The sequence below is a fragment of the Halictus rubicundus genome, unplaced genomic scaffold (genome assembly GCF_050948215.1).
Source record: "Halictus rubicundus isolate RS-2024b unplaced genomic scaffold, iyHalRubi1_principal scaffold0399, whole genome shotgun sequence".
NCBI classification, from domain to species: domain Eukaryota; kingdom Metazoa; phylum Arthropoda; class Insecta; order Hymenoptera; family Halictidae; genus Halictus; species Halictus rubicundus.
Genome location: NW_027488940.1, coordinates 26295 through 98175, shown reverse-complemented (window position 1 = coordinate 98175; position 71881 = coordinate 26295). Strand labels below are relative to the sequence as shown.

Genomic DNA, 71881 nt, shown 5'->3' with positions numbered 1-71881 from the left:
AAGGACTCAACGTCAAGAAAGAAGATGAACGTGGCTTCGTGTGTAAACTGAAGAAGTCTTTGTATGGCTTGAAACAAGCACCCAGGTGCTGGAACGAAAAATTTCGTGAGATCCTAGAAAAATATCAGTTTCGGGAATCGGAAGCCGATAAGTGTATCTTTCGAGGACAGGTAGACGGTGTAGATGTATTTTTAGCGCTCTTTGTAGATGACGGACTCATCGCAGCAAAAACACGTAAAGCCCTCGAGTCGGTGATAAAATCGCTTGGAAACGCGTTCGAAATTACGATCGGGGACGGAAAATTATTTGTCGGGGTACAAATAGAAAGAAATCGAGTAGAGAAGACCATGTTCTTGCATCAAGAAGCGTATGTAAAGAAAATTCTTAATAAATTTAAGATGATCGATGCAAAAGCGGCAAGTGTTCCAGCCGACCCGCATGCGCGACTAGTTCCAAACGATCACGGTGATGAAAAACCAAGTACAGTACCGTTTCGAGAAGCAGTGGGCTCGTTAATGTTTCTTGCTATTGTGACGCGGCCGGATATCACATATTCGGTGAACTCAGTTAGTAAATTTCTCAGCAATCACAACGAGAGTCACTGGCAAGCGGTAAAACGAATCTACCGGTACTTGGTTGGAACAACGAAAGTCGGGATAATGTACAAAAGCGGTGGGAGTAACTCGGAGTTACAGGGGTTTTCAGACTCGGATTTCGCAAGTGACGTGGAGACGCGTAGATCCACCACGGGGTATGCGTTTTGCCTATCGAACGGGATTGTGACGTGGTCGTCCCAACGACAAAAGCTAGTCACACTCAGCACAACGGAGGCTGAGTACGTCGCGGCAGCAGCAGCTGCGAAAGAGGCCATTTGGCTGAGAAAATTGTTAAACGATTTCGGGTGTCTACCAGTAACTGCGACAGTTCTGCGAGTAGACAATCAAAGTGCAATCCGATTGGTCAAAAATCCGGAGTTCCATAAACGAACGAAGCATATAGACATTAAGCATCACTATGTTCGCGAAACCGTGGAGAGTGGAGAAATCTCGGTAGAATATGTTCCTACGGATCAGCAGCTGGCTGATATATTTACCAAAGCACTTCCAAAGAGACAGTTTCAGCATCTATGTTATGGTTTAGGCATAGGATTCTCGACGCACTCAAACGGCGGGAGTGTTGAGAAGTAAGGTTATCGCGCGTCGATGGGCTCACCGCGGTTGCGTGAAAGAAAGGGAAGGGGAAAGAACCTAGTATTAAGGCGCCAGAGCGCACTACTTGCTTTGCTGGCAACTGTTAAATTAGTTGGCTCGTGACCGTTGCTCACTAGACGTGTACAATAAAATAGCCATTTTGTTTCTTTTACAATAGTTATCTTTCTTAACCCTATCGTTCCTTTTTCCCCTGATAATCCAACACCGGGGAATCAAGCCCTTGCTGCTCCCTTCTCCTTTCTTCTGCCTCTTTTTTCCGCAGGATTTCCCTGCAGAATGTAGCGAACGCCGTCCATGCTGTTTGTTCTTTACAGATGACTTCGATAATGTTTTCAGAACCTAGGACTTCCTCCCTGGTGCCCAGTGCTGCCCTTAGCTCCCTTCTTTCATCTTCCCATGCTTGGCAGGAAAACAAGGTATGCTCTGGGGTGTCCGGTGTTCCTGGGTGGTACCAGCATTCCTCGGATTCCGCCTTGCCGATTCTTTTCCTGAAAACATTAAAGACACCGTGGCCCGTTAGGGCCTGAGTTAGATAGAAATCAAGCTCTCCGTGTTTCCTCTCAGTCCATGTTTTGATTTGCGGAATTAGTTTGAATGTCCATCTTCCAACTAAATCTGTTTCCCATGCTCTTTGCCATTCTACCATTGATTCCTCCTTGACCGTTCTTCTAGCCGCTTTTTTGAGGGTTGCCTTGAGCTGTTGAATTTCTTCTTCAGATCCATCCCCTTCTTCTATTTCTGCCATTTCTGGGAAGTCGTCACGAATGGGGAGCCCTCTTCTCAGTCTTGTTCTTATTTCTCCTATGTCTCTGTTGATCATTTCCTCCAATTCGAATAACTTCCTCCTTTCCTGGATCTTGAAGGTCCATGGTGTAATACCTGCTAGAACACTCAGTGTTTGAGCAGGCACAGTCCTATATGAGGAGATGACTCTGGATAAGGCAATTTTTTGCGTTCTAGTGAGTAGGCTCCCGCTGTTGTAATTTTCCAAGATGGCTTCTATGGTCATGTAGTATAATCTTCTGGTTGATTGTCTTGCTTTCATTGCGTTTGTCATAAGGCCGCTCAGGGCGGCCAGCGTCCGAATTGCTTTGTTGGAAGCAGTTTTAATGTGTTTTTTGAAGTTTTTGCCTTCGTCGAAAATGACGCCTAGATATTTTAGGTGCGGCTTAGGTTTTACCTCAATATTGTCTATTTTTAAAGTGAAGTTTTCCCCTACGTTCTTCCTGTTGAGCATCATCACTTCCGTTTTACTTCCTGCTAGTGTCAGGCCTGCTGTCTCCATCCATCTCTTGGTATCCTCTATTATTGATTCAGCTCTTATTTTTAATCTGTTAATAGTCGCTGCCTGGGCAATTATCACGACGTCATCTGCAAAGGCTAATCTCATCGTCATTGGCGGCAGAGGACGTTTCAGAAGTCCATCGTAGACTAAATTCCAAAGCAGGGGGCCCAAGACCGATCCCTGCGGTACCCCCATGCACATAGGGAGCCTTATCGGTCCCTCCTCCGTCTGGTAAGTTACAACTCTTTTCCTGAAATAATTCCTAATTAATCTTACCATGTACTCCGGAAGGGCTCTCCTCTGCATTTCCTCTATTATTGCTTCCCATTTTAAGGTGTTGAACGCATTCTTGACATCCAGGGCTATCATAGCCCCGAATCTTTGCTTATTTGAGGATTCAATGGCTGCTACTCTGATCTTCTCCATGGGCTGAAGGGTAGACTTGCCCTTTGAAAATCCGAATTGATTTTGGTCGAAGGGTTCGTCTCCTAGTTTTCCGAGTATTCTTTTCTTTAATATGTATTCGAATAGCTTTGCCATTGAATCAATGATACATATAGGCCTGTACGCCGAAGGCTCTGCAGGGTCCTTTCCGTCTTTCCTTAAAAGGATGGTCTTAGCCTCCTTCCATGATGATGGTATAGTGCTTCTTCTGATAATACTATTATATAATGTCAGGAATCTGTCCGGCCTAAATTGGACCATTATTTTTATTAGTTCAGGCGGTATGCCGTCCATACCCGCTGCTTTTCCCGTTTTCAGAAGGGTAGCTGCCGACTTCAGTTCTTCCTGCGTGATTTCCGGAAATTCGCTATTATGAGGATGTTCATCTATTCTTTCAGTTTCAGGTTCTGTCTCTTCGTTATCGTCGTCCATGTCTCCCGGATCAGGATCATCGTTTCCTGGGCTTTGGTGACTGTTCTCCGCATCTCGGTAAGTATTTCTTGTTTTCTGGTAATTATTTCTAGTATTGACCTGTGGAAAAAGTCCTCTCATAACGTCCCGTGCAAAACCAATAGATAGTGACGCCGGGGGGTGCCCTTTTTAGCTCTTCTAATTATAGCTTTATAGGGTTTCCCCCAAGGGTCCTTCTCAATGGATTCACAGAGTTCATTCCATGATCTGTTCTTTTCTTTGCTTATTGTTTGAGATTGGCGCGCGGACGCCATAACGCCTCACCGTGCTCAACCGCGCGACTGCCAATCACAGAATGTCCCGCAACACGCGCGAGAACACCGACAAACAGCGTCTGTTATCGAGGCTCGTGCGGGCAAAACCCTCAAGCGTGATTCGCGGAAAACAGGCTCGATTCTTCTGGAAGGTTCTCGACGAAAAACCGGAAACATCTGCGCGTGACGAACTTCCCGAAGGATCGAAGTAATAAAACCGAGAGAGAACCGTTACTCGCTCTCTTTCTGAAAAGCCGAGTCAGCTGTGCGTTACGCAATAAGAAACAGAATTCGAAATCAGTGCTTATCAGTCGTTTATTATATTTCTTCAACCGTTGTGACAAACTGAAACTTTACAGTGTGAAAATACAGTTAATTTATTGCAAATCCGCCTTCCATTCAATTCATTCATACAGTCCGCTTTCTCCACTTTCACTCAGCATACTTTCATACCATTCCAAATACACACTCATACACAATCCGTTAAATTTCCTCACGAGTTTAGTTGCATTCCTTTTGGTTTCCCGCGAATCTTTCCAAGCAGGGAAAGATACGAAACACTTATGATAGACTGTAATTTCTTCTTTTCCCTTTTGTGTAGGAACGTTAGGATTTCTCTTTCCTCCTCTCTTTTTCTTTTCCTCGCTCTCTGTACTCTTCTTCTTAAATTTTGTACTTTTGCTCTTATTTCCTTTATTTCCGGGGTCCACCACGGGTTGTTTCTTGGTCCGGTTCCCCTACCCTGCTCTGTTTTGCTTATTGCCTCGTTACATGCTCTTATGGTTGAGGCAATAAATTTTTCTTGTTTTTGTACTGTCCAATATTCTTCTGTATTTAGCTCTTCTTCTTCTAGGATTTTATTTAAAGTTTCTCTCAGCTTGTTGAGGCCCTGGGGGTTAATTCTCCACCTGTAAATTTTCTGGTTATTTTCCGGTCTAGTAGAATCTGTCATTTTTAGGTTTGAAAGAATGTATTTGTGATCCGAGGCTGATTCCTTGTTCAGGACTCTGGATATCAAACCGTCGTTTCCCAAGATCTCAGGGGTTGCTGCCACGAAATCCAGATAGGAAACCGAGTTTCCTCTTTCGAAGGTAGGTCCTCCCCAGGGCCTCACCGGGACGATTCCGCTATTTAGGAGGGAGTCCAAGAGGATTGTACCCTTTGCATTCTGCTCCTCCGAGCCCCAGGCGGGAGATCTTGCGTTAAAGTCCCCACCGAGGACAATGCTTCTTCCTAATAACTTTTGCTGCCTGGCATACTCAAGTATTTTCTTTATTTTTAATGCGTATATTTCTTCTGTGGTGTTAGGTGAAAGGTAAGTACTTATAAAGACTATATTTTTCATTCTTACGGCTGTGAAGTCGTCCTCTACTTTGTCCGCATCCTCCTGTCTTTTGTTTCCATTGTATCCCGTGATCCATAAGGCTGCATTGCCTTTTTTCGAGTAAAGCCAGCTTCCCGGGTTAAATAGGGGCTCGGAGATCAGTACCAGGTCCGCCTTTTCTTCCATTGCAGTCTGGGTCAGCAGGCAGTGTGCCAGTCTGCAATGATTCAGGTTAATGAGTAATATTTTTAAATTGAACTTTGTTTATTACTCCCAGCTAGCTGCTGCAGGTATAATTTGTACTGGGGGCAGTTAACCGCCCCCGCGACATGTTCGGCCTTAGCTGCTGGGGTGCCTTTTCTGGTGCACAATACACAGCACCGTATCGCCTGGCACCCGTTGATTTGGTGGCCAGTTACACCGCACCGTCTGCATATCTCCTGGCCCTGGATATCTAAGCTGCAATTGTACGATAAATGTCCAAAATCATGACATCTAAAACATCTTACCAAGTTCTGCGTCCTGGCGATTCTGCAGCTAGTAAATCCTATTCTAATTTTGTTTTTATTTTCCAGCTTTTCTAGGGCCTTCGCCGGGAGGTTAATAATAATTGTTTTAGTATCACCGAAGGCGAACCTTGCAGTTTTTAGTTCAACCTCGTGTAATTCTAATTTAATTTCCTTGGCTAATTCCGCGACTATTTCCTCTCTTTCCATGGTAGGGTCGACGTCCTTAATTTCGAAGGCTACCTTCGGGGTTAGTCTTCTGACGGCATGCTCCTCTCCCAAGGTTTCTTTAACTATTTTTTCAAATCCTGCACTGTTAGCGTCCTTCTCCATTTCGATAATCAGATCTCCGCCTCGCGATTTCCTCACGGTTTGGATACCTTCCATCTTACTGCCTGCGTTATTTTTTAATTCTTTGAATAGGTCTGCAAAAGTCTTTGTTCCACTCGGTTTAATCATAATTGCTTCTGTTTTCGGGGGTGCTGGAATCTTTCTCTTTTTCTCCCTCTCTCTTTCCTCCTCGTTTCTTCTTCTAAGTGCTTCCTCCTCTTCTTTCTTCTTTTTGTTCGCTTGTCTTTTTTCCTCTGCCCTCTTTTTCCTCTCTACTATTGTGAATTTCTCAGTTTCTCCGGGGTTGCCGTCTTGGTAGTCGGTATTGTAACCCTTTTCTTCCCTTCTCCTTTCTGTCCTGTCATCTTCTGTTTCCGTGTCTCGGTCCTCGCTTGTAATTCCCCCTCTTCGAAGTTTTCCTTTTTTCCCTAGGTTAATTCCCTTTCCCCCTCTGGATTTCAGTTCCTCGGTCACCGTGGGGCCGTATCCGGTCTGGGTGGGCGAGCTCTGGGTACCTATATCTCTGAGGTGTATGCTATCCCTTAATTTTTTATTCTCTAGTCTTAATTCGATGTTTTTTAATTTAATTATAATCGATTCTGTGTTTCTGTCAGCCTGACCTGCATGGAGTTTAATAATACTTTTTGTTTTATTGGTAGGATCCGCAGTGTAATTTTTTATCTCTCTCGTCGATATTTTGGTTTTGGCTAACAGTTTTCCCAAATCTTTAATTGCCTGTAGGATATCATCCTGGTTTCTCCCCTCCTCCTCGTCCGATGAGATATCTAGTACGGTTTTGTTTAAATTTTCCTCTTTCTTGGTTTTTTTATTCTGTTTCCTCACCACCGGGGATATAAAAGACGCGTCCGTGCTAGATCCCGAGTCTTCGTCGTCCTTGCTTGGCCTTTGTCTTTTTTCACCCGTTTTTTCCATATTTTGTTCAGCAGAAAAGTTTTTATTATCTGTGGTGTTCGGGGTTTTGGGAGAGAAAAATTTGTCCATATTTCCCCCCTCGAGGGCTTACGCCCCCCCCCTTATTCCTAAAACTTCTCTCACTTGTCAGAAAAATTTTTTATATTTTATTTGAATAGCTATCCCTATATTTTCCTATCTTAACCCTTCGTTCCTTCCCTTATCCTATTTCTTTACAGGTATATATCAGGAGATTGGTCTGGGATAAGAAACTAAAAATAGAAATTAGTATCGAAATTTCCTCTATATTTTAGATTTCGCAGACTAGTGGTTATAACAATATTATTTAGCTTAAATCTACTCAGTTTTACTAAACTTAATTCTACCCTACTGTTCTAATTTTACGCGTGTTCGCAGTCTAATTCTATCGCCTTTAATTTTTAAAAACTACGCTCGCTCGCTTAAAATATACTATGTTACCGCTTGAAACTCGACGTACTCATTATGGCAAAACGCATCGAAATTGGGGTAAAACGGGGTATTAAGTATAGCGCGCACGGTATACTTCGTATTTACTTCCTTATTTCCGATTTCTAACCCTTTTTACTCGAAAAACTGCTTTTTTTTTGTGGTCCGCACAAGAGCGAAGTGGGGGTTTTTCGCTAGTGAACCCCCACTTTTTATTTTTCGCACGTATAGGTCTCGAGGTGTGTGTCGATCGGTCTGAAGAAGATTTTTTGATCAGACGTATATTTCGCCTAGCAGGGGCCCGTATTTCGTGAAAAAGGGGGGGGGGGGGGTATCGGCGAAATTTTTTTACCCTGGGGATCCCTCCCTAGCCCTATGCGTAATCACCCCTCGGAGGGACCCACGACCTCAGTTTCTCCGGTTTTCTCTAAGTGCCTTTCGGACACCCGGTATATGGCCAAACTCTACTTGCTCCGATTAGGTCGTGTGAGGGCTCGTTTCGAAAGGCTCGGCACCCTCTACCTATTCCCCTACTTGCCCTTCCGATCCTCCCTCAAAACGACCCTCCCTTTTCCAATATCTCGGAAAGGGGAGGGGGAAATCGAAATTCTGTCGCAAGGGGGAGAGAAGCTCTCCGATTTCCCTTCACTTGTAGCCCGTACTCGATAATACTTCTGTATTAATTTTCAGCCTAATCGGAGCAAATTTACCTATCCTCTATCTTTCCTATTAGTCTTTTGTTTTTCCTGCTTTTTATCTTTTTTCGCTTATTACACGTTCATTAACTCTACTTTCTCTTCTAACAGTTGCTTTCCTGATCCTTAATTAGTCACTAATCACGTTCTAATCGTTTATTTCTTGTAAATTTTATTCTTTCAGGTCGAAAAACTAATTTCCGTTCACTTTCTTTTGTTTTAGGAGCAGTAAAAACGTGCCGCCGAAGCTTCACCCTCTTCTGCCGTCTCTATCTTTTTAACTGGAATTTGTAATTTAATTCTTTGTACATATACGCTATTTTATTATACCCTATTTACTATTAATGCTATTAACTATTTATTTAATTTATTTAATTACTTAATTTATTAACTACCTAGTTTCTAACTATATTATTTGTACATATTTGCTATTGTATTATACCCTAGTTATTATAAATGTTACTCACTACTTGTTTAATTAATTTTAATTATTTACTTTATAAACTAACTATTCTTTTATTTTTAACTAGAAACTAACGAAATTAAATCGATAAATCTGTATTTCTACGTACCTACTGATTAAATAAACGCTAAAATTCTACTAATTCTACTTTTAATTGTTCTAAATTTCGCTAATTACCCTATTTTAACTGTTTTTCCTAATTTCCTAATTTTTCTAAACTATTTACGTTAATTTAAGGGGGGGAGCCGCCCCGGCAGCTTCTGCCGTATTTTAACGGTTTTCCCCTTAGCAAAATTGTCCACCACTACACTTTTTCAGTATTTGTAACTAATTTTCACCAAAATTGTTCACTAGCACAAATCTGTTTATCTCCACTGGGATTTTACCTTTTTCGTCAATAAAACCTCGTTAGTTCTTAATTCGATTTAGTTAATTAATTTGCTAAATCTATAATTCAATTTAATTTCCTCTTTAACTGAGAAAAAAAGTGTGGAACCGATCTAGAGTTCGGATTGCACGACTGTCTCCTGCGAGGACTCGAATCGTTCTCAGGACTCGAATCGTTCTGACCCTAACCCTAACCCTAACCCTAACCCTTTTTTTTTTTTTTTTTTTTTATCGTGAGGAAATGTTTTATACATACCCCGACTCCCTGGGGATGACCCCCCGGGGACTACCCACTAAAACCTCACGCCCACCTAAGCTACACGGGAGGTGCCTGGATCACGCGAGTACTCAACAGGACACCTCCCAGCTATCATCATGCCCCGGGGGAGGGGTTAACCTCCCCCACTGCCTACGCTATAAGACCCCGGGCGGAGGGACCCGCCCGGTGTCCCCATCCCTGGAGCCTTCGGATTGGGCTTCCCGAGCCCCAGCTCGGTCCACCCACAGCTCCCGGAGTCCTCGTGCCCCGCTCGGGGCCGGTGTCCCGAAGGAACCAGCCCCGGCCAGAGCAAGAGGACGCCGCCACCGGAAGGAAGGGCCGTCGGAGGCGCGATCCGGCACGCCCCGACCCTTCCTTTCCCCAAAAACCCCCCACGGTCCCCCTCCCCTATCGGGGGGAGGGGGGACCGACACCCCCCACTAACCGGGAAACTATCCCGGGGGTGTCGGCCAATCACGGGGGGAGCTACGCTCCCCCCCGGGGGCCCGGGTCAGCTCGCACCCCGGGCCCCCAAATTCAGCGCCCCCACAGGTGGGGGCGAAACAGGGCGCGGGGATACTCCCCGCGCCAAACCCCCTCCGCCCCCCACTCCCGGGGGCAATGGTTGACGCGGGGGAGACCCCCGCGCCCTCCCATCCCTCACACCCTAACCCTAACCCTAACCCTAACCCTAATCCTTTTTTTTTTTTTTAGTATCAGAATTTCCTTTATATTTCCAAATTTTCAAAAACTGTTGATTTTCACAAAGTTCTATTCGCCTTAATGTCTAATCTATTATTAAACGCTTAGTTTTCTTACACTAATGCCCTAATCTACGCATGATCGCAGTATAATTCTAACGTTATCCTAATCCTACGCTCGCTCGCACTAAAACTAATACGCACTCGCCTGAAACTCGACGTACTTTGTCTTAATATTACTTAATTCGCCTAGTTGTACTTTTATTCTCCTAATTTTTCTTTATGAGCCTCGGTATTCAAAATTTGATTTGGCAAAAGGCCTGCGTTTCTCTCGAGCTTTAAAATGAGCCGTCACTCGACTTTATCGAACCCTGCGTTTCGTTATGCGATTTCGCACTTATGTCAGCATACTGAAAGTGGCCGATCAGGACCAAATTTAGTGGGTGACTATTTTGGAGGGTGGCGGTTTTTTCGGGGCGCGGCCGGAGAAACCTTCTCCCCCCTGAAAAGATTTTTTCGATTCGCCCCCCCCCCTTTTCGAGATCTGAGAAAAATTTCCTCGAATTCGCCTAAATTCAAAATTTCAACTCGGTAGGTTTGTAGGGCTCGGCTAGCCCTTTCCGATGAGCCGTCACACGTCCGAATCGGTTAACTTTTAGTTTTTTGACTATACCGGGTGTCCAGAAAAATTTCGAAGAAAAATTTTTCCTGGGCACGTGGGCCTCTCGGGGGGGGGGGTATCAAGCATTGGTCTCCGAAGCGGGGCTTCGGAGGTACTCGCTTCAAGCCACAGCCTCCCCATTTCAGAGATACCGACCCTAAGTCCTATAAGTATGCGTGTTATCGAAAAATGTTCTATGGGGCGGTTGCTCGCGGGACCACCCTCTATCCGTCTATGCACTAATACGGAGGGATTAACTAAACTAAAAAAGCCAGTTCCCTCTTAGCTTCAAGGTCACAGACCCTTTTTACCCCTATATCTCTGTATGTCTAAGTCTTATTTTATCCTAGGTCTATTTTTACTAGTTATTAAGTAAATAAAAACTGTTTTTAATCTAAATATTATTTATACCTAATTTTGTTTACTAAATATTATTTATATCTAGTTTTAACCTACTTTTACCTATGTATATATGTCTTAGTTTTCCTAGTTTAGTTGTTAATTAAAATTAAGTAAATAAACTATGTTTCTACGAATTACTTTTATACCCGCTTTTACCTATGTATATCTATATCTTACTTATCCTATTTTTATTGTTAATTAATCACGGAGAATTTAAATAGTTCGTTTAATTACTCTAAATTTCTTTAATTATCCTACTATTTATGCTATTTCCTAATTTCCTAACTTTTTTCTATATTATTTACACTGGGGGGGGGGGGACCGCCCCGGCAGATTCTGCCGTATATTAACGGTTTTCCCCTTTGTTTAATTGTTCCCCTCTACACTTCTTATTTGTTTTTACCAGTATTTGTCACTAACTATCACTAAATTGTTCACTAGTGTCACTCTGTTTTTCCACTGGAATTCGCCTTTTTCGAGAATAAATCCCGTTTATAAGCCACTCAATGTAATTGATTAAATAATTCACTAAATTAGTTATCTCTTTACACAAAGATAAAGCAAAAAGGTGTGGAACCGATCCAGAATTCGGATTTCACAACTGACTCCGTCGAGGACTCGAATCGCTCGTTACTTTATCGATGTTTGTTTTTTCTTTGTCTCGCCCGTTCGCCTTGGGGTAACCCCGTGGTTAGATCTACGACCTTGTTTTTCATGATTACCATTACTGATATCGCCCGTTACCCGATTTGACTCTTTTTATACGTCCCCTACTTTCTTTATATTTGGCCAGTCTTTCTGTTCCGTAGTTTTGCCTTGTTTTATCGTCTGCGGCCTACGTGTTCACTTTTTTCGAGTCAAGACCTCCACCGGTTTTGCGAGATACCGGGAAACAGGTCCCCTTGGGTATTTATCCCGTATCTCGACTTCGTTACTTCGATAGTCCATTTGAATTTACACGACTTAATTATGTGCCTTTAATTTACGCTCTTTTGCCAAACTGTCTTTAGCTGTAGGTTGTCTATTGATACCGATTTCCTTTACTCTAGTTTGATTTCTGATATCCACTTTTGATAATAATTTATTAGTAAAAATTTGTTAAAACTTTTATCTACCCGTATGGGGCATTTGCAAATTATTTTCGTCCTGAGCTTTTAGCTTTGTTCTCTTTGAGGGTAGAGTTTTCGTTTACTCTGCTTCCTTTTTTATTTTTAATGTTATAAACAAATAGAAAAAATTTTGTCTTAATTAGGTTTAATTTTCCCGAAATTTCCTACCGGAGGTGTTTGTCTTGTGAAAAAAGTGCCACGTTTACAGTTTGGCCTCCAACCGTTCCCTAATTAACTAATATTTAGTAACAATGTATTGCTCGCCGTGCGCATTCGCGGGATTTCATCTCGTCGCATTTGCATATGTTGAAATATTCAGCTTTTATCGGTGCTTTCTGCCTTCCCATCTAGGCCTAACATTTATTTAATGTCTCTGCCTACTTATTTATTTACGAATTTGTTATATCTCCTCTCTGTTTTCTCCTATAATTTGCATATTCGATCTCTATTGCATTTTGTATTTTATTGCTACGCTATTATGCACTCGCATGCTCAGGAAGCCTGTTTATTTTATTTATTAATTATAACTCCGACTGCTGGAATTTTAGACTAATTGGTTTGGGTTTGGGTTAGAAGTAATATTCTATTCTTTTCGATTTCCCTTAATAGCTTATAATCCGCGATTTCTATTTCTGGTTTTCCTGAGATGCGTTACATTTACATAGTGATGCGCTGCATTACATAGTATTGCTTTTTTTTTTGTCTAGTTTATTTTTGCCCCACCTGATCGTGATATCAAAAGATTTTTTGTTTTATCATCTGGGGGGTTCTATATCCTTCTATTACTACCTTTTGCACCAATTAGTTTTTCCAATTTCCGTTTTTTTCGATCTTTTTTGGGTGCCATCTTGTTTTTTGTTTCTGGACCTTTTTGGAAAATTTTTTCTCTAGACTGTTTGTCGTGCCCAGCAAACCCGTTCCTCTAATTTTGGATCCTGTCTCTATCCCATATCCTGTCTTATTTCGTTTTTTTTTTAATTAGTAGAGTTGTTTGTTCTCTCCTGATTAAGTAAAAAACCCTTTTTTCGTAAAAACCCGCTCTTATATTTTATGTGGTTAGCTCCAGTCTATCCCCTACTTAGTTATTCGCTTTCGTATATTTTCAATTATTCAAAGTATTTTATTCTTTTAACTTTTCTTCCTATCAAAACTGTATTTTAGTTTGCAGGAACAGTTCCCCTGGTACGTCGAGTTTCTTTACCTACTAAATTATTCTATAATCTTAACTAGGTTCTTATACTAATTTTACAGCTACTTCTATTAGTTTTCTCGCTTTCTACCCTATATTCTAGATCTACCTAATATTACTAATTTACTGCGCTTTTCGCTTTCTCATTTACTCTCGCTTTCTCTTTCGCTTACTTGCTTGTACGGTTACGCTTTCACTTAAGTTACTTGACGCCTCCCGTTTCTAACTGTGGGGTGTGAGGGGCGCTGGGGGGGGGGGTGTGCTGACTGCCCCGATGCACTTCCTTCGGATTTGTCTGGTGGGACTGCGGAGTAATTTCGGTCCAGGTCGCAGGATTCGTTGAACATTGACTGGAGCTTATGTTTTCTTTAGCCTGGTCCCGCTTTCCAGCTTCTTCTTTCACAGGCATCAGTCTGCATTCGCCCCAAGTTTCCCCTCCTGTCCTGGTCCCGATCTCCCTGTCCGTCCTTTGTTCCTTTAAATCTGCATCGGGCGTCCCCCCGCCCCCACTCCACCAGTGTCCTACAAGCGAGAGTAAGTGAGAGAAAAGTTCTAATTCTAGTAGTCTTAACATCTATTTCTTAGTTCTATCTTACAAATGGAGTTTGTAGTAATTAATTCTCCACTTAACTTGCGCTTTTTACAGTCCTGCCAGCCGGTCCGGATCCTCCGATTCCAGATCTGCTGTAGTTTCTCTTGTTTCTGGATTGTCAAGCCCCTGCTGTTCTCTTCTCCTCTCTTCCGCTTCTTTTTTCCGCAGGGCTTTCCTGCAGAAAGTGGCGAACGCCGTCCATGCTGCTTGGTATTTACAGATGATTTCTATGATGTTTCCGGCGCCTAGGTCATCCTCCCTGGAGCCCAGCGTTGCCCTTAGCTCCCTTCTTTCTTCCTCCCACGCCTGGCACGAGAATAGGGTATGCTCGGGGGTGTCCGGAATTCCTGGGTGGAACCAGCAGTCCTCGGTCTCCGCCTTGCCGATTCTCTTCCTATAAACATTAAAAACACCGTGGCCCGTTAGGGCCTGAGTTAAATAAAAGTCTAGCATTCCATGTTTTCTTTCGATCCATGTTTTTATCTGCGGTATTAGCTTGTGGGTCCATCTTCCTACGAAGGCCGTTTCCCACGCCTTTTGCCATTCCACTGGCCGCTCTTTTCAGGCTTGCTTTGAGCTCTTGAATTTCCTCCTCCGTTCCATCCCCTTCTTCCATCGCTGCCAGTTCCGGGAACTCGTTCCGAATGGGGTCTCCTCTTCTCAATCTTGCTCTTACTTCCCCCATGTCTTTACTAATCTTTTCTTCCCACTCAAATAGTTTCCTCCTTTCCTGAATCTTGTGGGTCCAAGGCGTGATACCTGAGAGCACACACAGCGTTTCAGCAGGAACCGTCCTGTAGGAAGAAATAACTCTGGATAGTCCAATTTTCTGAGTTCTGTTAAGTAAGCTCCGGCTAGCGTAATTCTCCAACACAGATGCCCAGATAGGTGCTCCGTAGAGAACTATGGCTTCTATGGTCATATAGTAGAGTCTTCTAGTGGATTGTCTAGCTTTCATCGAATTTGTCATGAGGCTGCTCAGGGCGGCCAGCGTCCTAATTGCTTTATTAGTAGCAGTTTCTATGTGCTTTTTGAAATTCTTACCTTCGTCAAAGATGACTCCTAGATATTTTAAGTGGGGCTTTGGTTTTACCTCTATGTTTTCAATTTTTAATGTAAAGTTTTCCCCTACATTCTTCTTGTTAAGCATCATAACTTCAGTTTTGCTTCCTGCTAGAGTCAATCCTGCTGTATTCATCCATTGTTTGGTGTCCTCTATAATAGATTCTGCTCTTATTTTCAGCCTATTAATAGTCGCTGCCTGGGCTAATATTACGACGTCGTCGGCAAAAGCAAGTCTCATCGTCATTGGAGGAAGGGGTCGCTTCAGGAGTCCATCGTAGACTAAATTCCACAGAAGGGGGCCTAAGACCGATCCTTGCGGAACCCCCATGCGCATGGGCAGCCTTATCGATCCTTCCTCCGTCTGGTAAGTCACTATTCTTTTCCTGAAATAATCTCTGATTAGTCTTACCATGTAATCCGGTAGTTTTCTCCTCTCCATTTCCTCTGTTATCGCCTCCCAACTTAAGGTGTTAAATGCATTCTTTACATCAAGGGCTATCATAGCCGCGAACCGTTGCATGTTCGAAGATTCAATGGCTGCTACCCTGATATTTTCCATCGGTTGAAGGGTTGATCTGCCCTTTGAGAACCCAAATTGATTCTGATCAAAGGGTTCGTCTCCTAGTTCTCTCAGTATTCTTTTCTTTAGGATATACTCAAATAACTTTGCCATTGAATCGATAATGCATATGGGCCTGTACGCCGAGGGTTCCGCCGGGTCTTTTCCCTCTTTCCTTAGCAGGATAGTCTTGGCCTCTTTCCATGCTGGTGGTATTCTGTTCCTTCTGATAATGCTGTTGTATAGTGCTAGGAATCTGTCCGGCCTAAATTGGACCATTATCTTTACTAATTCCGGCGGGATGCCGTCCATTCCCGCTGCTTTTCCTGTTTTTAACAGACTAGTTGCCGATTTCAATTCTTCTTGCGTAATTTCAGGAAATTCATTGTTATGGAGATACTCTTCTATTATTTCAATTTCAGGTTCAACTTCTTCACCGTACTCGACCGTATACCCTGGATTATGGTCATTATTTCCTGGGCTTTGGTAGGTGTTCCCTGCATCTTGGTAAGTATTTCTTGAGCTTAGGTAAGTATTCCTTGTCTGTCCTTGGGGAAAAAGTCCTCTCATTACCTCACGTGCGAACTCCCTCGATAGGGACGCCGGGGGGGGGGGGGTGCCCTTTTTTGCTCTTCTAATCACAGCTTTGTAGGGTTTCCCCCAGGGGTCCCTCTCTATGGATTCGCACAACTCATTCCATGTTCTGTTCTTTTCTTTACTTATTATGGTATGTAATCTCTTCTTCTCTTTTTTGTACAGGAATATTAGGAATTCTCTTTCCTCATCTCTTTTTCTTTTTCTCGCTCTCTGAACTCTTCTTCTTAGATTTTGGACCTTGGTTCTTACTTCCTTTATTTCAGGGTTCCACCACGGGTTGTTTCTTGGTTTACCTCCCTTGCCTTGCTCTGTTTTCTCTAATGCCTCATTGCACGCTTTTATACTTGCAGAGATAAATTTTTCTTGCTGCTGCTCTGTCCATTGCTCTTCTGCATTTAGTTCTTCTTCATTTAGGATTTTATTTAAAACTTCTCTGAGCCTGGTGAGGCCCTGGGGGTTAATCCTCCACCTGTAAATTTTCTGATTAGTTTCAGGTCTAATTTGATTTGTCATTTTTAGGGTTGAGGGTATATAGTTATGATCCGAGGCCGATTCTTTGCTCAGGACCCTGGATATCAAACCATCGTTCACCGCTATCTCGGGGGTTGCTGCCACGAAATCCAGGTAAGAAACCGAACTTCCTCTTTCGAAAGTAGGTCCTCCCCAGGGCCTCACCGGAGAAATTCCACAGTTTAGAAGGGAGTCCAGAAGAATTGTGCCCTTGGCGTTTTGCTCTTCCGAGCCCCAGGCAGGGGATCTTGCGTTGAAGTCCCCCCCCAGAACAATACTTCTTCCTAGTAACTTTTCCTGTCTGGCATACTCAAGTATTTTTTTAATTTTCAGTGCGTATGATTCCTCTGTGGTATTAGGCGAAAGGTAAGTACTAATAAAAACAATATTTTTAATCCTTACAGCTGTGAAGTCGTCCTCTATCTTGTCCGCATCTTCCTGCCTATTTTTTCCGTTATATCCCGTGATCCAGATAGCCGCATTACCTTTCTTTGAATATAACCAGCTTCCTGGGTTGAATAGGGGCTCGGAGATCAGTACTAGGTCCGCATTAACTTCCATTGCAGTCTGGGTGAGCAAGCAGTGTGCCAGTCTGCAGTGGTTCAGGTTAATCTGCAATATTTTCAGGTTGAATTTTATTTGTTACTCCCAGCTAATTGCTGAACATATAATTTATACTGGGGGCAATTTACAGCCCCCGCGACATGTTCGGCTTTTGCTGCTGGAGTGCCTTTTCTGGTACAGAGAACGCAACAGCGGATTGCCTGGCACCCGTTAATTTGGTGGCCCGTTACGCCGCACCTTCTGCAGATCTCCTGGCCTTGGGTGTCTAAGCTGCAATTATATGATAAGTGTCCAAAATCGTGACATTTAAAACACCTTACCAGATTCTGCGTCCTGGCGAGCCTGCAGTTTGTAAACCCTATTCTAATTTTGTTTTTTGCTTCCAGTTTTTCTAGTGCCTTCGCCGGGAGATTTACAATAATTGTTTTTGTGCCTCCGAACGCAAACCTTGATGTTTTCAATTCCACCTCGTGTATTTCCAATTGAATTTCCTTTGCTAGTTCTACAATTATTTCTTCCCTTTCCATGGTGGGGTCCACATCCTTTATTTCGAAGGCTACCTTCGGAGTCAGTCTTCTAACCGCATGCTCCCCTCCCAAGGTCTCCTTGACTATTTTCTCAAACCCGGCGCTGTTTGCATCTTTCTCCATTTCAATAATAAGGTCTCCGCCTCGCGACTTTCTCACGGTTTGAATTCCTTCCATTTTACTCCCTGCGTTATTCTTCAGTTCCTTAAAAAGGTCCGCGAAGGTTTTTGTTCCGCTCGGTTTTATCATTATGGCCTCTGTTTTCGGGGGTGCTGGAATTTTTCGTTTTTTCTCCCTCTCTCTTTCCTCCTCTCTTCTCCTCCTAAGCGCCTCCTCCTCTTCTTTCTTCTTTTTGATCGCCTGCCTTTTTTCCTCCGCCCTCTTTTTTCTCTCTACTACTGTAAATTTCTCATTTTCCTCAGGGTTACCGTCTTGGTTGTCGGTGTTATAGCCCTTTTCTTCCCTTCTTTTTCCCGCCCTTTCGTCTTCCGTTTCCGTGTCTCGATCTTCGTTTGGGTTTTCCTTCCTTCGGGGTTTCCCTTTTTTCCCCTTGTTTTCTCACTGCAGGGGCTTTGAAAGACGTGTCCGTGCTTGAACCCGAGTCGTCGTCGTCCTTGCTCGGCCTTTGTCTCTTTTCTCCCGTTTTTTTCCATATTTTGTTCGTCTAAAGAGTTCTTATTGTCCGTGGTGATTGGGGTTTAAGGAGAGAAGAATATATCCATGGTCTTCCCTCGAGGGCTTACGCCCCCCCCCTTTAGCCCTAAAACTTGCCCTGGTTTGTCGGTTTTCTTTGTATTCTACTATTCCTAATCCTTTCCTAGTCTCCCCCTTCTTTTCCTTCCCTTTTTCCTTATTTTCTTTCAGGTATACGACAGGAGGGTAGTGGGGGTTATGAACTAAATATAGAGATTAGTATCAGAATTTCCTTTATATTTCCAAATTTTCAAAAACTGTTGATTTTCACAAAGTTCTATTCGCCTTAATGTCTAATCTATTATTAAACGCTTAGTTTTCTTACACTAATGCCCTAATCTACGCATGATCGCAGTATAATTCTAACGTTATCCTAATCCTACGCTCGCTCGCACTAAAACTAATACGCACTCGCCTGAAACTCGACATACTTTGTCTTAATATTACTTAATTCGCCTAGTTGTACTTTTATTCTCCTAATTTTTCTTTATGAGCCTCGGTATTCAAAATTTGATTTGGCAAAAGGCCTGCGTTTCTCTCGAGCTTTAAAATGAGCCGTCACTCGACTTTATCGAACCCTGCGTTTCGTTATGCGATTTCGCACTTATGTCAGCATACTGAAAGTGGCCGATCAGGACCAAATTTAGTGGGTAAAAATGTGGAACGCTTCAAGATTTTGCGTGTCATCCTTGCGCAGGGGCCATGCTAATCTTCTCTGTATCGTTCCAATTTTAGTATATGTACTGCCGAAGCAAGTACGCAACCCTTTTTTTTTTTTTTTTTTTTATCGTGAGGAAATGTTTTATACATACCCCGACTCCCTGGGGGAAGCCGGGGTTATGTGGGATTCTCCCCGGGGGGGCGAGCCCCCGGAGACTACCCACTAAAACCTCACGCCCACCTAAGCTAAATGGGAGGTGCCTGGATCATGCGAGTACTCAACAGGACACCTCCCAGCTATCATCATACCCCGGGAGAGGGGTTAACCTCCCCCACTGCCTACGCTATAAGACCCCGGGCGGAGGGACCCGCCCGGTGTCCCCATCCCTGGAGCCTTCGGATTGGGCTTCCCGAGCCCCAGCTCGGTCCACCCACAGCTCCCGGAGTCCTCGTGTCCCGCTCGGGGCCGGTGTCCCGAAGGAACCAGCCCCGGCCGAGACAAGAAGACGCCGCCACCGGAAGGAAGGGCCGTCGGAGGCGCGATCCGGCACGCCCCGACCCTTCCTTTCCCCACACCCCCCACGTATCCCCCTCCCCAATCGGGGAGGGACGGACTGACACCCCCCTACATCGGGAAAATAACCCGGGGGTGTCGGCCTATCACGGGGGGAGCTATGCTCCCACCCGGGGGCCCGGGTCAGCTCACACCCCGAGCCCCCAAGTTCACCGCCCCCAGTTGTGGGGGCATAACAGGGCGCGGAGAAACTCCCCGCGCCAGACCCACTCCGCCCCCCACCACCGGGGGCACACGTTGGCGCGGGGGAGACCCCCGCGCTCTCCCTACCCTCTCCGCCCCCCTCCTGGGGGGCACACGTCGGCGCGGGGGTCGTCCCCGCGCCCACACCCTCCTCGCGGAGCCCGGGTCCCGTTCCCGGGCCCGCTCGGCGGCCTCCTTCTGCTGAATAACTTCATCGCAGAAGGAGGCCACCGCATTCCACGACCCCACGCTGTCGACCATGTGGTCGACCACGGTCGACAGCGCGAGGTCCCACCCGCCCACTGCGGCTCTCAGGACACGGCGCGGCCCGGCAAAAGCAGGGCACTCCTACAGAGTGTGCCGCGCCGTGTCGACATCTTCGCCGCAGTGGTGGCACTGCGCCGTCGGCTCCCGCCCCATTCTGTGCAGGTACTCTCCGAAGCAACCGTGGCCGGAGAGCACCTGCGTGAGGGGGAAGGTCAACCTTCCCCGCCTCCCGCACCATATGTAAAATATGGGCAGGAGGGCCCGGACAATCGGACGTGTGGAGGGCGCCAACATCGCCCTCCACTCCGAAAAAGCTTCCGTCCGGGCCTGGCGATTCTGGCCCTCGAGCTCCAACTCCTCCTCGCGCGTGAGTTCCACCCCCGGCGGGCGGCGGAAGGAGCGGGCGATGTGGTATAGCTTCGCCCGCTCCGCCGCCACCACAGTGAAGGGTGGAATCACGGCGAGGAGTCCCGCCGCCTCGGTGGAGATGGTGCGGTACCCCCGTATGACCCGCAAGGCCAGCCGCCGCCGCACTCTTTCAAAGAGCTTGCGGCTGGGCGTGCTGGCCCCGAGCGAGCGGTGTCATACGGGGGCCCCATACAGGGCTATCGACCGCACCACCTCCACATAGAGGCGGCGTACTTTCAAATCCGGCCCCCCGACATTCGGCAGCAGCCGCGCCAATGCGGCTGCCGTCCTCTCTAGTCGGGGGGCGAGGAGCTCGAAGTGTCCATCGAATCGCCAGCGGCCGTCTATGATCAGGCCCAGGTACCTCATCCTGGGCCCGATCGCGACGGAGGTTTCAGCGACACGAATCCGGAGATCTTGACCACGGGGTAGCCGCCACACCCGAGGCGAGTACAACCAAATCGCCTCGGTTTTTGTGGCGGCCACGGTCAACCCCATTCTCCGGATTCGCCCGATCACGCAGTCCAGGGCGGCCTCTCCGAGGTGCCTGGTCCTCCTCCAATCCTCCCCCTCGGCATAAACCAGGGTGTCATCTGCATAGCAGATGACACCCGTATCCGGGGGGAGGACAACCCGCAGCACCGCGTCGTACGCCAAGTTCCACAGGAGCGGTCCGAGGACCGACCCCTGTGGAACGCCGCGGTGCGTCTCCCTCTTGTAAACGGTGTTATACCGGCCGGTATAAACCACCTCTCTGTCGCGGAGGTAATCGCCGACCACCTCCCGGAGATAAGGGGGCACCTGGAAATGGTCCAGCGCCCCCATTATCTCCGACCAGGGCAGGGCGTTGAACGCATTGGAAATGTCCAATGACACTGCAATCAACACCCTGCCCCGAGCGATAGCCTGCTCCCGGAGGAGGCGCAGGCGCTCCAATGCGTCTACAGTGGAACGCCCCCTCCGGAACCCAAATTGGCTGTCGCTCAGGTCGGGACCACCCCGCAACAGATGCTCAACGAGGCGGGCAGCAATGATTCTCTCGAACAGCTTGCCCGCCTCGTCGAGCAGACACACCGGCCGGTAGGCAGAGGGAGACTCTGCGGGTTTCCCCTCCTTTTGGAGGAGAACCAGGCACGCTTCTTTCCATACAGTGGGGAAGACTCCCCGGCGCAGGCTCGCGTCCATGACGCTCCTGAACGCCGGGGCGAGGACCTCCATAGCTAAGGCCATTATACCACCGGGAACCCCATCGGGGCCAGGGGCCTTCTTGCCCCTGGCCCGGAGCTCCCGGACGGCCTGGTACAGCTCCCGCTCGGTGACCCGGAATTCGTCCGACCATTCAATGGCCGGACCCGGGGCGCGTTCCCTCCCCCCCTCACTCAGGGGGAAGAGGGTATCCACTACGCGCCCCAGAAGTTCCGGGTCTAACCGCTCCGTGACCGGGGACGCCCAGGGGCGGAGCTTCCCAAGCACCGCCTTATACGGGCGTCCCCACGGATCGTCACGGAGGGTGAGCAGGAGCTCATCCCAGGCCTTGGCCTTAGCAGCGGCAATTGCACACCCTAACCCTAACCCTAACCCTTTTTTTTTTTTTTTTTTATCGTGAAGAAATGTTTTATACATACCCCGACTCCCTGGGGGGAAGCCGGGGTTATGTGGGATTCTCTCCGGGGGTGGAGCCCCCGGAGACTACCCACTAAAACCTCACGCCCACCTAAGCTACACGGGAGGTGCCTGGATCACGCGAGTACTCAACAGGACACCTCCCAGCTAATACATGCCACCCCGGGGGAGGGGGTTAGCCTCCCCCACTGCCTACGCTATAAGACCCCGGGCGGAGGGACCCGCCCGGTGTCCCCATCCCTGGAGCCTTCGGATTGGGCTTCCCGAGCCCCAGCTCGGTCCACCCACAGCTCCCGGAGTCTTCGTGTCCCGCTCGGGGCCGGTATCCCGAAGGAACCAGCCCCGGCCGGGGCAAGAAGACGCCGCCACCGGAAGGAAGGGCCGTCGGAGGCGTGATCCGGCACGCCCCGACCCTTCCTCACCCAATACCCCCCACGGATCCCCCTCCCCAATCGGGGAGGGACGGACCGACACCACCCTACACCGGGAAACTAACCCGGGGGGTGTCGGCCTATCACGGGGGGAGCTATGCTCCCCCCCGGGGGCCCGGGTCAGCTCACACCCCGGGCCCCCGAGTTCACCGCCCCCAGTTGTGGGGGCATAACAGGGCGCGGGGAGACTCCCCGTGCCAGCCCCACTCCGCCCCCCACAACCGGGGGCACACGTTGACGCGGGGGAGACCCCCGCGCCCTCCCTACCCTCTCCGCCCCCATCCGGGGGGGCACACGTCGGCGCGGGGGTCGTCCCCGCGCCCACACCCTCCTCGCGGAGCCCGGGTCCCGCTCCCGGGCCCGCTCGGCGGCCTCCTTCTGGGTCATTACTACCTCACAGAAGGAGGCCACCGCATTCCACGACCCCTCGCTGTCGACCATGTGGTCGACCACGGTCGGCAGCGAGAGGTCCCACCCGCCCACTGCGTCTCTAAGGACACGGCGCGGCTCGGCCCAGGCCGGGCACTCCTCTAAGGTGTGCCGCGCCGTGTCCACATCCTCGTCGCAGTGGTGGCACTGCGTAGTCGGCTCCCGCCCCATTCTATGCAGGTACTCTCCGAAGCAACCGTGGCCGGAGAGCACCTGCGTGAGGCGGAAGGTCAACCTTCCCCGCCTCCCGCACCATATGTAAAATATGGGCAGGAGGGCCCGGACAATCGGACGTGTGGAGGGCGTTAGCAACGCCCTCCACTCCGATAAACTTTCCGTCCGGGCCTGGCGATTCTGGCCCTCGAGCTCCTCCTCCTCCTCGCGCGTGAGTTCCACCCCCGGCGGGCGGCGGAAGGAGCGGGCGATGTGGTATAGCTTCGCCCGCTCCGCCGCCACCACAGTGAAGGGTGGAATCACGGCGAGGAGTCCCGCCGCCTCGGTGGAGATGGTGCGGTACCCCCGTATGACCCGCAAGGCCAGCCGCCGCCGCACTCTTTCGAAGAGTTTGCGGCTAGGCGTGCTGGCCTCGAGCGAGCGGTGCCATACGGGGGCCCCATACAGGGCTATAGACCGCACCACCTCCACATAGAGGCGGCGTACTTTCAAATCCGGCCCCCCGACATTCGGCAGCAGCCGCGCCAATGCGGCTGCCGTCCTCTCTAGTCGGGGGGCGAGGAGCTCGAAGTGTCCATCAAATCGCCAGCGGCCGTCTATGATCAGGCCCAGGTACCTCATCCTGGGCCCGATCGCGACGGAGGTTTCAGCGACACGAATCCGGAGATCTTGACCACGGGGTAGCCGCCACACCCGAGGCGAATACAACCAAATCGCCTCGGTTTTTGTGGCGGCCACGGTCAACCCCATTCTCCGGATTCGCCCGATCACGCAGTCCAGGGCGGCCTCTCCGAGGTGCCTGGTCCTCCTCCAATCCTCCCCCTCGGCATAAACCAGGGTGTCATCTGCATAGCAGATGACACCCGTATCCGGGGGGAGGACAACCCGCAGCACCGCGTCGTACGCCAAGTTCCACAGGAGCGGTCCGAGGACCGACCCCTGTGGAACGCCGCGGTGCGTCTCCCTCGAGTGCACAGTACCGTACCGGCCGGTAAATACCACTTCTCTGTCGCGGAGATAGTCGCCGACCACCTCCCGGAGATAAGGGGGCACCTGGAAATAGTCCAGCGCCCCCATTATCTCCGACCAGGGCAGGGCGTTGAAAGCGTTGGAGATGTCCAACGACACCGCAATCAACACCCTGCCCCGAGCGACAGCCCGTTCACGGAGGAGGCGCAGACGCTCCAGGGCGTCTATAGTGGAGCGCCCCCTCCGGAACCCATACTGGCTGTCGCTCAGGTCGGGACCACCCCGCGACAGATGCTCGACGAGGCGGGCGGCAATTATCCTTTCGAATAGCTTGCCCGCCTCGTCGAGTAAACAAACCGGCCGGTATGCAGAGGGAGACTCTGCGGGTTTCCCCTCCTTTTGGAGGAGAACCAGGCACGCCTCTTTCCACGCCGTGGGGAAGACTCCCCGGCGCAGGCTCGCGTCCATGACGCTCCTGAACGCCGGGGCGAGGACCTCCATAGCTAAGGCCATTACACCACCGGGAACCCCATCGGGGCCAGGGGCCTTCTTGCCCCTGGCCCGGAGCTCCCGGACGGCCTGGTACAGCTCCCACTCGGTGACCCGGAATTCGTCCGACCATTCAATGGCCGGACCCGGGGCGCGTTCCCTCCCCCCCTCACTCAGGGGGAAGAGGGTATCCACTACGCGCCCCAGAAGTTCCGGGTCTAACCGCTCCGTGACCGGGGACGCCCAGGGGCGGAGCTTCCCAAGCACCGCCTTATACGGGCGTCCCCACGGATCCTCACGGAGGGTGAGCAGGAGCTCATCCCAGGCCTTGGCCTTAGCAGCGGCAATCGCACGCTTGAGGGCCACGGCCGCCGATCTGTACTCCCTGTACAGCTCGGCGACCCTCGGCTCCGCGTCGCCGCCCAGAAAATGGCGGCGACGGGCGCGGGCATACTGGCGGCGGGCTCGGCCGGCCGAACTGCGGAGTTCGGCCAGCTCCCCCGACCACCAGTAAACTGACTTTCTCGGGGGCTGAGCTCGGACCCGGGGCATCGCCACGTCACAGATCATCTGTAACGTGCCCCGGATCCAAGCCGCCCCCTCGTCTGCCTCGCGCTCCCTGGCCGAAGGCCAGGCGGAGCCGATAATCACGGCCCTCAGGAGGTCCCCGTCCAGTCGTTTCAGCGCCCATCTGGGCGCTGACGGGGTGCCACGTCGGAGGGGCGTGTCCAATGGCGAGTCCGAGACCACAGCCACGTCCATCAGGACGTAGCTGTGGTCCGACAAGGTCTCTCCACTCCAGACCCGCCAATTGGACACACGGCGTGAGGCGGCGGCCGTCGCGAATGACACGTCCACTATGGACCAGCCATTCCACCTCACGCACGTAGGCACGGAGCCCCGGTTTAACAACCGGAGCTCCATCCCCTCCGCCCAGTCTTCCAGGACTCCGCCTCGGGCGTTGGTCCCGGGGTTACCCCAGGTGGAGGACCTCGCATTGAGGTCCCCCAGGACCAACACTGGACCGGCTATATACGGGGCTATCATAAGCCCCAGCCGGTCCAGGAACATCCCTAATTCGGCGGAGTCGTAACTGGGTGAGCTGTAGCACCCCACGACCAGAAATCTTCCCCACTTTACCATAACCATCCCCCTGCCCCGTTCGACCACGGAGCAGGGGGGCACAGTCGCCGAGTGGCGACGCCACCATATCGCCACGGAGCCGTCATCGTCCCCGGACCAGTGTGGGTGGTCCGGGACTCTGTACGGCTCCGTGGCGACGGCCAGGCCAACCCCCCACTCCTCCAGGCATTGGACCATTAGGTCCTGCGCCTGGCGGCAGTGGTTGAGGTTGGCCTGGAGTACCGGGAGAGGGGACCAGCGCGGAATATGGGCCATTAATTGGCCTTCGCGCTGGTCCCCTCCTTAGCCGCCGGTGCGGGTGGCGGGGGGTCATTACCCCCCGCCCCGCTGGGGGCCGCCTCCACCTCCATACTTTCCCCCTTGGAGGTTGGGGGAGCGGCCGCTTTCGCCACCGGGTTGTCCGGTGGCGCAACAGGGGTGGGCGCCACACCGCCCGCCCCCTTTTTCTCCTTCTTGGCCTTTGGTGGCGGGGAGCACGCCTTGCTCCCCGCCTTGTGGCCCGCCGGTCTCCCCAAGGCCGCGCAGACCACGCAGTGGGGTGGCGCCTTACAGTCCACCGCCCGGTGGGAGGCGTCACCGCAGCGGTAGCAGTGACCGCTGCGGTCGACCTCCGCAGTGCACCGCTGCCGAACATGCCCCAGGGCAAGGCAGCGGAAGCACTGCAGCGGCCTAGCCGCCAGCACAACCACCTGGGCGGTGGACCACCCCACGCGTATTTTCCCGGCCTTCTCTATAGCCAGGGCCGCCAAGGCCGGGCACTGCACCCATATGGTGCCAAGCCCGCTGGGCGGAGCCTTAAGCTCCCCAACCCTAACGGACTCGGCGGTGCAGCCCCCGGCCTTACAAACCGCCTCCACTACCTCCTGGGGGGTCACGGATACCTCCAGGCCCGTGAGGCGGAATTCCGCCTTCTTCACGGGCCTGGACACCTTTACGTCCATCCCCCCCAGGACGGCGGCCATTCTGGCGGCCAAGGCATCGGCCTTGGGGCCCCCATCGGCACCGGGGACCTCAATAATGAGGCCCCCGGTTACCGCCCTCTTCCAATGGAGGGCCCCGATGCCGAGGGCGTCTAAATCGACGCCCTGGCGGGCCCTCCTAATGGCCTCCTCATACGAGGCCCCGCTCCCCTCCGGGACAGTCACGGTGACTGCCGCGGAGCGTGGCGGGGCCCTGACCTTGGCCGCTGCTTTCAAGCCTTTCGAGGCGGGGGTAGCGGCCCTCCTTGCCTTTGGGGCGCCAGCCGAGACGGCTGCCGCCACCTCAGCCGCGGCCTTAGCAGCGGCCTTGGCCGCGGAGATGGCTCGCCTCCCGACCACCTTCGCCCAGGTCTCCTGCTTAGCCGGGGTACCCGGTGCGGGCGCAGGGGGCGGGATCGGGCGGGCGACCGAAGGCTGGGGAGCCTCCCCAGCCTTCTTCCCCTTCTTCTTCTTCTTCTTCTTTTTCTTCTCCCCCGGCCCCGGGGCAGGGGCAGGGTCCGGCGTTGGCGGCGCAGGCGCAGGTGTCGGCGAGGCCGGCGGCACGCGCGGCGACGGGCGGGGGAGCCCACGTGCCCCCGTAGCTGGGGCAACGGCCGCCACCGCGCGGCGGAGCTCCACCCGCATCTCTTGGCGGATGGAGCTAAGCCCCGCCTCCATGAGCGCCCGCATTTGGACCATCGGGTCCAATGCAGGCGCCGCGGTGTCCTTGACGACAGCCGGCGCAGGCAGGGGGGCAGTGTCGCGGAGCCGCTTGACCGCCATCAACTCCCCCCTGATGGCTTCGAGGGAGTCGCGGGTCTCCCGCAACTCCCTCTCCAACGCCGCGCAGCGCTCCCGTAAGAGGCCGGCCTCGGCGTCCGTGAGGGACGAGGGGTCAGAGCCGACCGCAGGAATTCCCCCCGGAAATCCCCTGCGGTCGATTTCATTCGCGACCTCCTCGATGAGGTCCGAGGACTCGCGGAATCCCTTCACGAAGGTCCCTTTTAAGTTCCGACTCTTGTCGGCCATGTCCCGGTTTTCCCTGGCGAGTTCCACGAGGAGGGCGGTCAGCTCCCCGGGGAGCAGGCCTCTCACCTCCGGGCGGGGTAGCTGGTAAAATCTCACGTCCCCGTCCAGTCTATCCCGCTTATCGGACGGGGTCGGCGACGCTCTCCCCGGAGTCGGGGTGAGCGGGCGTTTGCTGCCCGCACCGCTGGTGGAGGGGGCGGCCGACCCGGCCGACGTGACCGATCTGGCCGACGTGACCGACGCTCGGTCCTCCTCCCCGATGGGTCCAGCGTGCCCCGGGGTCCCCTTCCTCGCCCGAAGCTTCGGACGGTCGACCGGGGCCGGTGGTCCCATAACCTGTGATGGCACAGGTGCCACCACAGCTCCCCCCTCAACCACTTCCGGGTGTGGTTCCCCCTCCTTTCCCTCTACAATTTGGTTTTTGTTTGAAGATTCCATATTGATCCCACGAGTGTGGCGGGAAATGAGGTCCACCCGGGCAGAGCCCCCACTACCCGGGTAAGGCTATATACGCACTGGAGGCGCCAGGTATCCAGTGGATGTTGGTGCGCTCGCGACTGGTGTACCCCACCAGCCACGCCCTGTTGCCAGGGCGTACCCTCTCACCGCGCACCGAAGCTTAGGGTTGGGGATTTTTTTATAGAGGTTATCATCCTCGCGGCCCGGCCGGTTAAGGCAAGACCACCGTTCCGGTAAAACATGACCACCGGTTTACGGCAAGGGCCCTGCGGCGACCTCCCCGGTCGTGATCGCAGGACCCATTCCGCGGTTTTTTTTCATCCCTCCGTGTGAACCTTACCGGCAAGGGAGGCCCTGCCAGGATCCGAAGATCCCGCCGGCATCGCCTCACACATCATTGGGACTACTTCCCGCGGAATACCCCTCGCTCCGTTAGCAACACACAACTATGTGTGTTCCCAGGGACCACCACGAGGAGGTGGAGCGTAGAGGATTTTAGGGATATGACCACCACCACTGTGGTATACCTAGCAGTGGATCCGAGTCACCACTACTAAGCCCATATCCCCTTGGTCCCCACCCTAACCCTAACCCTAACCCTAACCCTAACCCTTTTTTTTTTACGGGTATTTGTCTATATTCTGTAGTTTCAAATTTCAAAATTGACATAAAATCGCTGGTTTATAATTTAAGTTCGCTCGCCAACATAAGAACGCTGGTTTTTAATTTAAGATAAAGTTTCTCAAATTCTTAGCTTTCGCTTCGCTCGCTGATTTTTCTATCAATCTCTAACTATACCTATATGTCTACTTGCTCGCAACTTAACTACTAATTATATTATTCGCATATAAAGAAAACTTTTTTATCTTTTCTTAATTTCTATCCTAATCCTAGTCTAAGTTAGTTGTTTATAAACTACAGTTTGGATCCCTATTCCTATATGTCTAATCGCTCGCACTTAACTACTAATTGTTTTATTCGCCTATAAAGAAAACTTATCTATTTTACTTAATTTACTATTCTACTCATAGTCTAAATTATTTGTTTATAAACTACAGTACGGCTAACCTAGCTTATATAACGAAAAAGAAAAAAGAGATAGTAATTCACCTAGCGTCTATAACAAAAAGGTAATAATAATAATTCAGAAAATTATATGTAATTTTTTTTTGGCTGTCTAATCTACGTTCTCTATTGCTATACTAACCTTAAATATATTATAAAGTGTCTCACTCTCGAATTCTATCGGAAAGTGCCCTCAAAAAGCCCTTTTTTGATCTTAGACCAAGAGCAAAGTGGCCTTTTTTGGGTAGCTTACCCCCTTTTTTTATTATCTCTTCATTTAGCCCTAGGTGTTCGGGTTACTCGGCCTGTAGAAAATTTTTCCGAAAAACGTCTCCTTATAGTTGTAAAAACCCGTTTTTTGGTTAAAAAATGGGGGTAGGCGGGCTTTTCCCCCACCACGGGGTTTCCTTAAACCCCTCCCCACCCTGGGGTTTCCTTAAACCCCTCCCCACCCTTAGTTCTTAAAATTTTATACAAAGGGGCTCCACGTACTCAGTTTCTCTCGGATTTATTAAAAACTTATTTGTCACCCGGTATAACGCTTTCCTAAACTTTGTCCGATCGGGCCGTTTGAGGGCTCGTTGGACAGGTATTTTTAAACTCTATACCGTACTCGTATCGGTTCTGCCCTATCACACGAAACGGGTTTATATTTTCTTCCCCACCCGGGAGAAATATCTCCCTTTCAGACCCTTTCTGCTCGCTACCCTTTATAATAGCTACGTTTCAAATTTTAAGTCAATCGGAGCACTTTCGGTCTACCGCTATATAGGTCCGGGGTCTAACCCTTTTTTCTATAATGTGTCGACTTACTTCTGATCTCCGACCGACCCCTCGCGACGTGGCCTTCTTTCTCCAATGGTCCCTTCGGGTATTTTTTCCAAGTTCTATTCCTTTCACGTGCACAATTAACTATTTTGTCCAATTAATCGATAAATAAATCACTTCGATAGCGTTTATAGTTATTAATTAATTTACTAATAGTCTATATTCCGTTCATTGTTCACGTTTCGTTCACTTTTATCGCGAATGTTCTCACTTTTTATCTCTATTTTCTATTTATTTTAACCCGAATTTTAATTTTTATTTTCTATTTTGATTTTATTGTTCAGTTTTTTCGAGTTAAACTGCTATAGTTAACACCGAACACTGAAATTTTCGGTTTATTCCGTATTATTTTGCAAAAGTTCGCGGATTTTTTGCAATATTCGCGTTTTTCGCGTTTTATTTCGCACTGGAACTCCGGATTTCGCTTTTTTTCCTTTGATTTTCGGTAATAATTAATAAACTGTACAATAATTAATTAATAATTACTAGACTGTACTGTTTTTAAATAAAATTTGAAAGATTCAAATTTCTGCTATTACTCAATTTCTAAATGAAAATTCACTTGGATCATATCTCTTTCGAGGTTCAAATCGTTCTGATTTTAAATTTCCGGGCTGTGCTTCGCGTGACCTATTCCGTTGTCCCCCCCTTTTCGGTACTCCAACCGTATTTGTTATTAAGTCTTTGTTCAGCTGGGGTTTGGCCTCGAGCTCACCCCGTTGTTATTACCATTTCGGTCGGGTTTTTTCTTTTTTGACTTTGCTAACGGTAGTTGCTCGCGAGCGTTCTGATATTTGTTCTTATTATTTTTGAATTTTACCCTTGTCTGCTTTCCGCTGAAGGGTAATTCGTTTTGTTGAAAGTCAGTTTCCTATGTCCTTAATTTAAATTCGCATTCGCATTTGTAACGTTTATAGAGAGGACATTGCCCCCACACACGCCTGCCTTGTGGAGTCGACGAGTTGCAAACCTTTATACCTTTTGCTCGTGCTATATCGGCTTTAACCGTCTTAGCACTACTTTAAAATAGCTGTATTTTCAAAACTATTCCCCTAATCGAAAAATTGCACTTATCTTTTCTTTCTTATAATATCTTGTTTTATTTGTTAATTTTTTACCCCCCTCACCCCGCAAAAATATCTTTTTATTTAGGCTTTTTTACGGTTTGAAAATGGTCTTAAATTACTCGTCTTGTCCAGAAAGCATCGAGTTCACACTTCTGGTGCACAAATGTTCTCTCTATTACTTATAATTGTAGGAACAGGATTTTTATAGATAAAAAGTATCTGCCCTTTATTTGTAGAAGTGTCGAAAATTACAATAATATCGCGAGAGAAGAACAATAAAACGTATCCGTATTCGTGGTCCTTTAAACATAAGCCGTAAATCGTAATCGTAATCGTTAATCCTTTATCGTAAGCCGTGAGTTGTAATCGTTCTAATCGTTAATCGCGTTCTCGTGATACTACTGTTGATCGCGTTTTCGTGGTACTGTCGTTTATCGCGTTTCCCTGGTTCCGACCGCATCGTCGCGTTTTTCCAAAAGACGCCCGGCATTCGACGATCGGGTGCGCGACGCTTGTTTATGACGCGAGGGCAACGACCCGGTCAGCTGATGGCCTTCACAGCTGATGCGATCATTCCCACATAATTTATTAAAAACTGCGTTGCCACGTGCGCGTGGCGTCGTCCGCCATCTTGTCGGCGTGTAAAGCAATACGCCGCTGGCGTAGCTTCCCCTGACATACCTAATCACTTTCTACACTATTTCGATCTAAACTTAGCGCTCTACTTTATCTTATTCTAGGTGGAACTGTGTGGAACCTAAAGGTTCTGTTCTCCGCTATTTCATCTCGCCTAGAATACCGCAACCCTTTGTACAAGTAATATGCCGCTGGTCCTTCTTCTAACTCTTGCATTCCTTACCGTGCTGCAGTCTCCCCTCGGTGGGGCCGCCGCGGGCGAGAGGGGGGGGGGGTCGCTGCTGCAGTCTGATATACCGGGTGTCCAGAAAGTCCTTGGTCGAAGTTGAGTTTTCTTTCCCTGGTGTCGGCATAGCCTGGACCCGCGAAGTTCGCTTTCACTCAGGCATCAGTCGTCCTTGGGTCATCTTCCTCGTTTCCGTCCTTGCCTCCAGTCCCAGCAACGTCCTCCAGCTCAGCATCCCCCTCCCGCTCCTCGTAGTCCCTCCAGAGAGATCTGCAACACAGTGTTGAAATACATTTAAGAGCTTTTTCATATCTTTTTAATCCTAATACTATTTATCTATTTACATTTATCTTACAGTTTAACTTAACTTATCTTAATTTTTTATAGGTCCGCCATCCTATCCGCGTCTGCAGATTCCAGATCATCGTCGGTGCCCCTCATGATTGGATTGTCCAAGTTTTCTTGTTCTCTTCTTCTCTCTTCGGCCTCCTTCTTGGTGAGTATGTTTTTGCAGTAGGTTGAAAAGATATTCCAGGTGTTCTCGCAGGTAAGTATCCCTTCCATGATATTTTCCATACTTAGCCGCTCCGGTCTGATATTTAGTGCTTTCGTCAGAGGTTTTCTTTCTTCGCTCCATTTTTGACATACTACCAACGTATGTTCGGGGGTGTCCACTATTCCTGGGTGGTACCAGCATTCGTCCACTCCTGCTTTCCCGATTCTATACCTGAAAGCATTAAACACACCATGTCCCGAAAGGGCTTGAGTTATGTAAAAATTCAGTTGTCCGTGCTTCCTATCTGTCCATTTTTCGATATTGGGAATCAGTCTATGGGTCCATCTGCCGACCGTCCCTTCATCCCATTTTCTCTGCCATCTTTGCATTGTTGTTTCTTTTGCCTGCCTCCTTATGATTTTTTTAATCCTTTGTCTGAGGACTTCGGTTGTTTCTTCTGGGTTTTCTTCTTGTTCCTGTATATTATCTTGTCCTACGTTGTTTAAATCCTCCGCTTCCTCTCTTGTATTATTTAGCTCATTTATTTGTAAAGTTTCGCCGTCCTCATTCCTTTTCAATCCGTTCCTGTTGGTTACCCATACAGCTGCCGAGCCACCTGTTGAATATACCCAATTTCCCGGATTGTAGAGGGGCTCCTGTATTAAAACAATGTCTGCTCCCAGGTCTATCGCCGTCTGTGAGAGCAGGTAATGGGCCAATCAGCAATGATTCAAGTTTATTTGAAGAATTTTGACCGTGAATTTTAATTTGCAGCTTCCCTCCTAGCTAGCTGCTCCATATACTTCCTGTATTGGGGGCAATTTACCGCCCCCGCTACATGTTCAGCCTTTGTTGCATGGATTCCTTCCCTTGTACATAGGACGCAGCATCTGACGGCCTCGCAGCCGTTGATTTGGTGACCCACCCCACCGCACCTCCTGCATAATTCCTGTCCTTTCAAATCATAAGCACAATTATAGGACATGTGTCCGAAAGCATGACATTTGAAGCATCGGATGATGTTCTGTGTTCTCCTAATTCTACAGTTCGTAAAACCTATTCTTATCTTGTTTTCTTGCCCTATTTTTTGTGCTTCCCCCGCGGGGAGGGAGATTATCGCCATCTTGGTACCCCCGTATCCGAACCTCATTGTTTTTACCTCAATTTCGGTTTTCTGTTTCTGTAGCGCTCTGGAAAGTTCCTCCTGGAGTTCATCTCTGTCAACTGTAGGGTCCAAATCTTTTATTTCGTAAATGACTTTCGGAGCCATTCTTCTGATTTGAGTTTCGTCCCCTAGAGTTTCTTTTGCAAATTTTTCCAAAACTACCGCATTAGTGCCTCTTTCCATTTCTATAATAATATCCCCTCCCCGGGATTTTCTAACCGTATGTATGCCTTGCATATTGTCCCCTGGGTTCGTTTTTAGTTTTTTAAATAGATCTGCGAAAGTTCTTGTTTCCGACGTTTTTATAATTAGCGCTTCTGATTTGGGTAGGGGGGGGGGGATCTAATACCCTAACCCTAACCCTAACCCTTTTTTTTTTTTTTTTTATCGTGAGGAAATGTTTTATACATACCCCGACTCCCTGGGGGAAGCCGGGGTTATGTGGGATTCTCCCCGGAGGACGGACCCCCGGGGACTACCCACTAAAACCTCACGCCCACCTAAGCTACACGGAAGGTGCCTGGATCACGCGAGTACTCAACAGGACACCTCCCAGCTATCATCATGCCCCGGGGGAGGGGTTAACCTCCCCCACTGCCTACGCTATAAGACCCCGAGCGGAAGGACCCGCCCGGTGTCCCCATCCCTGGAGCCTTCGGACTGGGCTTCCCGAGCCCCAGCTCGGTCCACCCCCAGCTCCCGTAGTCTTCGTGCCCCGCTCGGAGCCGGTATCCCGAAGGAACCAGCCCCGGCCGAGGCAAGAAGACGCCGCCACCGGAAGGAAGGGCCGTCGGAGGCGTGATCCGGCACGCCCCGACCCTTCCTTTCCCCACAACCCCCCACGTATCCCCCTCCCCAATCGGGGAGGGACGGACCGACACCCCCCTACACCGGGAAAATAACCCGGGGGTGTCGGCCTATCACGGGGGGAGCTACGCTCCCCCCCGGGGACCCGGGTCAGCTCACACCCCGAGCCCCCAAGTTCACCGCCCCCAGTTGTGGGGGCATAACAGGGCGCGGGGAAACTCCCCGCGCCAGACCCACTCCGCCCCCACCACCGGGGGCACACGTTGGCGCGGGGGAGACCCCCGCGCCCTCCCAGCCGTCGCCGCCCCCCTCCCGGGGGGCACACGTCGACGCGGGGGTCGTCCCCGCGCCCACACCCTCCTCGCGGAGCTCGGGTCCCGTTCCCGGGCCCGCTCGGGCCCTAACCGTAACCCTAACCCTAACCCTTTTTTTTTTTTTTTTTTACGGTAATTTGCCTCTATTTGTTTCAATTCCTTTTTGAAAAATTACATAAATTCGTATAATTTAAAACTATCTACTTATACTTAAATTCGCTTAATAATTTTTATTCGCTTAGTACTTCTTTTCTCTAGTCTACTGAACTCTAATTATTTATATCTCTTCGCTGTGTATATATTTTTCGCCTTATACTTAACGTTTAAATTTTGCTAAAATAATCTACTTCTATTTAATTCTTTTAATCTAAAAATTCTAAGCTTTAATCGAACAGTTCTAAGTTTTAATCTAACGGTTCTAAGTTTTATTTATTTTACTAGAATATCCTAAATTTGCTCTAAGTTCCACTTCGCACGCCGGGTGTTATTTTCTATGTATATATATATATGTTTTTTATATTTATTCGCTGTAGTTTTCTTATTCGCTATACTTTTCTTATCTCTTAACCTATTAAAAAAATTTTTGTAAAAAATACGGTAAAAAACATTTAAATCTGGCTTCACCTTGTAGTGAATATTTCGCCTCATATTTAATAAAAAGTGTATTTTCACTCCTATCTAACGGGGTTCGCCGAAAAACCCGTCCCAAATGGTCCTTTTGGCACTTTTTCCAAGAGGGAAGTGCGTGTTTTCGGCTATACAACACCTATTTTTTCGATGCCTAACGGATAGCCCTAAGGGTCCCTGGCACTCGCCCTATCTTGGGTTTTTTCGAAAAACTCCTTTTTCCCTTTGGCCGGCCTCGTTTTTGTCGAAAAAATTGAGAAAAAACGATTTTTTCGTCAAGAGGGGGTTTCTGTCAACCCCACCCCACCCTTAGTTCTAAAAATTTTATTTACAACTGCTCCACGTACTCAGAATTTTCAAAATTTATTCGGACTTTTCCGACACCCGTTAGAAACGAAAATTCAACTTTGTCCGAATCGCGCGTTCTTCGGCTCGTTGGAAAGGTCTCGTTTTTCTCTACAAATTTGTCCTCACAATTTATCTTATATTTTCAAAACCCGACCTAACTTCGCCTGTAACTCGGAAACGGGGGGGGGGGGGGGGGGACGAAAAACTTCCTCCACCCGGGAGAAATATCTCCCAATTTGGCACCGTTTACTAGTCGCACTCCGAAATAGCTAGGTTTCGAGTTTCAAATTGATCGGTTGACTTTTACTATTTCGCTACTCTAATCGGGGGCCCAACCCTTTTTAATAACGGGTGTCCACTTTCCTACCTTTATTCTTTTGGCATAGACCGACCCCTCGTTAGCGTGGCCTCCTTGTCTCAGCTCTTTTTCACTCCGTGTTTTAGACTTCTGGGGGATTTCAGTATTGAAATCTTACCGGTCAGTCTAAGATACATGCGAATGCTAACGATCGACGAAACTCTAGGTGATCAGGCGGGATGGGCTTGAATCACGTAAGAACTGTCGGTTGTAGTGTCAATAGACGAACTGATCGATCAGCAGGTCGCGTCGATCCGCCGCGTCCGCCCCCCCCCCCCGCCGCACCCGCGAGGCTCGAGCTGCTCAATCCACCCGTGGCGTTCGCGGGGTGCGAGAGGCGCGGTGCGGGGACAGCAGCGTGCCGAGGCCGATCGATAGATCGTTGTCGTTGTTTATTTTCGCGTTTCGTATACATTGTGCATTGGTATAAAATTGTACGTTGTAAAACTTGTTATAATGAGATGAGGAATTATGTAGAATGGATGTATAATGAAATAAATCTTTAACATGCCGCCCGCCTCGGCGTGATGGGTTCACGCCGAAATCATCCCGGTGGTAAACGGCGAGGCATCGGTGTTGCATGTCGTTCACGGAGGCGTCGTGGTGGGGGGGGGGGGGGCCGTCTGATCTAGTCCGTCGCGGCGTGAATGAAGCGTGGTTAGTTGTAGTACGCCGCCCGCCATGACGACAGTGACTAGATCGGTTGTACGCCGTGGAAGCGTGGTTACGACGTTCCGTGTCCATCGGATTCTTCGTGTACGGGCAGTGGGACCACCTTGGTGACGGCCCTACTGAAGGTGCGGGAGCCTGATCGTAGGGTCACCACGCGTACGAGGCCGTCGCTTCCCGGAATAGCCTCCACAACACGGGCTAACGGCCAGCGGGTCGGCGGCGTGAGGTCGTCCTTCACCAGCACGAGCGTGCCGACGCGTATATTCTCCCGTCGATGTTGCCATTTCGTGCGTTGTTGGAGGTTGTTGACGTACTCCCGGCTCCACCTACGCCAAAAGTGATTGTGAAGATTAGTGATTTGACGCCACCGTGAATCGAGGCTGCGTGGGACGTCAGTGATCGGTGCTTCGGGCGGGGCGTGAATGGGTTCCCCCACAAGAAAGTGACCCGGGGTGAGGGGAGCGCAGTCCTGCGGATCCTCGGACAGCGGCGTCAACGGTCTGGAGTTCAGGCACGCCTCGATACGACTCAACAGCGTAGCCATCTCCTCGTAAGTGAGGGTAGCTTCTCCAATGACTCGTTTCATGTGCGATTTCATGCTTTTAACCGCGGCTTCCCACAGGCCTCCCATGTGCGGCGAGTACGGTGGTATGAACGTCCACTCGGTTCCGTTATTCGCTAGTTCCTCGGCCACCGAAGAATAGAACTGCGATGCGGCGTGGAACATTTGCCGCAGAGTGGTGTCCGCGCCCTTGAAGGTCGTTGCATTGTCGCTGTAGAGGTGCTGACAGCGACCGCGTCGGGCAGTGAATCTGTGGAAGGCAGACAAAAACGCGGATGAGGTTAGATCGGTGACAGCATCTAAGTGCACGGCCTTGGTGGCCAGGCACACAAATACGACGATATAACCCTTCTGACTCTTGTGCCCTCTGCCCTTAGCGGTCCTGAGGGGGATCGGTCCGGCGTAGTCGACTCCCGTGTGCAGGAACGGCTTCGACGGCTGCACCATGGCGGTCGGAAGGTTTCCCATTTGTTGAAGGCCGGTAGTCGCTCGCAGCCTTGTGCAGGTGACGCACTCTCTAATGAGGCGCTTCACTCGCGGTCGGCGTCGTGGGATCCAAAACGCTCGCTGGATCCAGGAAATGGTGGCATTCACTCCGCCATGGAGGGTCCTTAGATGGGTGTCTCGGATCACCAGCGTGGACAGATGCGACGTACGGTCCAGGATGGCTGGATGACGGCGTGGTTCCGGCAATCCGGAGTTTAGGAGGCGACCGCCTACCCTGAGGATTCCATCGTCGGCGATGAAGGGTGCCAATGCTGTGATGGAAGAAGACGACGGAACAGCCTTTCCGTGCCGAAGGGCGTCGAGCTCGATTTGGAACGTTCTCTGCTGGTCAGATCGTACCGCTGCCTGGAGTGCTTCTCGAAGCTCCGATGCTGTGAGTGAACCCCCGGCTCGAGTGTTAGCGGCTCTGCAGTTGTTGGCGAAGCGGCGCACGTAGGCGGTGGTTCGAATCAGCCGAGACAGGGTCGAGAATCGTTCCGCATAGGCGTCTTCAGGTTCCGGAGCTTGCACAACGACCACGGAGACGTGACGCTCGTCTGGAGTATCCTCTGATGCCGCCGGAGTCGCCGTCGAGGTTGGCCACTCGGAGCTGGGAAGCTGAAGCCAGGGAGGCCCGTTCCACCAGTGGTCAGCGACTCGGAGTTCGCCTGCTGAGATCCCTCTCGTAGCCAAGTCTGCGGGGTTGTCCAGGGTGCTTACGTGCCTCCACGATGCTCCAGGTAGGACAGTCTGTACCTCTGATACGCGGTGAGCGACGAATGGCTTCCATCTCGATGGATGTGAGCGGATCCAGGCCAATGCTACTGTGGAGTCAGTCCAGCAGTACACTGGCGTTCCTCTGAGGTCCAAGGAGGCCAGCAAGCAGGCCAAGAGCCGAGCGAGGAGGACGGCCCCGCAGAGCTCGAGTCGTGGAATGCTCTGCGTTTTGATCGGACTTACGCGAGACTTTGCCAGCAGCAGCGACGTCGTCGTTCCAGAGGGCCGGCGAACTGTGAGGTAGACCGCGGCAGCATACGCGCGTTCCGAAGCATCACAGTAGCCGTGGAGCTCCGACTCGCAACCGTGTGGAGAGAAGTGGGTCCACCTTGGGATTGCGACGTCTCCCAGTTGATCGAGCTCACCCCTGAAGACTGCCCAGCGGTGATCGAGTGATGGACTAACGGGATCGTCCCAGGTCACTCCTGCCAACCAGAGGTCCTGCATCAAAATTTTGGCACGAATTATCACGGGTGCCAGCCATCCCAACGGATCGAATAGGCGAGCTATTTCGGACAGAATCGTCCGTTTCGTCCAGGGGGACGCCGCGGACAAGATTGGCAGCCGGAGCCCTCGCACCGCCAGGGAGTCGTTTCGCGTGTCCCACTGGAGTCCCAGTGCGCCGTGGACATCCTCGTCCTGAATCGTCTTCAGGTCCGAGTCCGTTGAGCCGAGCTCGGGGATCGAGGTGGCCCATTTGTCCAACGGAAATCCGGCTGACTCGAGGATGCCGGTCAGCTGACGGCGTACTTCCCGCGCCTGCTGGAGGTTGTCCGCGCCGCAGAGGATGTCGTCCACGTAGCAGTTACGACGGAGGGCCTGGGCGCCCAAAGGGAATCGACTTTCCTCGTCCGTCGCCAGCTGTTGCAACACCCTGTGCGCTAAGTACGGGGCGGGGGCGGTTCCGTACGTCACCGTGGTCAGCCTGTAATCAGACACGGAGTGAGTGGCGTCATCTCTCCATAGGATGCGGAGCCAATCTTGATCTTCAGGGTGCACCGAGATTTGCCTGAACATTTTGACGATGTCTGTCGAGAAGGCCACCCTGAAGAGGCGCCAGCGAGTGATTATCGCCCAGAGGTCGCTCTGCAGCTTTGGCCCCGCCAGCAGCTCGTCGTTGAGGGAGCGGCCTGCGATTGACGCAGCTGAAGCGTTGAAGACGACGCGGATCTTCTTCTTCCCGGCGGTCATCTTCCAGACCGCATGATGCGGTATATAATACCCCTGGTCTCGTTCCTGGAGGGGGGCTCGTGCGACGATCATGTGTCCAAGTCGACGGTACTCCTGCATGAAGGTCACGTAGTGTTCCCTCAGCTGCTGGTCCCGTTCTCGTCTTGTCTCAGCGCTGAGGAGTCTCCGGAGTGCGGCCACTCTCGACTTACCCATGGGTGGTCGTCCCTCCCCCCTGAAAGGTAACCTGACAACATACCGTCCCGAATTTTCCCGAAACGTCGTGTCGTTAAACAGGTTCTCGCATTTCAGGTCTTCTGGAGACAGCAACTGCGACGATGGCACGTCTTCGATCTCCCAGAACCGTCGGAGATCTGGGAGCGGGTCCTCGCAGCTCACATGGTGGATCCGGGCGGTCCTGGTTGGGGCAGGCTTTTCTCCAGCGGGGCCGATCAGTGTCCATCCGAACGGCGTGCGCATGGCGACCGGCGTTCCGGCCGGTCCGACCCTTCTCTCTCGGAATAGGAGTCCGCACACGTCGGCTCCGAGAAGCACATCCACGCGTGCCGGATTGGCGAAGTCCGGATCAGCAAGTGGCAAACCTCGGATGTGTGGCCATTCCTGTTGCACCACGCGCTTCGACGGCGTGGGGGCGGTAAGGGATTTGGTCACCAAAGCCTCCACATCCACCTGAAACTCTGAGTCGCACGGGGAACACAATCTTACCCGTACCTTCGAGCGAGCAGTCCCGACGTTGGTGCCCTGATACCCTGTTAATAACACTCGCACCGTCTGTCTCCGCAATCGCAGCGATTGAGCAGCCCACTCGCTCAGGAACGACGACTCCGAGCCTGAGTCCAGCAACGCTCGCACCAGGAGAGTCCTTCCATCTGGAGCCTCCAACTTGACCCGTGCCGTTGCCAGGAGGATTCCCTGATGCGTCTTCACCGCGTGGATGGCTGCTGTGGCGGAAGTGTCCAAGCGGTTCCTGTCCTTGGCGGCACAGGCGTCATGAAGCGTCGTGTGATGCCGCTGACCGCAAACCCAGCACCGAAATGTGGAGGTGCACTGAGGGAGTCGGTGTCCAGTCGCGAGGCACGAGAGACAGAGACTCTGGCTCTCGACGAATTCCCGGCGCTTCGTAGCAGACGACTCTTGAAATCGTCTGCACGATCCGAGTGCATGGTTTCCGGTGCAGAGCGGGCACTGACGGCCGCTCTTTCCCTTCGGCTTCGATTCCTCGACCTTGACGGCCATCAGATGGCGGGTGGAGGAGCCGCGACGTCCTGACGAATCATCCGTCCTCAGAGTCTTGGGAACCTCTACGCTCCTCATGGACGTGAAGGAGTGAGCGCGGTTCTCCAAGAAGGTCTCCAGAGACTCAAAACGTGGGACGGCAGTGGGATCGTCGAGGGAAACCTCCCACGCGAGTGTAACGCCCTAAAAATCCCCGAGCTATACCAGATCATATTCCATTCGACACCACAGCATTTCCCGAGTCATTTGCACAAGTCAGCATTCCCCGAGCATTCACCTCGACACCACAGCATTTCTCGATACACGCGTACGCAACAGCATTAGTCAAATCACATCCGCCTGATTTCGAAAGCCCCCAAAAAAATGCATTACTAATCAATAAGGTCAAGCTATAAGTATGGGAACATTCCCAGGGCAGTCAATCTTGGCTGAACCTCCGTTTTGTAACTTTGTCTTAAATAAACTTATACTTTTTGTCAGTAAAGAACGGGATAAAGAGCTGGGTAACTCCCACTCTCCTTCTTTCAAGTATTTTCACCCAGTTTACGTCACATTTTGGCGATCCTGCCAGGATAGTGCAAATCGATCTTCAAGTAAACCAACGACAACTCTACTACGGAAGAGCCACTCCTTGGGACTACGGTCAACTCTGAAGACAACTGCACTATAACGAATCCAGTGAACCAGTCGATTTGGAGCTTTCTACGGAACCGCCCCGTGCTACGGCAATCACTAAGGTAAAACTCTGGCTTCATTTATTTATTACCGCGTAAGAGGTAGTAGCATCAGCAGTCAAGATTCAAGACGACGAAAAGGTTACAATAATGACAAAGAACGGAGAACAAGCTTCAACCTCTACAGGTGTAGACCCCAATCTAAGAGCAATCCTAGATGCTATGCAAAAGCAAAACGAACGACATGAAAAAGAAATGTCGGAAGTTCAAAGGCAATTCGTGCTACTAACGAAACAAGCTGACGAAGAAAATAAAAAACGTATTAGGGAAATAGAGATCCTCGGCAAGAACCTCGCTGATCTACGGATGGGCGTAAGTATTAGAACAGTGACAACTGACGAGTTCGGATCCCTAATAACGGGCGACGATGGTGCAAGTACAGCCATACAACAAGAACGAGCTGAACAAACCACCACAACTCGAACAGCACCACCGATAGTCACAATCAATAATGATGTGAACGATGAAGCTTCTGAACGAACAACAGACTGTACTCCAACGCTACGAGCCAAGGATGCTATACGGTATATTCCAACGCTAAACGGAGATGACGATATTGGGGTAGAAGATTTTATTAAAGAAGTACGTTCCATGCGCAACATGTGCACCGAAAAAGAATTGCTATTAAAAGCCATTAAAGTAGAGAAAATCATTGGGAAAGCGGCCCAAGGGATACGAAATTTACAAATAGAATCTTTTGGTGAACTATACGAAGCGTTACGATCAAACGTGGCAACTCAGGTAACCACAGACGAATACAGCGAGCAACTGCGGGAAATCAAGCAAGGAAAAGAAGAAAGTGTACAGAACTTTAACATCCGATTCAGACGCGTATTGAACAAGCTAACATATGCCATTACCAACGAATATCCGCAACCAATAACCAGGCGCATAATGATGGAAGCAACAATGAAGAAAGTGAATAGAATCTATCTGAAAGGACTCAGAAGAGAAATAGGACGAACGCTTTTGGCAAACGAACCTCAATCTTTAGCCGAAACCGAGAAGAAAGCAGCGGAAATCGAACGCTATCTACGAGAAGAGCAAAACGAATGGAAGCGACCAGCAGCATCACGATCGGAACGAGCAGTGAACACCAACCGCTTCGCTAATCAACAACAACCAAGACGCTACGACGAGCGACGACCTACGGTACGAACAATCGCGCAGTCAGCAGCAGCAAACAGCTTCAGGCGCCTCGAACGAACACCATTAGCTGAACACGCAGCAATAAAATGCTTCAAGTGCAATCGCTCGGGACACATAGCCAACCAGTGTCCGAATGGAAATTTTCCACCAGCCAGCCAGCGAAACCTACCACCACGGGTAAACAGAGTAGAGATCGAGAACGGCCAAGAATTCGAGTCAATACAACAACAGGAAGACTTCTTACCACCACATTCAATACATCAGGAGGAAGACGGATACACCTCATCGACACAGGAGCAGGAATAAATTTAATTAAAGAATCAAAAATTAATAGCGTTATGAACAAAACAGAACCGCGAACATTTTTTATGGGACAAGACCGTTACACTACAGACAGATACGTTAAAATTCGAATCTTTGACCAATCACATAAATTCTTTGTTATACCAGACGACTTTCCTTTAATAGAAGACGGAATCATAGGGCTACCTTGCTTAGAAAAGTACCAATATGAAATCTCTAATGATAAAATCAAGCTTAACGACAATGTGCTATATTTTCAGAAACCAGCTACAGTACAACCAGGAGAAGTCAAAGTTCAGACAATCTATCTCGAAGGCAGACCAACGCGAGTATGCTTCTTCAACTTTGGCGAGACAAACAAAGATATCTCTAACCAAATTTATAACATAAACGACATAGACCAAATTGGGAAATTCAAAGCCATAGTGAGAACAAGTCATATAGAGAAAAACCTTCGCGAACCTATTGAGAAAATTTTAATCCATTACTTAGACGTGTTCAACTTAGAAACCGATACCCTACCCTGTACTAACCTTGCTAAACACACTATAACTTTGAAAGAAAATAAAATCATTAACACTAAATCGTATAGACCTCCGGAATGTCACAAGCTCGAAATCGAGAAGCAAATGAATGACATGCTCAATAAGAAAATTATCGAAGAATCGGATTCGCCATACAACTCTCCTGTATGGGTGGTACCTAAAAAGGCAGATGCTTCAGGAAAACAGAAATGGAGAATAGTTATCGATTTTAGGAAATTAAACGAATTGACAGACCAAGACGCTTACCCTTTACCAGACATCGACGACATACTTAGTCAATTAGGAAACGCTAAATTCTTTTCGGCCTTAGACCTATCCTCTGGTTTCCACCAAATTCCTATGGATCCTGACTCAAAAAAATACACAGCCTTTAGTACACCTCAGGGACACTTTCACTATAACAGAATGCCTTTTGGACTTAAGAATGCACCAGCTACCTTTCAACGAATGATGGACACAGCACTTAGAGGACTAGTTAATAAACACTGCTTCGTTTACTTAGATGACATAATAATTTTCGGAGACACAATAGGGAAACACAACGAAAACTTAGCTATGGTACTTCAGAGACTCAGGGAACTTGGACTAAAGATACAGCCAGACAAATGCGAATTTTTAAAACCTGAACTAGAATACCTTGGACACCTAGTAACCGCGGAAGGAGTCAAACCAAACCCTAAAAAGATACTAGCTGTAGAACGTTTTAAAGTACCTACAACACCGACAGAAATCAAATCATTTTTAGGATTATCCGGATACTATCGAAAATTCATACGGAACTTTTCAAAGATCGCTAAACCATTGACAGACTTGACCCAAAAAGACGTACCATTCCACTGGACAGACAAACAACAAAACAGTTTCGAAACCTTAAAGCAAAAGCTATGTGAAGCACCCGTATTGACATACCCAGACTTTAACAGACAATTTACACTAACGACAGACGCCAGTAACGAAGGTATAGGAGCAGTACTATCACAAGACGGACACCCATGTTGTTATATATCGCGAACACTTAACGCACCTGAACGAAACTACACGACAACAGAAAAAGAACTATTGGCCATCGTATGGGCAGTAAAGAGACTGAGACAATACCTGTTAGGGCGGAAGTTCGTCATACGCACCGACCACCAAGCACTCAAATGGTTAAACAACTGTAAAGATCCTTCTTCAAGATTAATGAGATGGAGACTGAAATTGGAAGAGTACGAATACGAGATCGAATATACAAAAGGAAAGGATGACACAGCCGCGGACGCGTTGTCAAGAGTACATGCAATCACCAGGCAACAAGACGAAGAAGATCCTGAAATTCAAAACCACTTAAAGATTTTCGACGAATGGGAAAAGGATGAAACAATACCAGCGCGTTTAAAGATCGTACCAAATGACCATACGTTCTATCAGTTAACCAAAACAGAACTAGGCAATTACGACAGAATAAACTGGCTGAAGAAAATATACCAAATACTGCAGAAAAGTACGAAGATTGGAATCGGAGACAAGGCACTAACCGAAATGGAGAAAAATAGGATCAAGATCATACTAATGTACTTCAACGACCGGTATAAAACGATCTACTTCGCATGGGAACCGATACGAGAACTGACGGAAGAAGAAATAGAGACGATACTGAAAGAAAACCACAATGACGCCACCGGACACTTCGGAATACAGAAGACCTATCAGAGAATAAAGGACAAATTCAAAATACCACACCTGATGGAGAAGATAGAAGATTATGTGAAGAGGTGCGACGCCTGCCAAAAGGAAAAATTAACAAGAATTAGACCTAAAGAAATGCCAATAATATCAGACACGCCAATGCAACCGAACGATAAAATAGCTATGGACATCATAGGCCCAATGACAAAGACCAAAAAAGGAAATCAATTTATACTCTCTATACACGATGACCTAACGAAATACCTCATACTAGTACCCCTAAAAACACAACAGACAGAGTCGATACTTAATGCATTACTGGACCACTACATATACATATTTTCAGCACCTAAAACAATACTCACCGACCAGGGACAAAACTTTGTTAGCGAACTAATGACGAAATTCGAGGAAGCATTTAAAATCAAACACGTAAAGACTACATCCTTCCATCCCCAATCCAACGGATCCTTAGAAAGAACTCATGCTACAGTAAAAGATTTAATACGAACTAGCTTACATGACAGTGACAAGGAATGGGACGATGTTCTGAACTTTATTTGTCTAGGATACAATACTTCTATTCATGAAGCAACTGGCTTTACACCTTTCGAACTCACCTTCGGTAGAAAAGCTAACCTACCCTCATCCATCGCGAGAACCACAGGTTTCACCTACGATGAAATGTTTTCACTTTGGCAAAAACAATTGAATAGATATTTGACACTGGCTAGAGAAACTCTGTTGAAGAGTAAAAAGAGGTATCAAAGGGACCAAAGAAGAAAGATTGTCAGGACTCAGGCAATATTTAAAGAAGGAGATTTTGTGTTAGTACACAACGATCATAAAAAAGACAAGTTAGATGTTGAATGGTTAGGACCATATAGGATACAAAGAGTCAACACACCGTACTATGAAATTTTTGTCGTCAACCAAGTTAAAAAGATACACGGTAACCGATTAAAACCTTACTTTGCAGGGCGGTCACCATCACCTTTACCGGGAACCTCGTATACGGATTAGATATAGTACCCTTAGAGGACAGCTCGATATTCCACGAGGAAATCAATAAAGCATACTTGTATAACTCAGAAGTAGATATTTACATAGGATTGAACATAGACGATGTATTTATAAGGTTTAATCAAGTTAAGATGTATACTAAAGGTATTCAGATACAATGTAAAGAAGCTTGCAGACTAAAGAACGAGATTGATTCACTAAACGAACGAATAGAAAAATTGGATAGCTTAGCGCTACACCTAAAATTAATCACACATAGTAGATATAAGAGAGGGCTATTAAATATTATAGGATCAGTATCCAAGAGCTTATTCGGTACATTAGACAATAACGATTTAGAATTAATAAACGCGAATATCGACAAACTGTTCAACGAAGGAAACGAACTGAAAACCATTGTAAGCAATCAGACCGCTTTAATTAGAAAAATCATAAGCTCGGACGGAATCAAACGCATTGAGAATTTGAGTTTAGCATTTAAGGATTTAGAACAAGCAACCAATCGAGAGGAATTGATCACAGAACTGTTTATCAGAACAGAAAGCGCTATATATGACTTACAATTTCAACTTGACGAGACGCTTAACGTGATATTAATGGCTAAACAAGGGATAATTAGTCCACAGATCATAGACCACGAAATTTTCATAAACAATTTTGGCAAAGCTTTGGCACATAAGGCACTTAATTCCGCTATAGAACCTAAGAAAGAAAATTTTCAATTTATTCTAGACATAGCTGCACTCAAAGTATTTACACTAAATAACAAAATATTCTTCAAAATCTCAGTACCATTAATAATTAACGCAGAATGGGATATAGTCCGTGTTGCGAGAGCAACAAGAAATCCTACGAACCCTACCGGTCTTCCGTTCCCTCCAGGCGATATACCTGGAAGGGATATTCAAAATGTAAAAGGCGCATGCGGAGCGGCTGCGAAACTGACCGTTTATATTTTTTTATGACTACTGCAATCCGACAACTCCGATTCCCTAAAACGACCGAACCCAGACCTGTCCCAATAAATCATACCACTGACGACCGAAGACTTTTCCCACTCCTCAACCTAAGATCCGTTAAACACACCCACGTCCAATTGCAAAAGGGCAACAGTTCCCCCACCTAACCCATCCTCCACCAATCACCAAAAAACCAAGGTGACGACGGACGCACACGACGAGACAGTCAGACAGAAACCAAAAAGTCAAAACGAAAAAGGGACAGGCGAACTCCCACATCTATAACGCGAATAAATATATTTGTCAAAACGCGAACCACGAGAAGTGTTTTCCTTCCCCATCTTTAAAGGTGCTCAATATCAATTCAAATATTGAGAAGAAGGCAACGACCAACTATTCGAGGCCTTCGTATACATAAATTTGGTCCTTCGAGCCGGATCACTGTTGAAAAACTGCTGATCCACAACATCGCATCAGTGCCAAGGAGGATTGCAAAGTCGCTAGTGACGTGAGCGCTACCTTTGCATCACCAAGGGACAACATCACAATCGGCTGTACAGAAGTACAGCATCAACAAAGCAGCGAGAGGATTCAGTGACGCCTGAAGCATCACATCCGACGACTGCAGTCATCAGGATCATCGCCGCCGAAGAAGCGCAGCGGGATCCTCAACACTCCATCGAAACATCAGCCGCATCCAATCACGGAAGCAGCAACAACGACAACACTCGAAAGAAGACATCACCTGTGGAAGCAACCACATCAGACAGACGCGTAACGAGAACATCGATAATCGTAAGTCACTAATAAAGTATCGCCTGTCCTATCTAATATCTCGATCCGCCGTCATACCTCGACTCTGATTAGCATGGCGACCTCTAAGGAATTAAGCGAATCCGACCTCGTTAGAAAACGCGCTACGATGAAATCAAAGATAACCACGTTTCGTAAATTCATAGCGGAATGTAATCGATCGGAAAGTACCACGATCAATCAGTTACGGACGCGAATCACAAAAATACAAGAGGACTTTAAAACGTTCGATTCGATTCAAGAAGCATTAGAATTGTTGGCGGGACCGGAAATATTTAAGACGCGATTAGAAGAACGTGCACAGTTCGAACACAATTATTTCGAAGTAATCGCAGAAGCACAGACTATCGTCGATAACGCAACGAAGCAATTCGAAAAATCGGTAGCAAGGAGCACAGGGTCCCCAGTAGATGACGATGAACAATCTGACAATGAAACTAACGTAAAATTGCCTACATTACATTTACCTAAGTTCTCCGGATCGTACGAAACATGGCCAGGTTTTTGCGACACCTTTAAGTCAGCGGTACACGAAAACCCTCGATTTCGAGACGCGCAAAAATTAATGTATCTGCGCTCATGCCTGACAGGTAAAGCAGCAGAAAAGGTAGAATCATTAGAGACCACCGCAGCCAATTACAAGGTAGCGTGGGACATTTTAGAAAAGAGTTACAATAATCCCACCGCGATCGTAAACAGTAGAGTAAAGTCGTTTTTTGAATTACCTCTTGTTAATAGAGCACAACCAAATTCCTTACGCGAGCTGTTAGATAAGGCCAATAAACATTATCGCGCGCTAGAGGCCTTAGACAAGCCGTTCTTAGAGGCCTTTCCGATATATGCCATTACCTCAAAATTAGACGAGCAAACTCGTCTAAAATGGAAAGAACGTACACAGGGGAAGACATCTCCGACCGTTAATGAGCTCTTAGAGTTTCTCCATAACCGCTGCCAATTGCTAGAAGAAACGCAACCAGAAACAGGTAGAAAACCGTATCAATCCGTACAACGCGCACCACACAATCCGTACAATCATTCGAAATCGTCACTCGCGTATCCCAGCAGCGTAGCATTTAATTGTATCTGCAATATATGCAAGGGAAGTCATTATACGCAATATTGCCCAAAGCTCGTAAGCATGAATGTGGACCAACGAATCGAATTAATACGGAAGTCGGGACTCTGCCATAACTGTCTTCGGTCGAATCACGCGACCAAAAACTGTAAGGCAACCGCATGCAAAAAATGCAAGGGTAAGCACCACACGATGATACACATAGACAATCAAGAATCGAACCAACTATCGCTATCTCCAACTACCACGCTCAGTACGATAAATTCACCATCGGAGGTACTTTTGTCGACCGCATTGATTCACATTGCAGACGAGAACGGCACACTCCATACATGTCGCATCTTACTAGATTCAGGATCACAATCGCATTTCCTTACGGATAATATAGTCACCAAACTCGGTCTCCGACGCGATGCAATAAACATTCCAGTAACCGGCATCAATCAAATCACGTCAACAATCAACACGTCGGTTAGCACTACGATACAATCGCGCATGAGTCTGTTTTCTGCAAAATTAAACTTCTTGGTAGTTCCCCGGATCAGCGGTTCCATCCCCAATCAAGCGATACGCGCCGCGGAACTAAAAATACCTGCGAACATACGACTAGCAGATCCCAACTTTCATAAACCTTCGCGAATTGATGGCTTAATCGGAGCTGAACTATTTTATAAATTGCTCGCAATCGGTCAAATCGCTCTCAGTAATACGTCTGTTATCTTGCAAAAAACCAAATTGGGCTGGGTAGTATCGGGCAACCTACCGACATCAAATAAATCAAACCCTCAGGTTTGTAATTTAGCCTTAGAGTCGCTTCACGAACAAATCGCGAAATTTTGGGAAGTAGAAAACGGTCCTCAACGATTACTCCGATCTGAGGAAGAGTCAGAATGCGAAAAACGATATATAGAAACAACTACCCGTAATAAAGAAACGGGCAGATATACCGTTGGACTTCCCTTCAAAACGGGTACCATGAATCTCGGCAATTCGTACAACGTAGCCTTGAAACGGTTTTACAGCTTAGAACGGTCACTTAGCCGGAACCCTCAATTAAAATCGCTATACACAGAATTTTTAAGGGAATACGAAGAGTTAGGGCACATGACCGTAGCCCAGGTCTGCGCACCAGATGACGGTTACTACCTACCGCACCACGGGGTAATAAAAGGCAATAGTCTAACGACAAAACTCAGGGTTGTATTCGACGCCTCCTGCAAAACCTCGACAGGTATATCGCTGAATCAGACACTTATGACTGGCCCCACTATCCAAGGGGATTTATTTTCCCTGTTGATTCGGTTTCGGTCACACGTTTATGTACTTACTGCAGACATCGCAAAAATGTATCGGCAAATAGAAATAGACCCAGACGATTGCAAATATCAAAAAATCTTGTGGCGAGAAACTTCTGATCAGCCCATAAAAACATACCGTTTAAAAACAGTAACGTACGGAACATCGTGCGCCCCATTCTTAGCCATCCGAACGTTGCATCAATTAGCAAAGGACGAAGCCGCCAATCACCCACTAGCGGCAGACATACTTCGTACAGACTTTTACGTGGACGACTTACTAACAGGCGCGAAAACATACGAGGACGCGATCAAGATCCGAGAAGAAATCACAACTCTCTGTTATAAAGGAGGATTTCAACTCAGACAATGGGCATCCAATGTCCCTGAGTTAATTGACGGTCAGCAAGACAAATGTGAGGATGCTCATCTCAATTTAGATCTCGACAATACAATAAACGCTCTAGGTATACAGTGGAATGCACGAGAAGACGTAATAAATTACGCGAACAAAGAATTCACATTAACAAGACGCATTACAAAGCGCTCTATATTATCACAAGTAGCACAGTTATTCGACCCCCTAGGACTGCTAGCGCCGATCATAATTCGAGCAAAAATGCTTATGCAAGAGCTATGGGCAATTAAGCTAGATTGGGACGAATCAGTACCCGTAGAAATCTATACAAGGTGGATTAATTATTGCCAGGACTTAACACACGTCAAAAGGGTCAACATAGCGCGTAAAGTAGTAATCGGTAATTACGCCTCACTACAACTCCACGGATTCTGTGATGCTAGTGAGCGAGCATACGGAGCATGTATCTACATAAGATCGCAGAACGATCAGGAGATACAAACGCAATTATTATGTGCCAAATCACGGGTTGCACCTCTAAAAACATTAACGCTACCACGACTCGAGCTGTGTGCAGCACATCTACTAGCAAATTTATTTAATAACGTCTTGAGCAGTTTACATCATTTACAATTTAAAGAAATTAAATTTTGGACAGATTCAACAATAGTGCTAAATTGGATAAGTTCGTCACCTCATGCTTTAAAGACCTTTGTTTCCCATCGAGTAGCGGAAATTCAAACAATCACAAATAAATACGAATGGCGACATGTTCCGTCAGGCGACAACCCAGCGGACGTAGTATCTCGAGGCTTGACGACCATAGAATACCTAGAAAACAGATTATGGCATTTCGGACCGGTGTGGTTGTCGGCCGAAGGAAATCAATGGCCAATTACAAAATTAACCGCAGTGGAAATTCCAGAACTGCGCCCCCTGAAGGCATTCATCACCCAAAAAACAGAGTACGAAATACTACGTCGATTTTCATCGTTTGTAAAACTAAAACGTGTCATAGCATATTGCTTGCGATTTCGGACTAACAGCTCACGTAAGGAACGGGTTTCGACTGGGCTCACAGCAGATGAGTTAAACAAGGCCGTATTGCGTATAATAAAGCTCACTCAACAGGAAGGATTTAGTAAAGAAATTCACAACATCATTAAACAAAACGATAGCAGTAGCTCATTATCCCCGTTAACTCCATTCATAGATAAGGATGGATTATTGAGAGTGGGAGGTCGGCTGGCGCATTCCAAACTAACATATTCGGAGAAACATCCGTTGTTACTACCCAAGGGACATCATGTCACAAACTTAATTATAAAGCACCATCACTTGCAAAACTTTCACAGCGGAACCCAAACGACCCTCCACTCGATTCGACAAAAATACTGGATTCCGGGCGGTAGAAATGCGGTGAAGCATAATATTTATGCTTGCGTTACCTGTCGGCGCGCCAAACCTATCACATTAGATTACCTGATGGGGGATCTCCCGAAGGGTAGAGTCAATTACACACGACCATTCTTACATTCAGGCGTTGACTTTTGCGGGCCAGTATTCATTAAGGAGAAAACGAAACGAAACCGGGGGAAGGAAAAAGTATACCTGGCTATTTTCGTATGCTTTGCCACAAAGGCGGTCCATATAGAAATAGTAACCGATTTAACTACCGAAGCTTGCCTCGCAGCGTTACGTCGATTCTTTGCTCGTAGAGGAAAAAGCGCTCATATTTACTCGGACAACGCAACAAATTTTGTTGGTTCCAAACGAGAATTACACGAATTGTACGCGTTTGTAAGGTCTCAATCGACAAATAGTAACATCGCAAACACTCTAGCCAACGAAAACATACAGTGGCACGTTATTCCACCACGGTCCCCGCACTTCGGAGGACTCTGGGAGGCGGCCGTAAAATCGTTAAAATTTCACATGACGCGAGTAATAGGTGAAACCCTACTATCGTATGAGGCGCTGCTAACCTATGTCAATCAGATCGAGGCCATTCTTAATTCCCGACCGCTTACACCTCTGTCCTCCGATCCAAACGATCTCTCCGTCCTGACACCTGCACATTTCCTAATAGGCGATACGTTAACAAGTGTACCCGATTACAACTGGACAGAGGTCCCATCTGGTCGATTGTCATCGTGGCAACATGTTCAGAAAATGCGACAACACTTTTGGCGACGTTGGAGTAAAGAGTATCTACACGAACTCACCACACGCAAAAAATGGCATGCTCGTAAACCGGAACAAGTAGACATAGGCAGCATTGTTATCGTACGCGACGACAATTTACCAGCGATGCGATGGACCTTAGCGAGAATAATACAACTTCACCCGGGAGAAGACAATATTGTTAGAGTCGTTACGATACGAACTGCGAACGGTGAATACAAAAGATCACTGAAATGTCTAGCACCCTTGCCGATTTAAGATATAAGCTATATTTGTATTATATTATAAACAGTCATAAAGCGTTATATATACTAGTCATATAAGATAGTCAACAACCATAGCATAATTATATTACGTAGATTAAGAAGGAGTACATTAAGTATAACGCGTTGTAAACCGTCGTAGCAGCCTTAACAATAATTGAACACAATTGTTCAAGGGGGGCGGCATGTTGCGAGAGCAACAAGAAATCCTACGAACCCTACCGGTCTTCCGTTCCCTCCAGGCGATATACCTGGAAGGGATATTCAAAATGTAAAAGGCGCATGCGGAGCGGCTGCGAAACTGACCGTTTATATTTTTTTATGACTACTGCAATCCGACAACTCCGATTCCCTAAAACGACCGAACCCAGACCTGTCCCAATAAATCATACCACTGACGACCGAAGACTTTTCCCACTCCTCAACCTAAGATCCGTTAAACACACCCACGTCCAATTGCAAAAGGGCAACAGTTCCCCCACCTAACCCATCCTCCACCAATCACCAAAAAACCAAGGTGACGACGGACGCACACGACGAGACAGTCAGACAGAAACCAAAAAGTCAAAACGAAAAAGGGACAGGCGAACTCCCACATCTATAACGCGAATAAATATATTTGTCAAAACGCGAACCACGAGAAGTGTTTTCCTTCCCCATCTTTAAAGGTGCTCAATATCAATTCAAATATTGAGAAGAAGGCAACGACCAACTATTCGAGGCCTTCGTATACAGTCCGCATATATCCTATACCGAGTAAACGTAACAATGCGTTTTTGGCACCACTCGTAGAACATCCAATTTATTTCACATCAGGGCTTACCTATATCAACGTAGACGCAGAATACTTAGAAAAATATTGTAGAACTAAAGCAGGTATAACTCTTTGCAAACAAAATCAACCTATACATGATAGGACAGCGAGACATGATTGCGCCTCGGAGCTCATAAATTTTGGAAACAGTATAAACACCTGCAAGTATGTAGTATTCAAGATAGAAGAGATCACCTTTGTACCTCTAAAGGCAGAAAATCAATACATAGCCATTCCAGAGAAACCATTCGAAATTATTGTAATTTGTGGAAAGACAACAACGACTGTCAAACTCAAAAACCCATCATTGTTACGATCTGCTGAAACATGCGACTTAATATACGGTGACAACCATATGAAAATAGGAGCTACAAAAATTAACATAACATACGAGACCAGGATTAAAACCATACCATTAGGAAACGACACGGACTTACATTTGATACTAGACACTTTAGAAAGCACACCAAAAATCTTCAGTAACATTAACAGCTACCAGAATACCCTAGACCAGATAACTGACAGGACAAACCAATTGACTTATTCACATAGAATCGAAAGCATTAAACATTGGGGACTCACAACATTACAAATAGCAGGCTATGTTTCCCTTGGACTATTAGGCGTATATGTATTAAATAAGATAGGAATCTTTAATTGTTTACCTAAGAAACTTTGCATCCATTTATTATGTTATAAAACTAAGAACAATGCGCAAACCATTAACAATGTAACACCGGCACCTGTACCTTCAGCATCGCGAAACATTTGTACAGAGGTACCAACAATAGAGTTCTCTTCCGATACAGGAGACGGGCGTGTTACCTTTGAATCCGGAAGAGCAAGATTCCACAAGTCCATCCTCAAGAGGAAGTAAAATTTTGGAGGACCAAAATCAATCTAAGAAGGGGGGTATGTAACGCCCTAAAAATCCCCGAGCTATACCAGATCATATTCCATTCGACACCACAGCATTTCCCGAGTCATTTGCACAAGTCAGCATTCCCCGAGCATTCACCTCGACACCACAGCATTTCTCGATACACGCGTACGCAACAGCATTAGTCAAATCACATCCGCCTGATTTCGAAAGCCCCCAAAAAAATGCATTACTAATCAATAAGGTCAAGCTATAAGTATGGGAACATTCCCAGGGCAGTCAATCTTGGCTGAACCTCCGTTTTGTAACTTTGTCTTAAATAAACTTATACTTTTTGTCAGTAAAGAACGGGATAAAGAGCTGGGTAACTCCCACTCTCCTTCTTTCAAGTATTTTCACCCAGTTTACGTCACACGAGCCTGGTTGCTTCGTCCAACTTCTCCGTCATCAGGAAGACGAGCCATTCGTCCCACGCCTCGACGGGTTTTCCAAGGGCCTGGAAGGATTTCTGAGTCTGCCGAAAATCGTCGATGAGACGCTTGAACTCAGCAGGCGACGGTTTGGAGATCGGCGGACAAGAAATCAAGCGACGCATATGTGTCGCTGAGAGAATTCGCGCGTTGCCGAATCGTTTCTCAAGAGAGGTCCAAGCCCCGTCATAATTGCTCTCCGTCACGGGCGTCATAGCGAGCATCTTGGCGGCATCTCCAGTGAGGCACGACTTGAGGTACTGTAATTTTCGTACCTTCGGAAGGCGGGTTGAATCGTGGACCAGCGCCTTAAACTGATCTCGAAAACTTTCCCATAATAGTAGATCGCCAGAGAACGACGGCAGGATCATCTTCGGCAGCTTCGGTTCGGTGTCCGAGTCCGACGTCGACGGCGATGGACCAACGGCGGGTGCAGGCATCAAAGACGCGATCCAGGAGTCGATGCTCAGCGCCTGTTGATCGTACTCGTTCTCAATGGTGGAGAAGAGGTCAGAAGCACGGTACTCATCCTTTTCGTCGACCATCGAACAAATTCGGCGATGCTGGACGGTGAAGGTCTTCCAGTATTCGTCGAGTCGAGCCCGCCTACGCTGCAGCAACGCGAGCGTGATATTGTCCTTTCCAACTTTGTTCAAGTTGTTAAGAAACCGTGAGATAAGACCTCCCAATTCCCTCTGGTCGGCAAGGAGACCTTTCGAATCGTTCGACATGGTTTATCGAAGCAGATTGTCAGTCCCTTTCAAAACGGAACGTTACGATTAAAACGTAAACAGGCACACAGGACGAAAACGTTGCTCTTGACGGTTACGGAGCTGAGGTCACTAGCACCAGTTTGGGTCGCGCGCGAACAGCGACAACGAACCAACACGCGGCAGAAACGGTCGTTAGCGCGTTCAAACGATAAGAACCGTTGGGGCTCCAACTGAAGCTCCAGTTTGGCGAAAGCTCGATATTCTCGAAGCGTGATCGGCTACGGGATGCGAATCCGTTATCTTCTCGATGCAGCACCTTCGATCACGCGAAAATCGAGGCGAGATCGATGAACCACGCACGAGAATGGCGAACACTGCACTCCGCGCGCGTTATCGACGTACGTAATGAGTCGATATTGTATAGAAATCCGGCTCGAAGGACCAATGTTTTAGACTTCTGGGGGATTTCAGTATTGAAATCTTACCGGTCAGTCTAAGATAAATGCGAATGCTAACGATCGACGAAACTCTAGGTGATCAGGCGGGATGGGCTTGAATCACGTAAGAACTGTCGGTTGTAGTGTCAATAGACGAACTGATCGATCAGCAGGTCGCGTCGATCCGCCGCGTCCGCCCCCCCCCCCGCCGCACCCGCGAGGCTCGAGCTGCTCAATCCACCCGTGGCGTTCGCGGGGTGCGAGAGGCGCGGTGCGGGGACAGCAGCGTGCCGAGGCCGATCGATAGATCGTTGTCGTTGTTTATTTTCGCGTTTCGTATACATTGTGCATTGGTATAAAATTGTACGTTGTAAAACTTGTTATAATGAGATGAGGAATTATGTACAATGGATGTATAATGAAATAAATCTCTAACACTCCGTATCCAATCCTTTTTGTCTCGGGAGAAATTGTCTTTTCGGCTAATTCACTAACTATCTAATTTATTCTATTTATTTAGTTTGTTCCTTCAACCGCTGTTAATTAGTTAATTAATTTATCTTCACTTTAATGCTTTTCCGCGAGTGTCCACGTTTTTTCTACACTAATTTACTCTTTGTTAGTCTAATGTTCGTTTTTTAATTAATTTATTTATTATGAATTACTCAATTTGCTACTTTTTATTCATTAGTCTTCTATTTATTTATTAATTGAATTGTTCTGTATTTGTTTTTCACTCATTTTCGCGCAATTAACTAGGTACTATGTTAAAAACGCACTTGAAAATCCTGATAGTCCGGTTTTCCGTGAAAACCACGAGTATTTCGTGGAAACTTCGCGTCCTTCCTCGTTTTTCCCGATTTTTATTAGTCGGACATTAGTAAATTTATTTATTGATTTTTCTGCGAATCCTCGATAAACTATTTCACTAATTTTCCGTTAACTAATTTAAAATCAGAACTTTTTATGTTAATTCCTCGAAAACTTTGCTAAATTTGCTACAATTGCTAATTTGAGCTCTGCTCTCTACGGAGGTTCACTTTGCAATGCTTTTGAATTTTGTGGCAGGGGCTCGCATGACCTCTCATCCTACCCCCACCCGAGGGGTACTCCAACCGTTTCGTCGGAGCGTTGTTGTTCTATCATGCTTTGTCCTCGCTTACCCCAGTTATTATTCAAATTTTGCTTGTTTTTTCCTCATCGTTAACCTTTAGGTGAACACGTTCGTTAGAGTTTCGACTTTTTCATCGTTTACCCTTGTTATTATCGAAAACCTAAGAGTCCACGTCCTATTGCTTACTTGCTACCGTTAATTTAACTATCGTCAATAAATAATTTTCGTTCTCCTACCGTTTTGGGATTTCATATTTGCACGACCCACTCGCTTTCTGGCGACGACGGCCAGTAGCACCTTTATTCCTTTAGGCTGCTCTTAACGTATTCTGTCCGTGATCTTACACTTTCAAATAGTTACAGAGGTAAAACTATTACTTTTTTGCCAAAACTGTAGATAACATTTAATATTTAGAAAAATATTCTCTATCAGTTTAACTTAATAATTTTTACCCCCCCCCCTCCCCGCGAAAATATCTTTTTTGTTAGACATTTTTGAGTTTTGAGAGTAGTCCCAATCGATCCGTCGTCGCCAGAAAACGTCAGGTTCACAATTTTGTGCATAAATGATCTCCCGTTGTCTTATAATTAGTTAAAATCTATCGTGCCACGTGCTATTTCTATGATCCGCCATCTTGTCGCTTCGTGTGAAGCAATACGCCGCTGGCAAGGCGGCCCCTTATGACTATGGACCATGCTTACTTATTCTTGATCTAAACTACGGTTTCTACTTTATCTCCTGCTGCGTGATATTGCAGGAAACTATCTTTTGCCTCTTAGTCGCGCCTGTGATGCTGCAACCTTGTTGCAAGCACTACGCCGCTAGTACTTATTCTTATGCTTGCATTTGTACTTATATTGATATGTTTTACAGGATCTCCGTGCCACAGCCTCCACCCGGGGGGAAGTCCATCCGAGGGGGGTGGGAAGGGGGGGAGGGAACCCAGGATGCAGCCATATACCGGGTGTCCATGAAGTGTCAGGAGAATGAGTGATTTCTATTCCCGTGTTTCGCCTAGCCCGGTCCCGCGTAGATCGCTTCTTCTCAGGCTTCGGCTACATTTGGGAATTTTTTCCACCTCCTCTCCCTTTGTCCGTGGTCCAGCGATGTCGTCCTCCTCGGCCTCTCCCTCCCCCTCCTCTGGCACCTGCCGGATAGAACTGCGACACAGAATTAACATATTTTTAGTACATTTCAATTCTTTTTTACTTACTATTACTATTTATGTTTTGTATATATAAATTATTGTAACACTCAGCTTAACTAGAGGTCGGCCATTCTGTCTGCATCTGCTGACTCAAGGTCTTCCTCTGTTCCTCTCATCATAGGGTTGTCAAGCTGTTCCTTTTCTCTCCTTCTTTCGACCTCCTCCTTTTTTGAGAGAATCTCCTTACAGAAGTTAGCAAAGGTATTCCAGGTGTTCTGGTTTTCCAGAATTCCGTCCATGATGATCTCAATCGTTAGTAGATCTGCTCTGGTGTTTAAGGATTCCGCGAGCCGCTTTCTCTCCTCCTTCCACTCTTGGCAGGTCACCAGGGTGTGCTCTGGCGTGTCCGGGATCCCTGGGTGGTACCAGCAGTCTTCAACGGCGGCTTTTCCGATTCTGAACCTGAAACAGTTGAAAACTCCATGCCCTGTAAGGGCCTGTGTTAAATAACAGTTCAAGTCCCCGTGCTTCCTGCTGGTCCATTTTTCTATGTTTGGAATGAGCCTGTGGGTCCATCTGCCCACAGTGCCCGTGTCCCATTTTTCTTGCCATTTCTGGTGCGTTCTATCTTTGATTCTTTTCTTTATTATCTTCTTCAACTTGTCTCTCATGACTTCGATAGATTCGTCCGAGTTTTCGTCGAGATCTTCCGTTAGATTTTCTCTTGTGTTTCTTCCAGGTTCTGTCTCTTCTGTGGTACTAATTCTGTTATTATTTCCATGATTTTGTAAAATCTCCATCATCTCGTTCTCTTCTTCGAAGATTTCACGTCTTTCTTAGACGCTTAGAGCCGCCATCGTTCTGATGGCTTTGTTCGTTGACATTTCAATTTGTTTTTTAAAGCTTTTGCTCGAGTCGAAGATAATGCCTAAGTACTTTAATTCTGATGAGGGCTTAATCTCAGAGTGTCCAATTTTAAAACTAAATTTTCGTCAACCTTTTTACAATTTAACATCAACACCTCTGTGTTGCTTTCCGCCAGCGATAGTCCCGCAGTGGACATCCAAAGTCTTGCTTCCTCTGCCATAATTTCCGCCCTAATTTTTAATCTTGTTTCGGTTGCAGCCTGCACAATGATAGCAATATCGTCTGCAAATGCAATTTTAGTTGACAAAGGCTGATTTGGTATACCGAGCAGGCCGTCGTATACGAGATTCCAAAGGAAAGGTCCCAGGACAGAGCCCTGGGGAACTCCCATCTTCATTTTCAAGTAAATTTCCTGTTTTGATGACTCGTATTTCACTGTTTGTTAGACACACTGTGTATGTAGTGTAGGGCACGGACGTAACGGGTTTGACACGGAATCCTTGGGGAACTGACAACTGTTTGTTTTGGTGTGCTCCGTGTACGTTCTGCCGTTGGAGACGTTTTGAATTCGACGAAACGGACAAATTCGGTAGCCGTACCGGTGACGTGTGACGTCATTTCGCCGGCGACGCGTGTGCTCGCGCGTTACCGCGAAGACGAGTCGTGTATGAGACGTAGATCGAACCGCACGCGTTAGGCCAAGCGAGGCGCATAACTTAGCTTTCGGTCATTTCCGATTCCGTGCATTCTGTCTCGTTTCTCCGTCACTCTCGATTCCGCTAGAGATTTTCGTAACACTTGCGGTTCGTTATTTGAGACTGCGTAACCACCGCGTGCGTGTACCGCTTTGTTATCGCGAAGGCGAAAATCTCCCGTGCGTTCTTTGTATCGTTTTTCATTGAGAATATATTTAGACTGCTCAATCGAGCTATTTAATACAAATCTCAACTTTCTTCAACAAATACCGTCTATTCTACCGATTCTCCCACTAAGGAAGGAATTCCTAGAGCATCTCTCGACCACCTTGCGAATTAATGAAATTCAGTTGATATCCCTAAATTTCGCGTGAGGCTCCAGGTTGAACACTGTTCTATCTATGAAATAATCTTTTATTACTCGACACAGGTATCTTGGAGTATTTCTTTTTTCCATTTCTCTATGAATCGACAGCCAGCTCAGCGAGTTAAACGCATTTTTGACGTCAAGGGCGATCATTGCAGCGTATCTATTCTTTCGAGAGGATTCTATCGAGGCCTTTCTCACTACCTCCATGGCATGTACAGTTGAAGTACCTTTGGTAAAGCCAAACTGGTTTTTATTAAAAGGTCTTATTCCCATCGCTTTGTGGAGTCGGTCTAGAATGAAGTACTCGAACAATTTTGCTACTGCATCTAAAATACAGATCGGACGGTAAGCGGACGAGGTGGAGGGGTCCTTACCTTGCTTTCTCAGTAGGATTGTTCTCGCATTTTTCCATTCGTGAGGAATCCGTCCTCTGCTCAGTATACCATTAAAGAGAGCCACGAATCGGTCTGGTCTGAATTCTGCAATTATTTTGATTATCTCGGGCTGTATTCCATCCAGTCCCGGTGCCTTTCCAGGTTTGAGTTTCTTAGCAGCTGCACGAACTTTCTCTTCTGAAACCTCCGGTGTACTGGGGCTCTGGATGTCCTCCTGGTTTCCTGTCGAACTTTCTTCTTGGTTTGTCTCTTCTGTTACTTCGTTTACTTGTGGAAATAAACCGTTCATTACTATACTAGCAAAGGCAGAGGAAAGCAGTGCGGGTGGGTTATTATTTTTAATTTTATTAATAATGATCTTGTACGGCTTACCCCAGACGTCCTTCTCGATTGAATCGCATAGATCCTTCCAGACTTTTTCTTTAGACTTACTTATCATGCGTTGCAAATTTTTCTTCGATAGTTTGTACAAGAAGCTGGTAGCCTCGCTTTCATCCGATTTGCCCTTACTTCTTTGTTTCTGAGCTGCTCTCCTCAGTCTTTGTGTTTTAGTTCGTTCTTTTCTAATCTCCGCGGTCCACCACGGGTTAGTTTTTTCTTTATTTCTTGTCCTATCCGCTTTGTCCAGAGCTTCGTCACAAATTTCGTCTATGGTTTTTAAGAATTTATCTTGTAACAGACCTGGCTGCGCCAGGCCTGTTCCTGACCGTACGCGCCCGAATCCGAGCCCCCGAACACGACCGACGGATACCGAGATCCGCCGGTACCCGCGAGCGCCCCCGCGAGCCCCGCAACACCGAACCGATCTTGGCGGGAACCGGAACCCGCCATGATGCGACACCGGCGTGCCGGATGCGTGACGACACCGGAAAAGCCAGCCGCGAACCGTACCGCACCGCACCCCCTCGCCTGCAAGACGAGAGAGACGAGCCGGAAAACGGCTCTTTGGCTTTCCGCCACGCTCGCGAAAATACGTACGTTCCGATCCGATTTCTAGCCGCCGATACCGACCGCCCGATCACGACCGGAATCGTCCTTTTGCGACGCCGAGAAGCCGCCCGTTGAATACGACTCGCGAGAGTGTATTTATACCCGCGAAATTGTAATCGCGAGTGTGCCGAATTTTTCCGCGACCCGCGAACCCCGAATACGCCGCTGCGTACTGGACCACCTGGAGGGCCGATCCGAACGCCGAGCGATCGAGACCCGAATCGCGACCGCCGACCACCGAAGCGCGAAGCCGGGACAGTGACGAACATTTTGAATACTCGTGTCGTTAATCACCCGTGCTCGACCGTCCGCGTCCTGCCGTAACCCTCGCGTTATCCTGCCGCGAACCCTGGCACGGCGAGCCAAATCTGGCCGCGAGGAACCCGTTGTTACGAGATCCGCCGGGAAACGGACTCGTTACAATCTTCTTCGTCCTGGCTGAATAGATTCCCTTCGTTTATTTCCTTTTCTCTCAGGGCGTGTTCCATTGCCGTCCCCAGCCTGGTAATTCCATCTCTTGTAATTCTCCATCTATTGCCTTGATTTGTCCATGTTTGCTGGACATCCTCTGAAATTTTTATTTCTGTGAACAAATATTTGTGGTCAGAGGCTGTTTCAACATTTAGGACCTTGTTTACTAATGAGTATTCTGGCTTTTGTAATTCCTGCGTGGTGGCTATAAAATCGAGATTCGACATTGCAGATCCTCTCTCGAATGTATGCCCTCCTTCTGGTATGTGAGGAAATACATTGTTTCGTAGGAGTTCGTCTAGTAGGATGGAGCCTTTCAGGTTTTGTCCCTTGGAACCCCAGGCTGGGGACTTAGTATTAAAATCGCCGCCGATAATGATATTATTACCCTTCATTTTTTCTATTCTTATAAATTGCATCAGATTTTTAATTTTATAAGCAAACATGTCCGTGGAGATATTCGGAGACAGATAGGTACTTACAACAGTTAGTTTTTCAAATCTCACCGCCGTGTAGTCTTCCTCCGCTCTATCTCCGTCTTCTAATTTCTTTATACCTTTTTTGTTTGTGACCCAGATTGCTGTATTGCCGTTCGGGGAAAACAGCCAGTTCCCAGGGTTGAATAGTGGTTCCTGGATTAAGACCACGTCTGCGTCTAGGTCAATTGCCGACTGCACCAGGAGATAGTGAGCTAATCGGCAATGATTCAAGTTAATCTGTAAAATTTTGAGCTTGAATTTAATTCGAATTATCACTCCTAGCTAGGCGCTCAACATATTTTTTATATTGGGGGCAGTTAACTGCTCCGGCCACGTGTTCTGCTTTTGTTGCGTGAATGCCCTCTCTTGTACAGAGCACGCAGCATCTCACGGATTCGCAGTCACTTATTTTATGGCCGAGCCCCCCACATCTTCTACACAGCTCCTGTCCATTAAGATCCATGGCACAATTATAGGACATGTGTCCGAAGGCGTGGCATTTGAAACACCTGATGATATTCTGGGTTCTTTTTAATCTACAGTTTGTGTACCCTATCCTAATTTTATTTTCTTGTCCTAGTTTCTCGAGGTCCTCCGCCGGAAGGGTTATTATGGCCATTTTTGTGCCCCCGTAGCCGAATCTAATTGTTTTGATTTCTATTTCGTTACTGGCTCTCATTACAACTCGTGCTATTTCATTCTGTAATTCTTCCTTCTCAATCGTGGGGTCAAGATCTTTAATTTCGTAAATAACCCTCGGTGCAGAGTCTCCTAATACGGCATTCTTCCCCCACCCTAACCCTTTTTTTTTATCGTGAGGAAATGTTTTATACATACCCCGACTCCCTGGGGGAAGCCGAGGTTATGTGGGATTCTCCCCGGAGGACGAACCCCCGGGGACTACTCACTAAAACCTCACGCCCACCTAAGCTACACGGGGGGTGCCTGGATCACGCGAGTACTCAACAGGACACCTCCCAGCTATCATCATGCCCCGGGGGAGGGGTTAACCTCCCCCACTGCCTACGCTATAAGACCCCGGGCGGAGGGACCCGCCCGGTGTCCCCATCCCTGGAGCCTTCGGATTGGGCTTCCCGAGCCCCAGCTCGGTCCACCCACAGCTCCCGGAGTCTTTGTGCCCCGCTCGGAGCCGGTATCCCGAAGGAACCAGCCCCGGCCGAGGCAAGAAGACGCCGCCACCGGAAGGAAGGGCCGTCGGAGGCGTGATCCGGCACGCCCCGACCCTTCCTCATCCAATACCCCCCACGGATCCCCCTCCCCAACCGGGGAGGGACGGACCGACACCCCCCCAAACCGGGAAATTAACGCGGGGGGTGTCGTCCTGTCACTGGGGGAGCTATGCTTCCCCCCGGGGGCCGGGGTCAGCTCACCCCCCGAACCCCAAATTCACCGCCCCCAAGGGTGGGGGCATAACAGGGCGCGGGGAAACTCCCCGCGCCAAACCCACTCCGCTCCCACCACCGGGGGCACACGTTGACGCGGGGGAGACCCCCGCGCCCTCCCAGCCGTCGCCGCCCCCCTCCTGGGGGGCACACGTCGGCGCGGGGGTCGTCCCCGCGCCCACACCCTCCTCGTGGAGCCCGGGTCCCGTTCCCGGGCCCGCACGGCGGCCTCCTTCTGGGTCATTACTACCTCACAGAAGAAGGCCACCGCATTCCACGACCCCACGCTGTCGACCATGTGGTCGACCACGGTCGACAGCGCGAGGTCCCACCCGCCCACTGCGGCTCGCAGGGCACGGCGCGGCCCGGCCCAAGCAGGGCACTCCTCCAGGGTATGCCGCGCCGTGTCTACATCTTCGCCGCAGTGGTGGCACTGCGCAGTCGGCTCCCGCCCCATTCTGTGCAGGTACTCTCCGAAGCAACCGTGGCCGGAGAGCACCTGCGTGAGGCGGAAGGTCAACCTTCCAAGCCTCCTGCACCATATATAAAATATGGGCAGGAGGGCCCGGACAATCGGACGTGTGGAGGGCGTTAACATCGCCCTCCACTCCGAAAGACTTTCCGTCCGGGCCTGGCGATTCTGGCCCTCGAGCTCCAACTCCTCCCCGCGCGTGAGTTCCACCCCCGGCGGGCGGCGGAAGGAGCGGGCGATCTGGTATAACTTCGCACGCTCCGCCGCCACCACAGTGAAGGGTGGAATCACGGCGAGGAGTCCCGCCGCCTCGGTGGAGATGGTGCGGTACCCCCGTATGACCCGCAAGGCCAGCCGCCGCCGCACTCTTTCTAAGAGTTTGCGGCTGGGCGTGCTGGCCTCGAGCGAGCGGTGCCATACGGGGGCCCCATACAGGGCTATAGACCGCACCACCTCCGTATAGAGGCGGCGTACTTTTAAATCCGGCCCCCCGACATTCGGCAGCAGCCGCGCCAATGCGGCTGCCGTCCTCTCTAGTCGGGGGGCGAGGAGCTCGAAGTGTCCATCGAATCGCCAGCTGCCGTCTATGACCAGGCCCAGGTACCTCATCCTGGGCCCGATCGCGACGGAGGTTTCAGCGACGCGAATCCGGAGATCTTGACCACGGGGCAGCCGCCACACCCGAGACGAATATAACCAAATCGCCTCGGTTTTTGTGGCGGCCACGGTCAACCCCATTCTCCGGATTCGCCCGACCACGCAGTCCAGGGCGGCCTCACAGAGGTGCCTGGCTCTCCTCCAGTCCTCCCCCTCGGCATAAACCAGGGTGTCATCTGCATAGCAGATGACACCCGTATCCGGGGGGAGGACAACCCGCAGCACCGCGTCGTAAGCCAAGTTCCACAGGCGCGGTCCGAGGACCGACCCCTGTGGAACGCCGCGGTGCGTCTCCCTCGCGTAAACGGTGTTATACCGGCCGGTGTAAACCACCTTCCTGTCGCGGAGGTAATCACCGACCACCTCCCGGAGATAAGGGGGCACCTGGAAATGGTCCAGCGCCCCCATTATCTCCGACCAGGGCAGGGTGTTGAATGCATTGGGGACCGAGGGGATATGGGCTTAGTAGTGGTGACTCGGATCCACTACTAGGTATACCACAGTGGTGGTGGTCATATCCCTAAAATTCCTCTATGCTCCACCTCCTCGTGGTGGTCCCTGGGGCATGGTCCTGGTGTTACCGGGGCCATGTGCTAACGGAGCAAGGGGTGCAGGAGGGCATCGAGTACCACGCTTCTGTCGTACAGGCAGAGGTGCTGGGGATCGAGGCCCTCCGACGGGTCGGCTATATGGGTTAACGAACAGGGCAAGTTTCAGGAGTTTGGAAATAAAATGAGTAAGGAATACAAAAAAGAAAACGGTTACGGTGCAGGGGCGCGGATCCCCAGTACCGGCACGGAGGGGGTGGGCGAGCAGGCCCCCTCCGGGTCGTCATCCGGAGTCTGCGGGTCGGCGAATGTGGAGTACTTGGCATCGCCGACAGTAATAGCTACAAGTAGGCAAAGGACTTATGCTTCGGAGAAGGATATGATTTTGGATGGGGTCCAAGAAATGGAAATTGAAATGATTGAAGAAAAGGTTGAGTTTAGGGGGGAAAAATTATTTAAAAAAGAAACAGGGAGAACTGGATTATCAATGCAAAAACGTCTAGAGGAGAGTCAAAAAAAGAATATCCAGAGCGATCTTGAAAAAAAGGAAAAAATAGAACAACAATGGATTCTCGATACCATAGAAAGGGTGGCAAAGGATGAAAAAATAGATTTTAGAGAATTTCAGAAAACCGATCCTATTAGGAACATTTATCTGAATACTACAATTCTCATGGGATCGGCTACAGATAATTTAAATTTAATATTAGAATATTTGGAAACTAATAAAAATGTTAGAAAAGACGTAAAAAATTACTTTGGGGAGTTAATGAGGGAATTTAGAACTGTCTCGGAAAAACTCGCGGACTTAGGTAAATATAGAGAGGTAGAGGTTAAAAAACTGTGCGAAGAAATCAAAAAAAGAGAAACTGGAAAAAAGAAGGATAGTATAAATATGAATAAAGAAAGTAAAGACATGCAAACTCAAACTATTAGAAATAAAACTAAAGAATGTAAAGACATGCAAACTCAAACTCAAACTATTAGAAATAAAACTATAGAATGTAAAGATATGCAAACTCAAACTATTTGTAATAAAACCAAAGAAATAAATACTCAGACGGAAAATCCAGTATACTGGTTCTCGAACACGAAACCGAGTTAAAAAAAAATGAATCCATATATCTTGAGAAAACAGAATATGAAAAACCAAAAATTACTTCTGACATAAAGATTAAGGAAAATACAGGGTGGGTTAAACAATTTAACTTACCTAGGAAAAGAAGAAGAGAAGAAATGACATCAGCGACAAGGGATGTAACGTCAATTCGGCACCTCCTGGATCTGGACCTAAAAAAGAAAAGAAAAGAAATTAATAGGAAAGAAGATAAGAAGTCATCACCTTCGGATGGCACCTTGTCGGACGAAGATGATGACCAAACAAATAAAGTCATCAAAAGTATACAGAATCTTCTAAAAGAATTTATGCTAAGTAAAGAGAAGGAAAAGCAACATAGGAATATAGGAATTCAGGAAAAAGAAGCTTATATTCCGGGCTGTAGCAAAGAAAACAATATAGGAGATGGAAGAGAGGTTAATACCAGGGAGGATATGGGATGGAAGACAATCTCAAAACGCAAAGGAAAATTTGTTTTCGGTCCCATCATGGACTCGGTAGTGAAGAAATCAACTACTGTTAAAATGGAAACGAAAAAACCGATAAGGCCAAAATGGACGATTCCTAATAATGATGCTATTATGGTTAAGGTAAAAGATGATGAAACCTTCAAAGATTCTTATGCAAAAATCTGTAAATGTGTCGCTGATACTAGCGGGATCCGACGGGTCCGGAAAACTCGGACCGGGTAATTGTTACTGGAATTGGAAAAATCTGAAGACATTGATAAAATGAAAATACAAATTCAGAAATCTTTAGAAAATGCAGAAGATCAAAATGCACCTACTGCAGATATTAGAGTTCTACAGAAGACATTCGACTTGGAGATAAAGAATTTAGACCCATTGGTTGATGAAAAAACCATTCTAGGAATACTAAAAGAGGAACTAGAAATAGATTTAGAAGAACTAAGATTAAAGGTTTTAAGAGGTACACAGCTAGGAATGCAAACAGCGGTCATAGAAACACCACTTAAGTTTTTGAAAAAGATTGTTAAAAAAGATAAAATTAAAATCGGTATGACGATAGTCAGGCTGAACCCGATGCCTAAAATAATTAAATGTTTCCGCTGCCATGCGATAGGGCACTTTAGCACTAATTGCAGGGTGGTAATAAAAGATGGGAAAAGGTGTCGGAAGTGTGCCGGAGACGGTCACACTATGAAAGAGTGTCTTGAAAAAACACCTATATGTAAAGACTGTAAGGATATGGGAATGATTGATAACCACCTCATATGTACCATGGCTTGTCCATGTTTTAGAAATCGCATAAGCGAGTTGAAGAATCAATTTGATAAGTACGTTCTTTCGTCTGCTGCAGATCAACTGTAATGGGAGCAGGAATGCCCAAACAAATCTCGACCAGATAATTGCGGTAAACAAAATTGATATTGTCTGTATCCAAGAGCCCCATAAAATGGACAAATATTGGATTAAGTCAAAAGACAAAAAAGCTGCTATCAAAATTATAAATAGAGATATCAAAGTTCCCACCTCTAGGATCTTCAATGGAAAATTTTACGTTGGTATTCAAATGGATTTTCTCACCTTGGTGAACGTGTACATTTCGCCAAACTGTAGTCAATCTGAGTTTTACAACTGCTTAGAAGAACTTAAAATATCTAGACGCGGATGGAAGGATCCCATTATAATGCTCGGAGATTTTAACGCCAGATCCTTGGAGTTTGGAGACAGAGTTCAAAACAGGAGAGGCGCAGTGCTAAACTACTATATATCTGAGATGAATTTGTCTTACGTGGACTTGGAGGGTGGTGACTATACATTCCACCGAGGTAGAAGAAAATCTAAGATAGACATAATAAGTGCGAGCCGGTCAATTCATGATAAAATTAAAAGTAAAATAGACGATGTGGAAAATTACTCTGACCATAATTCATGTATACATAGTTTAAATCTAAACAGAGAGTCTAGATATATTCAAGCGATGAAACACGCTAAGGATTGGAGATGGAACTTAAAATCTATGGATGTTGAAATATTTCTAAATACATTCAATAAACTAAATTCTAAATTGGACCGGAATAACATGGATAAAAATACAATAGATAACTATATTAAAAACATGCACACAGCGTGTAAAAAAACGCTTAAAAAGAAACTATACATGTATAAACATCAAGAAAATCGATGGTGGAATGCTGAAATTGAAAATTTAAGACTCGAAGTTATAAAAACAAGACAGCGATACCAAAGAACATCACATCAGAACTTGCAGTTAAAAGCTGACAGAAAAGAAATCTATAGAATAGCCAAAAAGAAACTTCAATATAAAATTAACGACAGTAAGCAACAACATTGGAAGATTTTTACTGACCTTCTCAATTCGGATCCGTGGGGCAGACCCTATATAATCATCAGAAACAAAATTAAAAGCAGAAGCCCAATGCCAATTTTGGACTCAAAAGAAGCTTCAGAAATTTTACAGCATTTATTCCCACGGGAAAAAGAAAAAGTTTTATACGATACATTTGAAAAAGAAGAAAATAGTTTTATATATATTAATAAAGAAGAACTAAGAGTAATTGTGGAAAATCTTAAGACTAATAAAGCTGCCGGGCTAGACAAAATTCCTCCTGGTCTGATTAAAATTATCGCACTAAATGACCTGACAAGGTTCCATCAGATGTATGTTGGATGCCTGGACTTACTGTATATACCTGAAACATGGAAAAAATCAAGAACTATTCTGTTGAGGAAAAATATAAATACGGATAACTCACCTGGTAACTTTAGACCCATCTCCATAGGTAATTGCTTAAATAAAATCTTTGAAAAAATCCTAGAAAAAGAAATTTTATTATATTTAGGGAATACGCCTTTTCATAGAAATCAATTCGGTTTCTGTAAAGGGAAATCGACCCTGGACGCTCTGGAAATTGTTAACGATTTCATGGAATCAACTATAAGATGGAGAAAATTTGGAATTATTATTAGTCTGGACATACGTAATGCCTTCAATACAATCGGTTGGAATAGAATTTTTGAAAATCTAAAGAAAAAAAGAATACCTAATAGCCTACAGAATTTATTACAATTGTATTTCAGAAATAGGTCGATTGAATATAAAGCGGCTGATAGATGGATCAATATACGGGCCGAGAAAGGTGTGCCACAAGGTTCGGTAATATCTCCGCTAATTTGGAATATAGTCTACGATGGGTTACTTGCACTTAAATACGATTCGGAGATTACGACTATCGCATACGCGGATGACATTTTAATTTATGCAGCAAGAGGAAAATTAGATAATTTAAAAAAAGATCTTGAAGAAGCTATTAATCTGAAAATTGCCCCCTGGTTAGAAGCAAATGGCCTGGAACTAGCAGGCCACAAGTCAAAATTTATATTTACAAATAAGAAATGGATTCCACAAGATTTCAATTTGGACATTACGAATAATCAAATAGCTGCAAGTAATAGCATAAAATATTTAGGCATATATCTTAACAGGTACAATAATTACTATGAACATATAGACTGGATAACTGAAAAATCACACAAAGTAATAGGAGAATTATCACGTTTAATGAAAAACACAGGGGGCGCATCGTATGCTGGAAGGAAATTATACTATAACATAATAGTCTCTATAATTAGTTATGGTAGCCATATATGGGCAAAAAAGGCTCTGTCTTACCGTCGGAATATTACTAGGATTGCGAGAGTACAGCGTCTCGGTTTGTGTAGAATAGCCAGGGCGTATAGATCGGCGTCTCGTTACTCCCTTTGCGTACTGACAGGGTACTTGCCTCTGGAAATACTCCTAGAAGAGAGACCACTACTCTACGATTTGAAAAAGAAATACAAAATTTCAGAAGAGGATGGCGAACTTACTCGCGAATTTAAAGAAAGGAATTTTAAAAGAGAAATGGAAGAAATCAAAGAAAACTCTTGGAATAAATGGATGATCACATGGAATAATTATCGTCATTCTGCATGGACGAGATCCATTATTACGAACCCAAAAAGTTGGGCTGAAAGGAACTTTGGAATCCTGAACTACAGGTTAACCCAAATACTTACAGGACACGGGGTCTTCCAGGCTTTCCGTTACCGGATAGGGAAGGCCACACATGACAAATGTTGGTGGTGTGTAGGAGTTAGGGATGATCCCGAACACACGCTTCTACATTGTGATAGATTGGCAGCGGAGAGAAATTCTCTATGCATCGATATAGGAGACACACTTACCGTCGGGAATTTCCAGAGCATAATGCTTCGGGACGGAGCCACATGGAAAAAAATAGATAATTTTATTAACCTAATCATGGGGAAAAAAGAAGATTTTGAACGTAAGCTGGAGAGAATGATATAGAGGGTTGAAGATGATAAGGATAAATGAAAGGCAAGAACAGGAGTGGAAACAGACGCAAGCGGGTGACCCTGAGAAATGCGAAGAGCGGGCCCTCGGTCACTGAAGCATGCGGAGAGCAGAGAGGGCGAAAAGAGAAGAGGTTTTTTAGTGGGTATGGCTTCCTGCCGAGTCCCACACTACCAGACCATCTGGTGTGCGTAACGCATTTTTCCTCTCCTAGCAAAAAAAAAAGGGTGTTGAATACATTGGAAATATCCAATGACACAGCTATCAACACCCCGCCCCGAGCGACAGCCTGCTCC

The 71881-nt window shown here is 47.6% G+C and overlaps 3 protein-coding genes and 1 non-coding gene across 4 annotated transcripts; 2 read left to right on the top strand and 2 right to left on the bottom strand.

Annotated features, from left to right (window-relative positions):
• Positions 1-18830: 18830 nt before the first annotated feature.
• On the bottom strand, positions 18831-18937 carry LOC143364279 (U6 spliceosomal RNA). The gene has a single exon (XR_013084064.1). It is a non-coding gene; the product is annotated as a U6 spliceosomal RNA (small nuclear RNA).
• Positions 18938-36636: 17699 nt separating this feature from the next.
• LOC143364278 (uncharacterized) lies at positions 36637-40914 on the bottom strand. The gene has a single exon (XM_076804711.1). It carries the CDS (start codon positions 40912-40914, stop codon positions 36637-36639), a length of 4278 nt encoding a protein of 1425 aa, XP_076660826.1.
• Positions 40915-41660: 746 nt separating this feature from the next.
• On the top strand, positions 41661-43025 carry LOC143364276 (uncharacterized). Its single transcript, XM_076804710.1, has one exon. The coding sequence runs from the start codon at positions 41661-41663 to the stop codon at positions 43023-43025; it is 1365 nt and encodes a 454-aa protein (XP_076660825.1).
• Positions 43026-43057: 32 nt separating this feature from the next.
• On the top strand, positions 43058-53200 carry LOC143364275 (uncharacterized). Its single transcript, XM_076804709.1, has 10 exons — positions 43058-46107; positions 46215-46402; positions 46550-47007; positions 47081-47169; positions 47695-47811; positions 47909-48012; positions 48177-50336; positions 50439-50867; positions 50988-51158; positions 51840-53200. Exons 1-10 carry the CDS (start codon positions 43058-43060, stop codon positions 53198-53200), a joined length of 8127 nt encoding a protein of 2708 aa, XP_076660824.1.
• The last annotated feature ends 18681 nt before the right edge of the window (positions 53201-71881 follow it).

Bases quoted from the DNA above. Each gene is read 5' to 3' on its own strand.
- LOC143364275 (XM_076804709.1), top strand. From the start codon at position 43,058: ATGAACAAAACAGAACCGCGAACATTTTTTATGGGACAAGACCGTTAC. The intron at 46,108-46,214 runs GTTAGGACCATA...CTTACTTTGCAG, and splicing joins GACAAGTTAGATGTTGAATG to GGCGGTCACCATCACCTTTA. The intron at 50,868-50,987 runs GTATACAGTGGA...TCGACCCCCTAG, and splicing joins CAATACAATAAACGCTCTAG to GACTGCTAGCGCCGATCATA.
- LOC143364276 (XM_076804710.1), top strand. From the start codon at position 41,661: ATGACAAAGAACGGAGAACAAGCTTCAACCTCTACAGGTGTAGACCCC.
- LOC143364278 (XM_076804711.1), bottom strand. From the start codon at position 40,914: ATGAGGAGCGTAGAGGTTCCCAAGACTCTGAGGACGGATGATTCGTCA.